General features: G+C 44.6%; 1 protein-coding gene and 1 long non-coding RNA gene across 3 annotated transcripts; both read left to right on the top strand.

Annotated features, from left to right (window-relative positions):
• Window positions 1–5,575: 5,575 nt before the first annotated feature.
• SPATA2 (spermatogenesis associated 2) lies at window positions 5,576–14,987 on the top strand. 2 transcript variants are annotated; one of them, XM_035122839.3, is made up of 3 exons: window positions 5,576–5,718; window positions 9,014–9,437; window positions 11,481–14,987. In XM_035122839.3, the coding sequence occupies exons 2-3, from the start codon at window positions 9,120–9,122 to the stop codon at window positions 12,717–12,719; spliced, it is 1,557 nt and encodes a 518-aa protein (XP_034978730.3). In that variant the 5' UTR covers window positions 5,576–5,718; window positions 9,014–9,119; the 3' UTR covers window positions 12,720–14,987. The 2 variants fall into 2 exon arrangements, with proteins under 2 accessions (XP_034978730.3, XP_034978729.3); XM_035122838.3 differs by having other exon boundaries at window positions 9,011–9,437.
• A 20,858-nt stretch (window positions 14,988–35,845) lies between these two features.
• Window positions 35,846–71,074, top strand: LOC148685146 (uncharacterized). Its single transcript, XR_015950914.1, has 3 exons — window positions 35,846–35,984; window positions 69,102–69,204; window positions 69,786–71,074. It is a non-coding gene; the product is annotated as an uncharacterized LOC148685146 (long non-coding RNA).
• The last annotated feature ends 1,015 nt before the right edge of the window (window positions 71,075–72,089 follow it).

Here is a 72,089-nt window from a genome sequence, read left to right as displayed (position 1 = left end):
TCAAAATGGACATGTACCAAAGGTGAGATAAAGGACCGACTCTGGGGTTGCGGCGCTCATCTCGCATTATTTTACACTAGAATATAATTACTCTAATAAAGAAAGAATCTCCATGCATATAAGAGTTTTCACAGAATAAAGATAAGTTTGAGTTCCTCACTTGAAGCTCTATAAAGTTATATATTGTAACATCACAAATGGAAATAATTATTTAGCTGTTCACTGAGGGATTATTACTATAACTGAAATGTAACTGACATCAATTAAGATTATGGAACACAGTGATATAAGATCCGAAATGCACCCAAACCATCATGCGAGGAACCACTTTAACTAAAATGTATTAAATGCAAGTTAATTGGCATTTTGATAATTGTATAATTTGGGAATTGTTATTGTTATAATTTGGCTATTAGTGGGGGTTTATTGGAAAATTAAAGGGACGCGGGTGGCGCTGTGATCTAAACCACAGAGCCTAGGGCTTGCCGATCAGGTCGGCAGTTCGAATCCCCACGAGGGGGTGAGCTCCCGTTGCTCGGTCCCAGCTCCTGCCCACCTAGCAGTTCGAAAGCACATTAAAGTGCAAGTAGATAAATAGGTACTGCTCCGGCGAGAAGGTAAACAGCGTTTCCGTGTGCTCCTCTGGTTTGCCAGAAGCAGTTTAGTCATGCTGGCCACGTGACCTGGAAGCTATACACCGGCTCCCTCGGCCAGTAAAGCAAGATGAGCGCCGCAACCCCAGAATCGTCTGCGACTGCACCTAATGGTCAGGGGTCCCTTTACCTTTACTGGAAAACTAATTAAAAATTACTGTAATAAAAGAGTTTCCCTTTAGCTAGAACCCAGCCATACAATGTACTTGGCATAAGAATTGATCCCTGCTTTCTTGGGATTAGCAATTTAGGAACAAATGAGCTGTTACTATTAAGATTTTTGTGGTCAACTTGCTCTGCTTTACAAGGTCCTTGTATGACCAGCAGCAACTTTAAAATTGTGCAATAACACTGTATGCTTGGGGACACATTTTTCACTGGACTAGAATTTTTCATACATTGGTGACATACAGGAGATTGGTACCAAAGACAGACGCTGAAAGCTTGGAGTGGGAGGGGGGGGAATTAATCACCATGCAATATGGGGGGTTTTCTTTTTCCTTCAGTAACTGCGGATATTTGTCACTGTTGGCAGCAGGTCACCTTCTGATGATTTATGCTTTGATTCCATGCGTTGCTGCTTGAGGTGTGATATAAGGAACATAAGACAGTCGCACATCAGTTCATATATGAACAGAAGCGATGCGTAGGCTGTTCTGTGTTGCAGAGGCTAAGGGGGGAAATGCATCAAGGCTATTGAAGACAGCTTTCATATAAGCAGGATGGGAAAGAATAGTTCCAAAACACCACTGAAATAAGATATGGTAGTTGTGGGAGAACTTGAAAATGGGGTGTATAATTTCATTATTGTGCTTATAATTTAGGACCAAACAGCTTAACATCATTCAAATAGGAGGATGATAAAAGGAGGGGCTATGCATTGCAAGGTTTCCTGGAATCTGTGCTTGCTTCTAGACTGTCACTATTTTCAGGTGAGATTCAAGCACATACCAACATTGTATGCTGCACCATTTTAGTTCATTTGGTGTTCTTGCACAACAAAACTGCTTCTCCAGCAGAGAGGACCTTTTGGCGAAAAGGAAAGTAATGGGGAAATGCACTGGAAGGTATGGGATAGCACTTGCTTTGATATAATGAGCATTTATTTGCAGGGGGGTTAGATGGAATTAAGTGGCCAGTGTTGTGTAAATCTGCCAGCAACTGTGTCAGGAGAGATGCTCAACAAACAGGTTGCCTGGAAGCGCCCTGTGTGTGCAAGGCATCTCCATATACGGTGTGTGCAGAGGACACCCCCCCCCCCAGGTTGCAGGTGGCGTTGTGGTCTAAACCACTGAGCCTCTTGGGCTTGCCAATTGTAAGGTTGGCAGTTCGAATCTGTGTGACAGGGCGAGCTCCTGTTGCTGTGTCCCAGGTCCTGCCAACCTAGGAGTTCAAAAGCATAGTAAATACCGTAGGTACCGCTGCAGTGGGAAGGTAAACAGTGTTTCCGTACACTCAATGCATTCCAGCTTTGCAAAAACTCTTGGTGTGCAAAGCGAGGCCAATGAAGGGCAAAGCCTGGAGTTTACAGAGGCATGGAAGGTAGCATTCTATCCCCAGGCCTGAGATTCTCCACCCCTGAACGAGAGAACAGGTTGGAAAATGTATGATTATGCTAGCACCATAGATGTGAAATATGGTACTAGTTTCTGCTCTGGAAGGCAGATATTTACATTTAAAATCTTTGAAAATAACATTTAGTTAGAAGAAAAATGAATGGCAGGCTTGCCAAAGTAGGAAGTTTGTGGTGTGTGTGTTTGAACACAATGTAACTTTGGAGCCAAATGTTTCTCCTGATGTCCAAGCGACATCTCTTAACTAGCTGAATTAGAAAATGGAAAGGCGTGGATTGCATGCTGGTGACAGGTGGCTTCTGTTCTTTTCATAGAACTGTGCTCACACAGCACTTACGGTAGTATGTTAACTGCACATGCTGACAAGGGGAAAAGATTTATCCAGTTTCACTTTCCCAAATAAATAAATGCATCCTTTTTCTTAGAAACTGAAACTTGAGAGTCAAGCTCTCAGGGCTGAAGGCAAAAGTTCAATCTCTGAAGCTGTTGATAGTGCATTCTTTGCCTGGCTGTGTGAGCTTTCACCAGCAGGTTTCATCAAGTGCATTACAGACATTCCAGCAAGCCTGTTAAATCAGCTCAGTTGTCCCCCTCTTCTTGTGTATACTACAGGCTGTGCTCCTGCTCGCTTTGCTCACCAGCCACACCCACCTTGTCATCCCCAGCCCTCTGGCCCCTGTCACTGCCCCCCCCAAATAACCCCGTAGACCACCCCCTTTCCACCTCTGGCTTCTACTGCAGCAGAGAGTTGAAGAGTCAGTCCACTTGCCATCTCACACAGCGTCCTTGGTTCTCCTAATGGTCCATCACCCAGGCCATCACCTCCAACACAGGAAACCAGCCTGAATAATATTTTAACACTTGCAGGGACCAGGAGGTATAAGGATATCTCATATAGCCTACTCCCCCTCCCAATAATGCTGCATCCAAGGGGAAAACTAGAAATATTTATGAGCCTTGTTCAGGTTTTGCAAAAGGATGTGGGTGGGAAAAGCCTACTTTGAATATAATTCATAGTGTGGAACATAATTAGCACTAACTAAGGGATGCTGAAAAACTAAGGCTATCTGATTATTAGGGAGCCAAAAGGAAAACATTATGGTTCATGTTAGCGGAATGTATGCACTGATATGGGCTTAAAATCTACCTTCAGGCAGCACATGAAGGAAGAGAGGTTTGCTCAGCCTGACTGTTGAAGCAGGCACTTCTTACAGCATTTGTTTAAAATCTTCTTTTCCCCTCAAGGGAAACGTTTAAAAACAGAGAAAGTTGCTAGGAAGTAAGTAACCATACAGCCAGCAGGCAGGATAGAGTGGGTTTGCTGACATTAGCTACAGGGTTGGAGGATGTGAGCATGTTGTACTTATTATGTTATTGGTCATGTGTGGTTTGGAGGCTTTTGTACAGAAGGAAAATTTAATGAATGCTGTTTTCTTCTTCACTGAAGTCCAAAGCTACTGAGGAAAAAATATTGACCTTTTTAAGAATAGGGCTATTCTTCTCTGTCTTCTTTCAATACAAGATGTTGGATGGAGTTAAAAATTAATGACATAGCTGAATTTCATTGATGTGATTGAGTTTTAATTATCGCGAAACAAATGTATTCTACTAGTTCCCTGGAGTGGACTGATGGCTCTGAGCCACCACAGATTAACTGCAATGTACTGGTGGTGGAACTTCCAGATTCTGAACTGAAAATGTTTTGTTGGAATTCCCCTCTGGATTCACACACCCTGCCTCATGCCACCCCATCCATATTCTACTTAAATGTCTGGCCTTTGATTTTTGGAAGCCATCAGATTCAAGGAACGATTGAATCAAATAACTTTTTTTGGGGGGGGGAGCCCTCCATTCACCCCAAGAGAAACCCAACAATTACCAAACATAGTGTGGTACTGCATTAGATGAGTGTGTAGGGAGGGGGCTGCGTATGTAAGAAAGCAATGGGGTGCCCTAGCTGCTTAGCAGACTGTCTGCCTGCCCTACTGCAGGCAGTAACAATTTGTTACAGTTCCCACTGCCTAGCCAAAATCCATTTAAGATATCTTGCTCATAAGTGCATTGATGCAATGCAACAGCATAGCTGCTGGGCTTTGGAGGGGATCCCGAGCCTTTACATTGTTTATGACGTCACACACGTGCAGGGAACGCTAATCTCCCGCTGATCCCGACGTTTCCATCGACTTAAGAAAAGCCCTTCTCTCCCCTCCCCACCCCTCCCCTTCTTCCTTATCTTTGCAGCTGCCAGAATCACCACTTGACGGACGTGTTCCCGGAGTAAGAAACTGGCAAGAGCGAAAGGCGGAGCGGGGAAGGTGAGTAAGTACCATGCTGCTACTGAGGATTTAAATATTTATTACCGGTATTTAAATAAAAAATAAAAAGCTAAAGACACAGAATTCGACGCATGCTAGAAAAAACGTTAGAGCGACTCATAGATTGGGGAGGAAAGATCCCAAAAGAGCCTAACGCCTCCAACCCCGCTGTGGAAGCTAGAATTAGAAATAAACGGAGGAATCGGTATATTTTTACATGGCTGCGGTTAGGTGGCGGGCATAGTTGCCTTCCCGCCTCCAAACAGAAGAAAAAGGGGGAAAGCAGAATATTGTGCTCATTTCAAACTTAGGTTGTAGCTTACTTTCTTTTTAAAAATGTCTTTTCTGCCCAATTTGTGGCTCTCTCCCGAGGCATTCCGTGTACAGCATGTTAACGCTGAGGGTAGTTTGGATCCTCAGCCTCCCTTTATACAGTACAACCCACCGCTGTCTGGCGTCGCACGCACACAAAAGCACAGCCCACTTAATCACTTATTTACTTCACTTCTTGATCGTTATAAAACACACACACCCCAAACAAAAAAATCCTCAAAGCGGGTGATGAAAGGATTAAAAAAACACCTAGAATCGAGGAGAAAACTCCGCAACCCTCACTTCGCAAACATACAAAGAACTAAAACGGATTAAAATTACCTCCGCTTCCTAAGCGCTTTTTAAACCAAACAACGTTTTTAAGCGGAGCACCGCGGAAGCCACCGCCCTCCGCGTCGTTCTCAAGAGGCAGGGAGTTCCGCAGCGCCCCAAATGGCAAATGGCCCGAGTTTTCTCAAATGCTCCGCCGCAGCCCAATCCTCTTTTGCGGTTTTATGGGGAGGGGAGAGAGAGAGAAAAAGAACGCGGGGCAGATTTTATTATTTTTAAGGCCCATGCGGACCCTCCGTGGGGGACGCGCACAGAGAGAGAGGAGGTTGAGACATGAGTCGCGCTCATTTCCGGTTTCCGGTTGGGAGGCGGGGCCCGGAGGGGGCAAAGAAGAGAGAGTGACAGGAAGTTGCGCGTCCGGGTCACGAGCGACTTCCTGGCTGGCTAAAGTGGCGGCGGCGGCGGCGGTTGCAGGTCTGTGGTCCAGGGTGGGAGGCGAGGAGGAGGAGCAGTTGCTGCCGCCGCCAGCACCGCCGGGTTCTCGTGTTGCGCGTCTCGAGGGCAGAAGAGTCGGTGGGTACCGCTTCGCGACAGCGAGTGGGAGGTGGGGGGGTTGGGGGCCGAAGGAGGACTGGAGGGGGCCCCTCAGGCGACCCCCGGCTGTGGTGGCGAAGGGGAAGGCGGCGGCGGCGGGTGAGGTGGGGGTTGTCTTCCTACCTCGTCCGTACTCCCCCCCCCACCTTCCCGGGGTCCCTTCTCGTACTTGGCGAAGGGAGCCTGTGAAGATTTCCGAGGTCTTCGTTCGTTCGCAGTCCCTTCTCTCTCTCACACACACCCGCCCAGTTGAGGAAGGAGCTAGGGACAGATGGTCACCCCCTGCAGTTGCATTTTTTTACTCTGGCATTCCTCCTAGGTTTAAGGACCTCTTTAAATCTATATATGGTCCAGCCCCCCTATATATATTGGGGGTAGAAGCTGGTCTTTAAGGTGCTGCTGGAAGGGATTTTTAAATTTTGTTTCCCGCTCCCCTGTGTACAAGCCACACAAAGGGTGCCTCTGTTCTGAGCGCTGTTTTGGCCTTGCACCTTGGAAGCAGCTTAGTCTCCGGCTGATGGAGAATCCTGGCCTAAAGTAAGGAGCAAGCTGGTGCTTTCTCTCTGGGATTGCATTCCATGCCTGGCTAAGGAGGTTAAGTTGTGCAAGGGAACAGAGGCCTATTTGTAGCTGGGGCTCACATCCATTGTAAGGACCGTGACCTTTGCAGGGTTGGTTGTGTTTTTTTAACCCCCTTGGGGATGGGGACCATTCTTCAGGAGTGAGGATCACCTTGCAGTTCTTTTCAAAATAGCTTGAGGGTGTTGATTGGTCACTTCATTGTTAGGCACTGACTTTCTTCTGGAAGAATTAAGTAATACGCCGGGGCACAGGTCTTGTGATGTGCAAAGTTTCCAAAGATTATTCTCTTGGTGTTTTTTAATTCCTCTTTCTTTGTCTTTTTTATATTATTTGGGACAGTTTTCTGTTGGGGGACATCCATATATATTCAGCTCATGGTCTACAACAGGCATCCCCAAACTTCGGCCCTCCAGATGTTTTGGACTACAATTCCCATCATCCCTGACCACTGGTCCTGTTAGCTAGGGATCATGGGAGTTGTAGGCCAAAACATCTGGAGGGCCGCAGTTTGGGGATGCCTGGTCTACAATCTAAATGAAATTTAGAAAAGGGTGTACAATAGTCTTAGAAAGTGAGGGACACAAAACTATACTAGTAATAAAGTGGGAATTTTCAAGGCTTTCCACCTGTATTTTATTTACAGATTCTGCATGCTTAAGTGTTTGGCAAAGGAGTTAGAAGCTAACGCCCTGATAACAGCGTTCTGCATTGTAGTAGTCTAGAAGAGATAAGCCTGAGACTGGAGAAAGCACAGGTGCCTGGCTCAGTAAGAATGGCTTCTGGGAGCTGAAAACTTTGTCTGGTGTGATGTTGGGCTAAATTCTAGGAACTGAAAATACATTTTCAAAAATCTGTCTTGTCTGTAAGCTTCCAGAAATAAAACATTTAATACCCATTTAACTTTACACAGTGAATATGCCTCCTGCAAACTGCTTTCAGTTTAGTCTCTGCGGAGTCAGGGCTCTGGCATAAAGGTGCCAGTAAGCTGCTTTGCAGGAACTGAACATATACAGATGGTAAGTCATAATTAAAATGGAAAAGAGATGCAAATATTACACATTTTTTCCAAAAGAATTTAGTTGATTCCAACACTTCTTAGTCTAGTGTTGCAAGCTGCAATTCTACCTAGAACTACATCCCAGTGAACTCGGTGGGATTTTTTCTATAGAGGAGTGTGCCTCACATCACAGGGTAAAGCTCCTTCAGAACCACTGGTAGACAAAGCTGAACAATTTGGCATTTGATCAGGTACTATGTGGAACTACTTTTTCTTATTCGCAATAATGTTAATTTTCCCATATGATTGGTTTCTAAGTTGTGGATGATTTTACATAAGCAGGAAAATTGTTGTAGGAGTTGACTGTTCAACTACACCAGCCTGCATTTTATTAACCATTAAAGAAGAAAAATGCCTAGTGTAGAATTCAGCTTATCCCATGTAGAGGGCTGAGTTGCATCCTTTTTCGTCATTTATTACTTGGGTGATGAATTTGAACAGCAGAATGTCACATTGCAGTAAGATTACATCAAGTTCTCTAGCTAAAGCAACCTACCAAACAAAACTTTCTCTAGGCTTTATAGAATTGACTTATCAGTTCTGATCCCTAACCCAGTGAAACACCATTAACACTTGGTTGCTAAAAACCTGGCAAGATAAAATTCCTCCCAAATGTTCAGAGAGTTTTACATATACCACACCAGTAATCCTTATAACAACCATTTAAGGTAAGTGGGGTTTCCCCCCATGTTGCACATCCAGCGATGAGACCAAGCACGAGAGTTTCTTGCCTAGGGCCACCTAAGTAAGTACATAGTAGAAGGCACAATTCTACTATGGAGGCTTTCTGATTCACAGCTCTGTCCCTAGGCCAGTATGCTACAGTAGCAGTCATTGTTGGTTTTGTTTTGGGGCCCCCTTTCTTTCCTTTCTTTTTTTCTTTTTTCCCCTTTAATCCGTTCCTCCTCCTGGTTCCTTTTATTTTTTTGTATAAATTCCTTGTGAGACACTTGCCTCATAGTTTCCCCAAGACTTATTAATTCACAACTACAAAAAGAAGTTGGGAAAGGTCCACAAATGGGCAACCAAAATTATTAAAGGGATGAAGCCGCTCCCCTATGGGGAAAGTTTGCAGCATTTGGGACTTGTTAGTTTTCGGAAAATACAAGTAAAATATGTGATAGAGATGTTGATGCTAATTATGCATGTGTGGAGAAAGTGGAAGTTTCTCTGTCTCATAACACAAGAATTTGTGAACATCTCAGGAAACTAAACATTGGAAGATTCATGAAAGGTAAAAGGATACTTCACACAGTGCATAGTTGAACTGAAATTCACTCGCTTCCAGAGGAGGCAGTGATGGCTATGAACTTGGATGGCTTTAAAAGAGGGTTAGACAAGTTTGTGGAGGGTAAGGCTATCAGTGGTTGCTAGCCATGATGGCTATGTTCTGCTGCCACAATGAGAGGCAGCATGTCTCTTAACACCAGCTTCTGGGAATTGCAGATGGACAGAGCGCTGTTGCACTCACATCTTTATAAGCTCCCCACAGGCATCTGGTTGGCCACTGTGAGAACAAAATGCTAGACTACATTGGCCTTGATTCAGCAGGCTCTTAAAATAGTAAAGTAGGGTGAGAGATGACAGATTTTAGTAGTAATGGTAAATGATTTGTGTCTTCTTTTCTTTCAGAAGACTCTGCAGCTCTATCTTACATTGCCTCCTCCTCCCCAGCCTGCCTCACTGTAGCCATGAAAGAGATGAGGTAGCCGCCCTTGAGCGTGCTAGAATCTAACTTCAGATGGATGCAAAATATAAAGACGATATATTTAGGAAGTATGTACAGTTTCATGAATCCAAACTGAACACCTCTGACAAGAAGCAGCACTCAGTTAGTGATGAGTGTCTACAAGTGACAGCTTCAACCTTACTCTGTTTTCCCAAGATTGATCCCTTCCACAGATTTCGGCTGATAAAATTTTATGAGATAGTTGAAAATTCACTTAGGTCCTTGAAATCTTCAAGTTTGCGTTCACTCCAAAAAGCATTTGGTGTTTTGGAATCAGTTGGAGTTAATCTTTTTCTTTACCCTTGGAAGAAGGAATTCAAAAATATAAAGGTAAGAGTGTGCAAATATGTCATTCTTTTGTAATCTAAATATTTGTGCTTTCAACTCTTAAAAGGGCATTGTTCTATCTGTGAGGTGGTGTGTAGCGCTCAAATTTATTCCAAAGAATAAAAAATAAATGCAAGGTGAAAGTCTGGTTGCTTTTATAAATGCCTGTTGGGCAGTTGTGCCCAGACTTCATGTCCTTTGTTCAGACCAGTTAATCTTTATTGTAATTTGGGGTGCAAAGTAGATTGTCACCTGGAATCTCGATTCAAGAAAGCTTACCCAGTGAGCTTCAGTTGGGTTGGAATTTGGCTTTAAGTTTAATTACTACAACCCTGATTTCTACATTCAACCTTGCCAATTCCTATCCTCGAGTTCAGTGAATATTTTCATTGCATTTTATTTTAGAATCACCTCATTATTCTAAATGAATAACTTCAGTGCAATTCCTCAATGTACATTTCTCACCCACTTCCCTAGTGGTCTCCAAAAAAGAAAAGTTCAGTCATGAAATGTAAAGTTAGAAAGAATAAATAATAAGAGTTTGGTATTCGTCTCTTTCTATCCACCCCCCAGGAAAGTGTTATTCTAGCCTGAATGTTCAATTCTGTGCACTAATAGTTTCTTAATAGTATAGATGGTGTATCCCTGTATGGTAGGAAGCCTAAAGTTCAGCTACTATATTTACAGCATGAGCTGGGAAAATCTTGATCCATCAGATGATGTTGGACTATAGCTCCCATCAACCATTGCCACAGGAATGATGGGAGTTGTGACCCTTCAGATGTTGGACCACAAGTTCCTCATTCTGATTTACATGGTAGAAAAATCCTCTACACCTGACCCATTGGATTCCTGTAGCCTTGATGCTGGTGTTCAAGAAGATGAATCGTACACAGCCATTTACAGGGCTTGTGTATATAAATCTGGTTGTTGCTTCCCATAATCTAAGCTAATGTATAAATTGCTTTTCTAGTCCTAGTAACAGAGTTTTAGATCCTGATGCCAATTTATTCTCTGTATCTCCCCTTCCTTTTAAAAATACCTTCCCGTGTTCAGAGCAGTTAAGGATTCTCTAGCAATACATTACTGGTCATGATTCTAGCAAATATATCGACACCAAAACATTACTACAGTTTAACTATAAATCTTTACAATTTCACTGACTGGTTTTAGCAAAACATGCATTTTCTGTACTCATTCCATCATTTCAGTACCTTCATGATTTCTTAGGTACCAAAAATATCCAGTTGTCCCACCCCATTACACCTGATAGTTATCTTTGGTAGATTAAAACAAAGTATACTATCATGGTAGACGGGAGAACGTTTGACTTAAGAATACCTTTGGGGTCACAGTTTCACCTTCTGCCTGGTTTAATCTTTACTGGAGCATCATACTTAACTGTAGAAGCTGAATCAGAGAGCAGATGGTATGGTAAAATTCTCTAGGTGAATGTATTGTCACGGTGGTATTCATCTATTGGGTCCTGTCAACACAAGGATTTCTGCTTGCACAACAGAACTTTCCCTGCCTGCTCCAAATCTGCTATGGAAGGTTGGGAATCCCTAGAACATATTCAGGGGGTACACAGAGGGAGGAAAGACCTGTTGCACAAGCAGGATTCCTTATGCTGACAGTACCACAATGTAGCCCTGCTATGGATGCAACCAATTAATTTGCCTTAGTGTGCTCGTGGATTGTGCATAGAATTATTCTGAATTTTAGCCCCAAACCCTGCTTTTTGAAAGTGTATGACCCCTCATGTGGTTAAAACCAGTGCTTCCCCCCCAAAAAGTTTAGGGGTACTGTACTCTCATTTTGACTCAAGAAAATCACAATTTTATAGTTCAAATTGGGGAAAATAAAGACAGTAAACGGAAAAAAGTACAAAGATTTACAAAATGTTTAGTGGTATGCATCCCCCTGCGTCCCCCCCAGAAAAAAAGCACTGGTTGTAACATATCTACACTATTTCAGAATTACATCTGAGCACTTAGTTGAATACTGTACTATGTTTACCATTTTCTCTCTCTTTCCCATCTTCAGACTTACACAGGACCTTTTGTTTATTATGTAAAGTCTACAATACCAGATGAGGATATAAGACAGATACTTAACTCAATGGGATACATCCAAGAACTTGGAACTATGTATAAACTCAAAGACATGGTTGATACCCTCCAGGTCAAGATGGTATCATTTGAACTTTTCTTGGCCAAATTAGAGTGTGAACAATTGATTGAAATTCATTTGCAAGTGAAAGATAAAGGTTATACAGAACTTGATATTGTAAATGAAAGAAAGAATAGCAGTGATGTCCGAGGCTGCTCAGATGCCTTGAAGCGTCGTGCAGAATGCAAAGAAAATCTAAACACTTCCATGTCACGAATGGTACTTCAGAAATCTGCAAGTGAGAGAGGTTGTAAAGATTACTTCAAACCCAAAGTTAGCAAAGCTTCTAAATCAGTGGATGCCTATGATAGTTACTTGGAAAATAAGAAGCCACCTTTGATGACATCCTTGAGTCTCAGAAAAGAACCCATTTTGGTTGATACTGAAGATGACATTAAAGATGAAATAATTCGTCCTTCGCCATCCCTCCTTGCCATGTCAAGTTCTCCGCATGGGTGTTCTGATGAATATTTGCCAGTTTCATCCCATACCAATGGCATATTAAGAACGGGTATTCCATACAGTACTTACTATTCCCCTCAAGACGATTTAGATTTATATACTGACTCTGATTCTAGAAGTATGTTCAAGAGACAAGAACCCCCTAAACATGATGTATGGCTGCTAAAGAACGATGCCAATCCGACTTACCATAAACGTACACATCTAGCCAAAGATACCACTTCCCTTAAGTGCCAAAACTGTGGATTATCTTGCGGCACCTCCATTTGCCAAAAGTGCGACAACTTGCTCATCTGCAGGCAGGAATATCCACCAATGAAGCAGAGCAGCTATTCACTCAAAACTCTTGGAAGTGAAGGCATATCTTCTGGGTCGGTGATAAGGGAGAAGCCTCAGTACATGTTGCAGACTCAAGAGCGAGTGTCTCAGTACAGTTCAAAATCGAAGCCTTCAGGCTCTTCACGCTGTGGATTTTGCAACAGACCAGGAGCTACAAACACATGCACTTTTTGTTCAAAAGTTTCCTGCGATTCTTGCCTCACTGCTTACTATTATGATCCCTGCTGTCGAAAAAGTGAGCTTCATAGGTTCTTGCCAAACAATCAGTTAAACTATAAATCAAACCAGCTACCACACATGGTTTATAGATAGACCTTTATTTTTATCTTTTGGTTTTTTGGAAATCTTATGATTTGGGACAAAAGGGCTAAAAACACAAAACATTCTGACGTTGCTAGAAGTATCCTACTGACCTCTTAGGAGAAATAAAAATGTAGACATGCCCTAACATTGGACATATACATCTTAACATAGTGCCAGTCTTCAATGATGTGACTTTACTAATGTTGTCTATTCAATAGTTGACACTGCTGCTACTGTTTTAGGTGAATCTTAGCTGCTTTTCTGTTCTAGATGGGAGAGAGGAGCATTTTTTTTTCTTTTTAGAAGCAGGCAAGCATTGCAATTCATTTTTTTCTAAAGAGACATCACATGTCTGTGCTTTGTGGCTATCACACTGCCTCATCCACATAACAGCACCAGAGTAGTAACTAGAAAGATGACCAAGAAACTAAGAACAGCATTTTCAGTGAATTGTGAAATTGTCTGTTTTGGTAACTTGCACGGAATATTCCTTTGTGTTTGCCAAAAAAGTGATTATTTTTTTTAAAGGGAAATTAATAGCATTACTTAAGCTCCAAAAGGCAAAAGCACCATTGCATCTATTCCTTGTGTCTCTTCTACTTTTCCTTCACCATCTCAAGCATATAAAATCAAATTCTAAACTGAATATTTGCTTTATTTTCCGGTGTTGCCAATACACCTTTACGTGTGTGGTTGTTTTTTTAACTGTTCTAGTATTAAGAAGTGAATCAGTATGTGTTACGTTACGCCTGGAGTGTTCCCAATGAATTATGATCAGATTCACCTTCTGTTGCACATGTATCAAATCCAGTTCTTTCTATTGTAAATAGGTGATTTGGAAGCAGATTATTTTTTAATAAATATATTCAGTATGTTGTGGTTTTTAAAATATATATATATATATAAGGTCCTGTAAATGAAGTCTCTGGGTTATTTTTTCAGGTAACATTATTTTTCCTTGTACTGTATTTCACCTACAGCTTATTACAGCTGTTGTGATAGACAGGTGTCCCTCAAATCCATTAGTCTCTCTGCTTCTTTCACCTGGTTTGAAATTCTGCCTCTGGAGCTTTGTCACTTGGCTCCAACCGTTTCATGCAGAAGTGAAGCTTTCCCTCCTGTAATGATTTTTAGCCACAACAAGGATGTAGAAGATTCAGCTATGCATACATGCTTTCTCCCATCCATGCTCAGGGGAGTGTGTTTGCATAAAGTACACAGCCACAGCACACTAGAAATAATGATTGTTAAAATAACAGGGATTGCACCATTCCCAGCCAAGTGAAATTTCTTAAGCCACAAAGGATATCAAACTGTCCTTTTTTATAATTCACCCTTTATGTTTAATTGCTATGCCTTTGCATTGAGTTTTGAACTTTGTGGCAGATTACATTTGACCTTAAAACTGTTGATTTTTAAGAGTGTGGTTGTTGATTCTAAGACTTGCAGTCCTTTCACCCTTTCTGTGACAGAAGCTTACATGAACAGCCAGTGTGTGGCGGGGTTGGGGGTGGCAGAAACATAAAGAGATTAAACACATTGTAGATTTGGTGAAATTATTTTGTTGTGATTGAGCATCAAATACACTGTCTCACATAATCTTTCTGGAATGTTGCCAACAGCAAAGCGTTACCAAGAAAAGAATCCATGGTTGAGAAAAGTAGAAATGAGATTATTTTGATGGCATACTACTGCATTCAGCATTTTATTTTCTTTGCAGGCAAGTATTATCTTGCTGACTGGGGAGGTCCACGTAAAATCATTGTTTAAGTGAATGATGAAGGTTTTCACAATCTTAGATGGTTTTTTTTAGAAGCATATATTCATAGACTTGTAGATAAAATGTGTATATAATGCCAAATTTAAAATAATTTTCCTCTTTCTAAAGTATCGGCCTGTAGAGTTCATTTTGATGTGTTCCGTTTCTGCTCAGCCTCTTCCAAGTACCATGCCTGTCTTTACTTGGCTGCTATACTGTACAGCTTCTAGTTCCTCTCTTGTTCAGGTTCCATACTGCTACTCACATGACACTAAATGAAGAAAAACTGTGATGCCACGTAATTTATACAGTGAACCTAGCAGGGACTAATATTGCTTTAAAAAGAAAAGAAAGAAAGAAAAAGAAACAGTCCTGTGTACATATTTGTCATGGAAAACCTGTGGTATTTAACAGTGTTAAATTGCAAGTGATACCATGCAAACTATACTTTTATGTGTATCTTACTGTATGAGGTTGCTGTGATTGAGACAGTAAAATATATGTTAATTTAAAATGCAGCTGCTTGGCATCTGATTTGTTAAACACCTGAATTTCTGTGTTATGATCTGTAAAGAAGCACATCGCTCTCCTAAAAGCTTGATTTTTTTGGGGGGGGGAGTGGGGATTTAAACACTGAGCTCATTTGTGTGGAGGGATTGTAACACGTAATGGCCAACCGCTTCACAATCCAGGTTATGCTTTCCCTCACCACAGTCTGAGGTTGTGTCATTAATCCTATTTTCAGCTAAAGATTGAAGATTTTTGATGCCCCTCCCTACCTCCCAGCAAAGCCAGCCCCATGGTATTTGAACCTAGACAGGAGAGGGGATTCTCCTAATAAGCACTAGCAGTGGAAATCCTATGCAAGGATTTATACTAGTGAAATGGGGTTTTCTTCCATCCCCTCCCCATGTGTCCCCTGGAACGGGTTTGGGGTGGGGAGGTCAAGAGAACACCCAGAACATGCTGTGGGAGAAGAGGGGGCATTGTTCCATTGGGCAAGCTGCAATGTGTGATGTTTAATCCCACCTCAGATATTTTTGCCCTTCAGTTCCCATCCTCTCTGAAAATAGATCATGGTGGCTGAGGCTGATGGGAGTTGGAGTCTTAACAGCATTTGGAAGGCCACGGCTCCCCACTCTTCTGTTAAAGCTTACATTTGCAGCAATATGAGCTGGAAACATAGAAAGGGTGAACGTTTGAGCATATGGAGTTCTGTGGTGAATAGCAAAGGGTTTTGTTTTATTTTCTCTATGACGCTTGTCAGGAGCTGGAGTCAAGCATAATAGATCAGCAAGTTAACTCTTCAGTGAAGTTAACTCTTTAAAGAAGCCAAAACAGGTATTGGGCCAATGAAGCATTTACAAGGACTGAAGACCTTCCCACCACTCCCCAAGGCTCGTCTTCTCCAGGGTCTTTCCCAGGCAGTTGAAGACTTGTCTGTGCACAACCAGTAGCTGCTCTGCCCTTTTCATTTCTCTGTGTGTTCTAGGAGACCAATGGGGAGGGAAGCTAGTCTCAGCTGGAAGGGGAGACTCCCTGGCTTCTTTAGCTGCCTACCTCACTGCTGCCTCTTTGTCTGCAGCTCCCATCCCTAACCATTGGCCATGCTAGCTAGTGCTGATGGGAACTGGAGTCCACGGCAGCTGGAGGGGACCTGATTCAGTCTAACACCCTGTTTCATGTAGGAAAGCTATTTGTTGTCCTATTAAAGTAAAGCATAGCTTTACGTTTTAAGACATCTATTAATACAGAACAGGAAATGCAACCACAGAATTGGGCACCTCACAGCCAGCCACAGCCGGACATGAAGCTGCTTTATCTATCTGCTTGTAACATTGCGTGGTGCAGCTGAAAACGTCGGTTTGATGTAAGAGTTTTTATCTAGTCCCCAAATGAATGTTTGGCACAGGCCTCACAGCATTCAAGGATGCTCTGTAGGTGTGAGCCATGGATTTGGCCCAGATGGGTGAGATTCAGCTGTGTTGAGCTGGCATGTGCAACCTAGCTGACAGCTACCGTGTTTCTCTGAAAATAAGACACCGTCTTAAATTTATTTTTCCTCCAAAAAAACCCACTATGGCTTATTTTCAGGGGATGTCTTTTTTTTTTTTCCTTCCTCCTGCCGCGGCCGGCATTGCTGCTGCACCTATCACTATGTCTTACTTTGGGGGTATGGCTTATATTCCTTGAATGCTTAAAAATCCTGCTACGTCTTATTTTATAGCTACGTCTTATTTTCGGAGAAACAGGGTAGGCCTGGCTCTACTATTGGGCAGAGTGATGCAGCCAACACAGAGGGGCAGAGACTGGTGGCAAAATGTTGGAGAATGGCGCTGTGTCTGCCATGTGTCCTGTCCTGCACCCCTAAGATAGACAGCTACCTTCAGGCTGGTGATGCTGTCCCATAGCCGGGCTTGAAGTAATCTGCTAGCCTGGGTGACTTCTGTACATGGAAGGGAGCCAGGGGCATCTTGACCTTCACCTCAAGCAGCAAAAGTCTTGTGTTGCCCGCGTTCCATCCACTTCCCCTGCAATCATTGTGTGTGTGAGGAGGGGTGGTGGTCAGCAAAATGCACGCGTCACCAAAGTCCCTGAGTTTTCCTTGCTGTCTTCGGTGAGCCCAGACCTTGAACAAAGAATTAACATTTGGAGAACACTGATCCAGATAAAACACGGAAGTTAGAGGAGTCAAAGTAGGGAAGTTTCTTTCCTGCCACTTGAAGTGCAGCATGCATCTGTGATGCTGGGGAATTTTGCACATTGCCCTGAAATGTATCTGTGAAAGACAATCATAACCATGCTCGTGTTTATTAAAACTACTAGTTTTATAAAGCAAGCTGTTGCAAAAAACCTTCCATCTTCAAGCCATCCTTTCATTATACTGACTCATTTGTTGAGAAAAGCCTGCATGTTTGCTGTAGAATCTTAGCACACTTATTCATCTTTTGGCATGGGGCAGCATAATTTAAAGTGGCATGTGTCAAGATGAAGTATTGGGCTGCTCTGACGCCAGGACATGTTACAGGGGGCAATTTCCAGGACAGTAGCTAGCGAGTCGTAGCAAAAACAATGGAATCTTGAAGCACATTAACAATGAGGGAATGTGCTGTGGCATCAGTGTTTGTAGGCTGCAGTCTACTCCATCAGTTGTGTGAAGTGCAACCCTGAATTGTCAAACATGGGAGTGGGGGCTAAGTGACATTAGAGGGAGATTAGATGCAAAAAGAACGCACAAGGATGCTTACTTGAAACCACAACAGATATAAATAATAATAATAATAATTAATTAATTAATTAATTAATTGATATCAATATTGTATCATCAAGCACTTAAAAAGACAATTCCTTCTGTTCTGTTTGCTCTCAGATCCATTCAAATTATGAGTCCTGCTCTGATGAGCAATCAAAATGGGGCTTTTTGCCAGTGGCATATATCAGCCAAAAGTCCTAATAAATAAGACTGTTAATAACAACATGCGCCTTAGCAGCCTCTTAAATACACACAAGCAGTTTAAATGAGTCAGCGCAGTCATGCTGCTCCTCTTTCGCATAGCTGGCTTGAGCTTTCTCAGTCTGCCTCATCTTTAATCGTTATTATCACATGCAGCATCTATATCAGCCTTTGCCAATCTGGTGCCCTCCAGAAGTTTTTGAACTACAGCTCCCATCAGCCACAGCCAGAGTGTGACAAGCTTTGGCCCTAGCAATAAATTATTTGAGGGGGCACCCCCTCCCTAGTTGATGGGTATTGTCACGTCATGTGTTTGCCCCCCCCCCAACAATATTTTAAATGTATTCAAGTTAGCACCCCTGTCCTCGCTTGTCTCCCAGAACCAGAAGAGGCATGAAGAGGGTGGAAGAGAGGCTGGCTGCACGTAGGCACAGCCTCTGCTTGCTTTGGGGGGGGGACCTTGGAGAGGAGGGGACTTGGACAGTTGTGGGTTGGTGGGGGCTTTCAGTCTTAGCAACTGATCCATGGGGCAAGACCTGCTGTGCTCATTAGGCCTGACACTCTGCCACTTGTGCTGAACTGGTTGCTGATCTGACAGCGGGTTGAGTTCAAGGGGTTGCTATTAGTATGTAAAGCCCATAACAACTTCGGACCAGTTTACCTACGAAATTGCCTTCCCTACATGTGCCCACTCAACCGCTTCGATTGGCGGAATTGGCTCTACAAATTTGTGCCACAAGTTACCCATTCTGCATATGTAAGAACTTTTAGTGTGGCAGATCCTAAACTTTGGAACTCCCTGCCTATTGAGATCAAGCAGGCACCTTCATATTTTACTCTTTTTGGCACCTGCTGAAAACATTCTTGTTTAGACAAGCAGATGCTTAGAAAGTTGAGGCCATTTCAATCCGTTTTAGTATTTTAACTTCTGTATGTTTTATCGTAGGATTGTATTCCCCTGATTTTACTGTTTTATCTTTGAGGGTTTTTCTTTTTTTACAATCAAGGGGTGTACAAATTTTACGAAACAAACAAACAAATATTAGGTCTGACTACTGAGCCATTTAGCCTGATTCTCCAGCCACTGGCGGAGGAAGGGCGGGAGCGTACCCCCCAGCCCCATTGGGGAGGGGGTACAATCACGGCTGCCCCAACACATGCCGCGCACCCCCACCATGCCGGACGTCACGCCCCCAGGACGCGCGCCAGCCATGCCCCCCCTCTGTCTGCCCTCGGTGCCGGAGCATGCAGCTTCGCCACTGTCTCCAGCCATGTTTGCCTCTGTCCCCATCAATTGGGCTTCCCCTCCCCTTTCCCTCTGCCTTCCAGTCCTGGAATGCACCCCCCAAAAGCTTGCTCATAGGGGAGTGCAACGTTTGGGCTGAAAAAGTCCCCCATACAATTACTTGGGGTGGGGGGTGGGGATGAGTCCTACTGAACTCAAGGGGATTTTCTTCTGATCTGATCTGTAGAAGATGGCACTGTAAGAACTGTCTTCTTCCAAAATAAAATGTGGCTCTGCCATGCTGAATTAAATGTGGCTCTGCCATGCTGTAGGAGTTATCAAAAATGCCCGTAGGTGGCGCTCTGGGATCAGCTTTTGCCTTGCAGAAATTGTCCGGAGCTTAGAGCTCTGCTTCAGGAGAGCAATTTAAGTTTATCATGAAGAAGGATTGGAGACATGGAACTACAGTTATTGCATCCCTACGCAGTGGAAGTAGAGCTTTACTTTAAGGGAAGTGGGGCATATTTACAGTTCTGATATTGTGGGCTTTGTGTGGGCAACCCAGTCAAATGGGCAGCGTACAATTATTATTATTGTTGTTATGTATGTGAGTTGGAAGGTTTTTTTTTTAATCTGGCTATAGCTCAGCGGTTGAGCACTTGGTTCCCAGGTTCAGTCTTCAGCATATTTATTTCGTTTGCAGACAAGGAGGAACATGGCTGAGGACCCTACAAACAAATTTGGCTTGGACAGTGACTGAGGGCATTTGAATACCTTAATTATTTCCCTTAGTATAATAGGGTCCATATTTTGCAACCTTGTCTTCTTTAACCTTTATGTCTATGCTAGAAATAGTTCTAGCCGCTTCTTTCCAGGCACACATTCACATACCAGTTCTCTATTAATTTTGGTTCCTATTTTATGTCTGTATTTGTTTCACACAGTGATCTATAATTGTATACAGATTATTCATATTGTCATCAGTTCCAGTTTGATAACACTGCAAAATCTTGCATAGGCTTTATTTTAAAAAAGTATTTTTTATTTTTAAAAAACAAATTCTCCCCCCAAATCATCTAAATAACTTAATAACCCCTAGTAACCTAGCTTACCCCTACCCCCCAAATCAATTTTCCATAGAGTCACAGAATTGTAGATTTGGAAGGGACTCATGGGTCCGACCCCCAGCAAACTCATTTCCCACCCAGGAGCACCTGAAGCACTTAGAGAAAGAATTGGGGCCTGTCCCTTATGGGTGCATTCCTAGCATTAGCGATACCCTCTTTGTCCCTAAATAGCAAGGACTAGAAACTCTCTCAAAAATACATTCAATTCTCAGAAATCTATAAGAAACCAGGGATATTGTACTAGGATTCACACTCCACAATGAGGCTTTCAATCCTATCTCATCTTACTAACATTGCAAACTGCAGGCTTTGCACAGCAGGGCATGAGTTGTTTTCTGATAAACGTCCGTTTTGAAGAGAACTGAGTGTGATACGATCAAGTCATCATCACCTCGGGTATGCATTCTTTTCCTTTGTTCCCTCATAGAATCATAGAATCGCAGAGTTGGAAGGGATCCCAATAGTCATCTAGTCTAGCCCCCAGCAATGCAGGAATACAGTGTACTTCAGCCTTGGGTCCTCAGATGTTGTTGGACTGCAACTCCCATAACCCCCAGACCACTGTCAATTAGACAACAGTCAGGAGTGATGCCAGCTGTAGTTCGCGTATCTGGTCGAAGATGTCCTGTAGGTTTCTGAAGCAGTACAACAACCTGCAAGACCTGTTTGACCATAGATAACAGTGGGATGAAAGGTGTGCACTTTCAGCTCTCTTAAGCACCGTTGTCTGTGTGGGATGTAATCCTCTGGAGCAGTCAAGTACAACATTTCCTGTTTGCCTAGAGTGAACATGCATGGGGAATGTTGGTCCAGCCAGTTGAACTTCCTGTTACACCTGGTCTGGAGCATCCTCCCCCTGCATATGACTAGTAGGTGGGCGTGGCCTTTCCAGACCTGGTAAGAGGCCAAGTCATGTAGCCTCCTTCCTTCTTTTTCATCCTGCTTGCTTCCTGCTTCACGTGGACTGCACTGCTGGCTCTCAGCCAGCACTCCATAGGTTATCTCCCATATGGGGCAAACCTATTTGTACATATTTGTAACTTTAAGCCTAAATCCTGCCTTCAGGGATCACACTGTGCTCTGCCTGATGGTGAGTTAAACTTCTTTTTGTTACTTATGAATAAGACTGTCGCTTCTTTATTCTTTTAGGAGGGATTCAAGGGGTCTTACTAGGAATAATAAATCTTAAGAGACTTACACGAGTCTGCAGCCAGCTTCCTGCTGTGTAAAAGGGGAATGAATGCACTCTGCTAAGTGAAGAAACTTGCTAACGCGAGTTGGGTGGAATAATATCAATATATCCTCTCCCGTTACCCACAACATTCCCACTCTGTCTCCAGTCCCAAAGCAAAATAATAATAATAATAATAATAATAATAATAATAATAATAAATGTTCATGCTTTGCTATTCCTCTATGGTCCCCTAAAGGTACATCTGACCATAAGGTCCAGTCACGGACGACTCTGCGGTTGCGGTGCTCATCCCGCTTTACTGGCCCGAGGGAGCCGGCGTTTGTCCGCAGACAGCTTCCGGGTCATGTGGCCCGCATGACTAATCTGCTTTTGCCGAACCAGAGCAGCGCACGGAAACGCCGTTTACCTTCCCGCCGGAGCAGTACCTATTTATCTAATTGCACTTGATCTGCTTTCAAACTGCTAGGTGGGCAGGAGCTGGGACCAAACCACGAGAGCTCACCACGTCGCAGGGATTTGAACCGCTGACCTTCTGATCGTCAAGCCTTAGGCTCTGTGGTTTAGACCACAGTGCCACTCGTATCCTATTCCTCTATGTACAACACTTCTAACTGGGTTGGCGTATGTGGGCGAGACTGTTGCCTGTCCCCAGCCTTTACTGCACCTGGTTCCCAACTTTTCTTATAAGTTAAAATAATAATAATATCAAAACCTTGAAGTGTTTCTGAAGGGCTATCGGATGCCGGGATAGTATATTAAGCTCAATTTTTGCGACCAGAAATGGAGGGACACCCCTCCCCTTTTTCAGAGACTCCCATCTAGGTAACCTCTGAAAGTGATTGCAAGGAGATTGCTTCCCTTTCCATCTTGAGTCTCTCTGGTCCAACTGCTTCCAGCAGCTCACCCCTATTAGGAGGTCACTCACTCTGTTCTTCACCAGCTGTAGATGTGGAAAGTCTTCAGGGGCAGCCCCACACAGACTGCATTGCAGCCGGCAGTCTTCAAGGTTACCAAGGCATGAATCATGCCAATTGCTAAAGCCCAAATCTGCAAGGTAGAAATAAATGAAAACAAGCCAACAGCTGTGCTTCCGTAATAGGAGAAGCTGCGGAGCAGGCCCGCCGGCCACAGGTGAATAGAGTGTTAGGTGGAATGATCTTAAAAATAACAAGAAGGCAAAAGCTCTGGTAAATCAGTTTTCATGAATGCAGCTCAGAAATGTCAAAAGGACATTGCTGTTCCTGGGACTCAGAGAGTGGGAAAGGAACTGCCGTAAATAACAAATCCAACCAGTTAAGCATCCTTTCCCTTGCAGAGCTGCAATTCTCACGAGTTTCCTGTTAAGAGGGAGAGACAAACAGCTCTGAGAATTGTAGCTCCGAGGGGGGAATAGGGGTCTCTCCTAACAATGCTGTTACCACAATCCTTTGGGGGAAGCCATGACTGTTTAAAGTTGTATCATACCACTTCAGATGTACAGGGTGAAGCAGCCGCCTCAGGTGGCAGAAGCCCCCATGGTGGAACCCCTGCAGGTACCCTACCCCACCTGGGACCTCTGCCACTGACTTCCGGCAACATCTCATGGAGTGTGTGAGATTTTGTGGGAAATTGGTGGTGGAAGTGGCACGGCAGAGGTGGGTGGCATGGGCAGGGTGGGACAGCATTTCCCATTTCACCTCGAGTGGTGAAACAAGACACGACACCACCCCTTTGTGAATGTGGCTAAGATACATTCTAAGGTGGCTTAAGAGCAGGAATAGGGAACCTGCGACGCAAAGTTGTTGGACCAGTCAGTGCCAACCATTGCCATGCTGGCTGGGGCTGATGGAATCAGCAAACAACATCTGGAAAACTACAGGTTCAGCTACAGGTTGCCCAAATCCCTGCTTCAAACAAAAGCACAGCGTAATTGGGGATGGGTGCTCTCATTGTCTCCCATCAATGCCCGGGGGGGGGGGGGAGGGAGCCAGAGCCTACAGGGGCAAACATTTCTCCTCAACACAACAGCATTCATGATCGTACAGTGCTTGTTTAGCCCAGTCATGTTTTATTATTAATATTTCTTTGTTAAAAATTTTCTTGGTTTACAAAAGCCTCTTGTCTCTTTTTCAGGCTGCACAGTGGGTTTTTTTACAGATCAGTTACATTTGTTGTGAGACATTTGTTGTGAGACATTTGTGTTGAGTACACTATAAGACAGACTTCCTCAAACTCAGCCCTCCAGATGTTTTTGGCCTACAACTCCCATGATCCCTAGCTAGCAGGACCGGTGGTCAGGGATGATGGGAATTGTAGTCTCAAAACATCTGGACATAAGGTCAGGAAGAAGGAGGTCAGGAAGGAACATAAGGAGGTCAGGAACATAAGGTCAGGAAAAAGGAGGGGTGGTGGTGAAATATATATATACTAGTGGTTTTCAGCCCGTTCAATAACGGGCGCTAGAATCCTGGGGTTCGGAGAAGCGCTTGCGCAGCGCTTCTCCGAACCCTGGGACCTGTCCTTGCTGTCGGCGGCAGGGGGACAGGAACGGAGGAGGAGAAAGCGCTGCTTTTTCCTTCTCCGTTCCTCTCCCGCAGCCGCCGACAGGAAGCAGATATCCCAGGGTTCGGAGAAGCGCTTGCGCAGCGCTTCTCCGAACCCTGGGACCCGTCCTTGCTGTCGGCGGCAGGGGGACAGGAACGGAGGAGGAGAAAGCGCTGCTTTCTCCTCCTCCGTTCCTCTCCCGCAGCCGCCGACAGGAAGCAGACATCCCAGGGTTCGGAGAAGCGCTTGCGCAGCGCTTCTCCGAACCCTGGGACCCGTCCTTGCTGTCGGCGGCAGGGGGACAGGAACGGAGGAGGAGAAAGCGCTGCTTTCTCCTTCTCCGTTCCTCTCCCGCAGCCGCCGACAGGAAGCAGACATCCCAGGGTTCGGAGAAGCGCTTGCGCAGCGCTTCTCCGAACCCTGGGACCCGTCCTTGCTGTCGGCGGCAGGGGGACAGGAACGGAGGAGGAGAAAGCGCTGCTTTCTCCTCCTCCGTTCCTCTCCCGCAGCCGCCGACAGGAAGCAGACATCCCAGGGTTCGGAGAAGCGCTTGCGCAGCGCTTCTCCGAACCCTGGGACCCGTCCTTGCTGTCGGCGGCAGGGGGACAGGAACGGAGGAGGAGAAAGCGCTGCTTTCTCCTCCTCCGTTCCTCTCCCGCAGCCGCCGACAGGAAGAAGACATCCCAGGGTTCGGAGAAGCGCTTGCGCAGCGCTTCTCCGAACCCTGGGACCTGTCATTGCTGTCGGCGGCAGGGGGACAGGAACGGAGGAGGAGAAAGCGCTGCTTTCTCCTTCTCCGTTCCTCTCCCGCAGCCGCCGACAGGAAGCAGACATCCCAGGGTTCGGAGAAGCGCTTGCGCAGCGCTTCTCCGAACCCTGGGACCCGTCCTTGCTGTCGGCGGCAGGGGGACAGGAACGGAGGAGGAGAAAGCGGCGCTTTCTCCTCCTTCCTTCCTCTCCCCCAGCCGCCGACAGGAAGGACGCGCGCACTCTTCCCCCCCCCCCGCCTCCTCCAACCGCCGCTCCGGCGGGAGCGGCGGTTGGAGGAGGCAGAGTGGGGGGAGAGTGCGCGCGCGCAGTCTCTGCTGTCCAATCCCTGTATCCCTGGGGCACATGCGCAGTGACCCAGGGACACACGGGACATCTGGACGCAGGGACAACATGGACATTATTATATAGGATGGCGCTGTGGGTTAAACCACTGAGCCTAGGGCTTGCTGATCAGAAGGTCGGTGGTTCGAATCCCTGCGACGGGGTGAGCTCCCGTTGCTTGGTCCCAGCTCCTGCCAACCTAGCAGTTCGAAAGCACATCAAAATGAAAGTAGATAAATAGGAACCGCTACAGCGGGAAGGTAAACGGCGTTTCCATGTTGCTGCTCTGGTTTGCCAGAAGTGGCTTTGTCATGCTGGCCACATGACCTGGAAGCTGTACGCCGGCTCCCTTGGCCAATAATGCGAGATGAGCGCGCAACCCCAGAGTCGGTCACGACTGGACCTAATGGTCAGGGGTCCCTTTACCTTTATATATATATATATATTACAGTATATGTGTGGGGTTTTGTGTCAGCTTCAGCTGGATAGGTTCTCTTTCTATTCACTTGCTACATTTCCTTGGTCGTGAGATGGATTGGGGGTCCAGAGTGTGGTTGGTTGTCTGTATAACCATAGAAGCCAATCAGCTGTTAAGGAGTGGATGGTTTGACAATGATGGGAACCAGGTCTGTTTCCCCCTAGAAGTCAACATACCAGCACCTCACCCCAATGATTAAGTCCCCCCACCCCACCCCCTTTGGGGAAAATAAACTAGAAAGTTGAGAATTTCAATTACTTGACTGCGTTTTTTGTTTTAATATAAGTACATCAATGCAGGGGGGGGGGTCATTTGAAACTTGAGCAGACTTTTATCAGCAAATGGGCTTCCTCTCTCTTTCATTCTTTCACCAATTTAGAAGCTGGCTAATTGTGTGATTTGTAAAATAGAGCATGACAAATGCATGGCAGCGATGTATTATCGTGGGCATTATGTGGTGATTTATACCGGGGCGCTTCCTATAAATATCACGGCACGTCAAAGTAGAGGGACCATATAGATTATCTGACCTCGATTCCAAAATCACTGACTCAGATTCATCGCAGGTGATTTTAACCACGGGGGAAAAATTAATCACCCCTGACGCTCCAGTATCCAATGTTAACATGAACCATTAATCACATTCAGCCTCACTTACGATAGCGACACTCACAAAATGGGTAGCTCTCCAGTGTTGCCTTATACTGGGGGTGCATTCTGATTTGGGGAGTATTGCATTAGTTTCCCTGGTTATAATGCTAGCTCTTCTGTTACGTTTTCGGATGTTCCTTTCACACAGTGCCATAACTCTTGTGTTATGGAACTGTGGCTTATTGACTGAGATACCAGCATGTTGTACAGAATTCCATTCACATCAATGGGTTTGGCATGGCACGACATTGGGCCGCTACCCCCCCAACCCTTTCCACACATTGGTGCTTGTGCTCAACCCCCCACCCCATGATTCCCCCATGGAAATCACAGGAAAGAACTGAATGCCAGGATACCTCCCTGAATTCCATCACTTTCCTCCCACAATTTTCTGGGTTAATGGGTTTGCAAACAGAATTTTTTTTCCTGGAAGTAATTAACACAGAAATGTAAACTTCCACTAGATTCCACTAGATCTCTGGGAGTAGCTTTTGCATGATGTCAAAGTTCAAATATAATTCAGAAATTAACATTTAGGGAAACATTGGGGAAACGGAATAAACTGCAGTGTGAACGCATCCTGGGTCAGATCATTGCTCCACCTAGCTCTGTGTTACCGACACTGGCAATAATTCAACCTAGGTTCTTTCATATGCAAAGCATTTAATTAATTAACTAATCAATACATTTATATACCGTCCAGTCAACTATGTCCCCTGGACAATTTGCAAATTGAAAATACAATCGATTAAAATAACCCCTCCAATCATAATTTTAAAGCAAACAATGTATGAACAGCACCAATATAGAATTAGCAAAGGGGGGGAGAGAATCTCACTAAGCACCACACAGCTTGAGAAATATTAATGAAACAACCCTAAAACCCATAAGGGGGGGGAGAACGTAATAGTTTAAAGAACTAAACACATGGAGTTTTAAAGACCTGGGAGAAGAAAAAAAGTCTTCCCCTAGTGCAGAGAAGCTCCTAAATGTAGGTGAAAGGTGAAACTCTGTGGGGAAAACATACATTCTATCATTGGGGTGCCACCAATGAAAAGGCCCTGTCTCTAGTAAGCTGGATAAGGCCCTCCAATGAAAAGGTCCAGGTAGGTATATGGAAGAGGCACGTCCAGGCCCCTAGCCATTATAGCAGAGCTTTCCATTAGTTTAACCCCTGCTTTGCTAGTGAAACTGAATTACTGTGTTGTGAAATGATGCATTTCTGAAAAGCGTGTCAGCGACATGAAAAGTTTGGAAAGCTCCCCATTAGAGCTTTAACTGTTAATACCTTTGAAGCAGAGGTGGTGGTGGGGGGACACCCTTCTAACAAAGGGTTGCTGCGTTACCTCCTGGTCAGCCTTTTGAGGGCCACATGGCAGTCACTGGTGGGCAGGATCTGAGGCAAATGTAAGCAGAGCAAAACATCTATGTTTTCCTTTCTACACACACCGTGCAGCCTCTCTATCCTTCATTCAGACAACCCAGAGGCCTTATCGAAAACGCATTTGGGCAGGCAAAACACACCCAGAGCCTAAGGAACTCAATTCCTCCAAGGGGTTCAAGGCGGCTCACATGATTCCCCCTTCCTCTCCATATTTATCATCACAAAGCAACCTCACGAGACACTGTGACTGGCCCAAGGTCACCCAGTGAGCTTTACGGCTGAGCTGTGCACCATTTGATACCATGCTTGCTATGGCAAGTTTCAAAGCTGAGTTCTCAGCACAGGTGAAAAACCCACAGCTGCTACGTAGGATCTAGGATGCTCCTCTGTCTGTCTTTACCCAAAGCAAAGCTCTGTTTGCCTCCAGCTTGGGCATTTTACCAGGATCTTAGGAAAGTGCACCTTATTTCTTTTGGAATTATCCTGCATTACTCATTGTACTTTGGCCTGTATAATCACAGTTTCATTCTAATTTATATTCCCTTTAGAATCTGTGGATTCCCCCCCCCCCTCTCTTTTAATTTGCGCACCTGCTATGCTTGCTGTGCCTTGGAACAGAGAGATACCCTGTTTCAGGCAAGACTCGCCCGTACATTTGGAGTCATAAGATACCACTTCATTATCATACCCTTTTCTTTCTTCCTTAAAAAAAGAGGGGGGGGGAAAGAGCCATGCAGTTTCTCATCCTTCTCCAGGCGAAATTGCTCAGCCTTATCTTTCTATTCATAGCCCAGCTTGGCTGAAGTGTAACTTAATGTGCATTTTGCCCTGAAGGCAAAAATTAAAACTCGCACAATTATGGAAGCTTCATTTAAGAAATAAAGAAGGAGGGGAAAGATCAAGATATAGACTTAAAGAAGAATGGGATGAAAATTGGATTCCTACTAATTCTTATTATAAATTTCTTAAATATGAAATGTGATAGGGAAGGGGCTGGTTGGAGGTGATATGCCACCAGCTGGTCCATTAGGACAAATGGGTCGCTGCCCCGCCAACCTCACCCAGACCACGCCTGCCTGCCTTCTTACTGCTAGCCAGCCCAGAGCCAGCTGGCCCTTGGCTGTCAGTTTCTTCCTCCTTAGTCTGTTTTGTCCTTGCAGTGCACAGAAGGCATGAGGATGAAGCCAGAATGGGTTGGCTCCACCTACCATTGGCTCTGTAGCACTGTGGGTTAAACCGCTGAGCCTAGGGCTTGCTGATCAGAAGGTCAGCGGTTCGAATCCCTGCAACGGGGTGAGCTCCCGTTGCTCGGTACTAGCTCCTGCCAACCTAGCAGTTCAAAAGCACGTCAAAGTGCAAGTAGTTAAATAGGTACCACTACAGCGGGAAAGTAAACGGCGTTTCCGTGTGCTGCTCTGGTTCGCCAGAAGCGGCTTAGTCATGCTGGCCACATGACCCAGAAGCTGTACTCCGGCTCCCTCGGCCAATAAATCGAGATGAGCGCCACAACCCCAGAGGCGTTCGCGACTGGACCTAATGGTCAGGGGTCCCTTTACCTTTACCTTTACCATCGGCTCTGACCTCACCCACCGTTGGCCTCCTTGCATTCCACCCCACCAGTCACAATGCTCCCTGGCCAATGTTTATGCCACTGAATACAAGCTACAGGCAGGGAAATATTGTTTCCATGCACTGTTCTGTGAGCACCTGAGAGACACCTGCTACATAAGGAGCAGAAGTCACGCTAGACAAATCTCACTTCTTTTTTTGATAGAGTTACAAGCTTGGTAGATCAGGGGAATGCTGTGGATGTAGTGTATCTTGATTTCAGCAAGAGTTTGGGCAAAGTCACATCAGTTGGATGCGGTAACTGTTAGGTGGATTTGTAGCTGGTTGATCGACCAGACCTAAAGAGTGCTCACTAATTATTCTTCGTCATCCAGGAAAAATGTGACAAGTGAGGTGCCGCAGGGTTATACCCTGGACCCATTGTTGTTCAGTGTCTTTATAAATAATTGGACAAAAGAATTGAGGGGGTGCTCATCAAATCTGTATATGACACAAAACTAGGAGGGGTAGCTAATGACACACAAGGCAGAAATGGGATTCAAGATGACTACAGATAGGAGAAATGGGCCCAAACTAACAACATGAATTTTAATAGGGACAAATGTAAGGTTCTGCACTTAGGCAGGAATAGGGTCGCCATATTTCAAACACTGAAAATCTGGATAGAAAAGTTGTGGGTTTTTTGACCAAAGTTATCAAACTTTTCCCCAAAATTATTGAGCTTTATGGGCAAAATCACCAAAAGAAACACGGCAACAATAGCACTGCCTACGTCTGGGTGCCAAAATTTAGGAAAGCTATGACAAGCTGGATTGTATTGACACGAGAGGGACCAAGATGATAATCATTGGTGTTTTCCAATGACAACCTTCTGGGGGCCACATGCTAATAGTGAGGAGGGCCAAAGGCAAAAGTAGGTGGGGCAATGGATGTGAATTTTAACTTTGTACAGTAGTTTCCATGCACACATCCAGGCGCCATTATCAGAGAGATCAGGATCATTTCCCAGCCACACATAAACACTCAACAAGGCTATTATTGGTGTGGTCTGGGGAGAGTCTGTAGTCTGAGGGTGGGGGACCTTTTTGGCTCCACAGGCCTACTTTGATTGGCAGCAATTTCAGGGCATCGCCTGTGCCAGCCCTTGTGTTCAGCAGAACACTTCCTGCCCTGAGTGCCTCTGCAGGACAGCAATTTCCAGACACAACGGCAACAGAGATTTCCTTGGCCCCTTGCCCTTGCCAAAGGGGTCTTGGGAGACATGATAGCTTAAGTAAGCTCTCTGAATGACACTCCTCCATTTCGTCCCTTTGATCCCTGGCTATTTTTATGTGACGGATCGATTCTCTATTTGTCACTGTGTTTATATTTTGCAGATCTCTTTATTTTTAGCTGTAGTATTCCCCCGGCTTCAGCATTCGGGGCCTCTTTTTCCCTCCCCTAATTATCCCTTTTAACCCACCACTGTTTGCTTCTATAGATCTCCCCTCTGTAAAAGACATGATATTTTTAAAAGCTGCCAGCCCTATCACTTACTCTGATCTATAAATCCCAGTGGACCCGTTGCAGCTTCTAGAGCTCTTTTCATTGATTAACCTGAATGAATTTCAGCTGGAGGCTGGCCAAGGTACCTCTCTAATATTTCCAGCTTGCCCCTAGAAAGTCCCTCTTGGAAAACTACGCAGGTGACATGGCAGAAAGTCAGGGACAAGAAAGCCTCCTGTTCTTAAACTGGCACAAGTCTGGAACATATTCGGGGGGGGGGGGTGTTCAGCTGAAACAGGGCTTGTTCAACTGCATCACGAAAGCAAGAAGCAAGACGAAAACAAAGGAACCATTTCAAAATTTAATGGAGCTAATTTGGCTGTCTTTTTAAAAAGCGAAGCTGTCAGTAGCTGCTTGATCCTGGTTGTTTTTTTAAAAAAAAACGAAAGGGACCTGGAACTTAAGCCCCTGCAGAAGGAATCCTTACTTTGACCTTACATATATTTCCCCCTTACAGCAGATATATGATCCTGCTCCCAAGTTATCCCTGGGGAGGTTTGAAAAGCTTTCCTGCTTGCCTCAGGTCAGGATGGAGCCAGACAGTAGCTGGTATTTCACCTGTCATTTTCGTCTGCTCTTTGTTTTATTTGCCGTTGTTCTGAAACTTGTTAGATAGATATTGATGGATAGGCTGGTATCCAATGTAGTGCAAAGAATCATCCCGTCACTGCAAAGATTTGTGCTTGCACAACAAAACTTTAACCCCCACCCCGCAACACATCCTAAATCTGTTCTGGGTTTCCCCTAACCATCCATACCATAATTAATTTGGTGGCGGCACTGGGGGAAAAGAGGAGAAGCCCCATTTCACAAGCATAGATCCTTGCATTGATGGGACAGTTAAAAGGTAAAGGGACCCCTGACCATTAGGTCCAGTCATGACCGACTCTGGGGTTGCGCGCTCATCTCGCATTATTGGCCGAGGGAGCCGGCGTATAGCTTCCAGGTTATGTGGCCAGCATGACAAAGCCGCTTCTGGCAAACCAGAGCAGCACATGGAAACGCCGTTTACCTTCCCGCTGTAGCGGTTCCTATTTATCTACTTGCATTTTGACGTGCTTTCGAACTGCTAGGTTGGCAAGAGCTGGGACCAAGCAACAGGAGCTCACCCCATCACAGGGATTCGAACCGCCGACCTTCTGATCAGCAAGCCCTAGGCTCAGTGGTTTAACCACAGCGCCACCTGATGGAACAGTTACTTAGCACCAAATTAGATACAGGCTAGTGGTTTCTGTATTATTAGCCAACTTGGACATAGCTGGATGTAAAGATGTGTCACAAATATGCTTAGATGATGACATGGATTGGCAGAGACTAGAAAGTGCTTGGCAGTCCAGTCCTGGGCATGTTTACTCAGAAGTCAATCCCACCAAATTTAATGGGTCTTACACAAATGTGCCTATATTGCAACCTAAAAGTGGGTTTCCATCCTATGATGTACACCAGGCATCCCCCAAACTGCAGCCCTCCTGATGTTTTCGCCTACAACTCCCATGATCCCTAGCTATGAGGACCAGTGGTCAGGGATGATGGGAATTGTAGTCCAAAATATCTGGAGGGCCGAAGTTTGGGGATGCCTGATGTACACTTTTGACCCATCGTTGCCTCCAATCTAACAGGTACTACAGATTTCTGAAGCAATGCCAAAGAACCCGACATCGCATTTGCCAGATTCAAAGGTGGGTTTAGTGCACTCACAAGCAGCAATCGCCCTTCTAATTCTCCCCCACTGTTTCTCTCTGTCTATTGGAGGCTGTATAGATACGAGCCCATTTTCCTCATCTGCAGGTTTTTCAGCACTCTCCCTCAAGTTGAAATTTATTTATATTTTTAAACATTTATGTACTGCCTTCCATACCAACCTGTCCTTTAAAAGCAATCTTACATGCTGCAAATGTATGTTAGCTGATCCTTGCAAACAATAAATTAATTACAGGTAGGTACAGTAGTCGTGTTGGTCTGGCGTAGTCGAAACAAAATAAAAAAATTCCTTCTGGTAGCACCTTAGAGATCAACTGAGTTTGTCATTGGTATGAGCTTTCGTGTGCATGCACACTTCTTCAGATACACTGAAACAGAAGTCTCCAGACCCATCCATATATATATATATATATATATATATATATATATATATATATATATATACACACACACACACACACACACACACACACAAATAATTCTTAAATAATTACTTATTATTTAATTAATTACTTATTCATAAGAATAATTACTTATTATAAGAATAATTACTTATTCTTGCCGTAGGGCCAAAACAGAAAAGGTGCTGAAAAGGTGGATGTTTTTCAAACATAAAAGCAGCAGTTGTGTTATGGACTGGCTAGATGCAGAGGAATGCTAGGAGCCACCAGCTGGAGAACCCCCAAGGGAAGAAGGCTCAGAGCCTGGGGAGTGGTGGTGGGACGATGATGAGTGGTCAGAGGGAGAAGACTGGGAGGAGGAAGTGTCAGAAGCTGATGATGAGATAGAAGCCCAGAAGCAGAAGCAGATGCAGGAGAGGAGAGAGACCAAGAGGGGGAGAAGAATCTGGCTGGTGAAGAAGCCAGGGTGTCTCCCCCTCCTGCTGTGACAAGCTCCCTTCCCCCCTGTCTCCCAGGACCAGAAGAGGTATGAACTGCAGGAGGGCACAGAGGTGAAGTCTCAGATTTACTTGGGAAAGATGCAGGAAAGGAGGAGAGCTAGGCTCAACTGCCTCATAGGGGCAAGACCTACTGAAGAGAGTTGCTGTGCTCATTAGGCCTAGCACTCCTGAGCAGAGCCTGTTTCTTCTAATAGTTAACTTCACTTTGTGTGATTTAATGCTGGCTCTCTCCTGACAAGTAGTGGGAGTGAGCATGTGTGTGGATGAGTGTGAGATGCTTATTCTGATCTGTGGTATTGCTGGGTAGGTGACCTTCTTCCCCATACTGTTTTCCAAACCTAATGAGCCCCTCAGTTGCTATTTGCCCTGTTCCTATTGGGGGAAATATACAAGTAGCAGCTTAGGGGGAGGAGAGGTTCTAAATTACCCAAATAAAAGGTTAAACTTCCCTTCTTCAGCTTCCATTGATTCAAGTCCCCTTGCAGCTACTTCTCACTTGAGAAACACACAAACACAGAACATCAAGTCATAGATTTTCAAACATCTTCTCCAGTTTGGTCCTCACTTTGAAGAGACCTTGATTCTAAACCTGGCTTTAACCAGTGACTCGCTGAAAGGTGGACAAACTGCTTGCACCTCTGATGCCTGTCACATCCTTAACTGAGAAATGAGCACAATAATTAGCCGTTCCTTCTCAATGTTAGGAAGGCAGGCTCTCAGTTGCACACCTCATATGTAGTACAGTATGTGACATCACACAGCAGCTGGAGCTGGTGCAATGACTGTGTGAAACTGAAATCCAAGATGGCAGAATATTCCTTAAGTCTCTTTCAACATGGCAGAACTTATGGATGGAGAAAGCAATATGACAAGTAACAGGGGAGCCTGTAGATTCATGTAGGTAGCCGTGTTGGTCTGAAGCAGTTGAAATAAAAAGAAAGAAAGAAGTCCAGTAGCACCTTAGAGATCAACTAAGTTTGTTCTGGGTATAAGCTTTCGTGTGTGCATGGTCTCTAAGGTGCTACTGGACAATTTTTTTATTTATAGGGGAGATTGTGCATGGGGGGCTGGTTGCTGTTGCTGCGCTGTGTGTGCTTTGGGCGGCAACAAAGGATGGATGGAGGCATTATTCTGAGCTGGTTTTTTTCTGAATTGGGGAGAACTTGTGAGAAGAGTTTGCTGGCATGAGCATAGTGGATGCTGGTTCTTACCCGGCTTGGATTTTGTTCTGAGATGGAGAAGAATTTCTTGGTTTTTAAGGCTTTAGCTTTTACAAGCTCCACTAGTTTGTAGCTGAGCCTGGCTCAGTCAATCTTTACCAGCATCTCTAGAAACTCGCGAGTCCTGAATCTCAGTATTATTATTATTTGCTTTTAACTACTTTTTCAAAAGTACAAGGACGTTTGTAGCTTGTGCCATAAGCAGCACAATTCACCTATCTGAAAAGGTCTGCTTTGTGAAGGGTAGGGGAAAATGACTTTGTGAAGAGAAAATGAATTAGCAGCATGGGCTGAAGTGCACAAGGAAGAAAGGATTTATTAAATAGTTCTACAGAGGCGATAAACATTAGGGGGAACCTAATGGAGCAGAACTTCTAAGTGAAAACCAAGGAAAGGGGGAAACCAATTTCAAGGTAATGCTTTTATATTTACATAGTGCTGGAAATGGACAGCACAACTCAATGTTGGTTGGAGGAGAAGTTCAATCCACCTGGACTACTCTCTGCAGGATATTGGGGGTTACTGAAAGATAAGAGATGGCCTAATTCCCCCCCCCCTTTTATGGAGGCAATGTTGATTAGTGGTTAAAGTCTCTGGGCGGCTTTGCTTCTTGTTTCTACTGAGCTAGTTTACACTGCATCTATTGTGTTTGTAATTTGTGCACAGGACAAATTTGTGTCTGGTTATTTGCTCCATAGAAGTGCATCTTCTGACTGAAAACATTGTACCGTACTTGTTCTTAGGTAAACTGTGCTGGCATTCAATTGTCTCAAGAGACAATGGAGTGCGCTCTACGTGGGGCTACCATTGAAGGTGACCCGGAAACTGCAATTAATGCGGCAATTAATTTCTTTTTTTTTTGGTATGACAATAGATGGTTGGATGGATGAACTCCTGCGTACTGCCCTGGTTCACTGGAGCTCCCTGGTGGCAGGGGGGGGCTTCGGGGGCAGGGGAGGGGAAGGAGGACAGAAACCCAATCATAAAATGGACCACTTCTGACTGTTCACCTGCGTGGGATACTTCTGTGGCAGGGGAGGACCCATGGAGGGGGGTGGGAAGAAGGTGGAAAAGGTGTATATGTATGTACCATCTTTTGTAATTTGTAAAATCAATAAAAATTATGTTTAAAAAAAAATAGACTAGTGACTGGGAGTGGCCGCCGGGACCACATAACACCGGTCCTGAGAGATCTACACTGGCTCCCAGTACATTTCCGAGCACAATTCAAAGTGTTGGTACTGACCTTTAAAGCCCTAAACGGCCTCGGTCCTGTATACCTGAAGGAGCGTCTCCACCCCCACCTTCAGCCCGGACACTGAGATCCACCACTGAGGGCCTTTTGGCGGTTCCCTCATTGCGAGAAGTGAGGTTACAGGGAACCAGACAGAGGGCCTTCTCGGTAGTGGCACTCGCCCTGTGGAATGTCCTCCCAGCAGATGTCAAGGCAGTAAGTAATTATTTTACTTTTAGAAGACAACTGAAGGCGGCCCTGTTTAGGGAAGTTTTTAATGCTTGATGCTGTACTGTTTTTAATATTCTGTTGGAAGCTGCCCAGAGTGCATATTATTATTATTATTATTATTATTATTATTATTATTATTATTATTAATCATTATAACCTAGACAGCATCTTAAAAAGCAGAGACATCACCTTGCCTACAAAGGTCCGTATAGTTAAAGCTATGGTTTTCCCAGTAGTGATGTATGGAAGTGAGAGCTGGACCATAAAGAAGGCTGATCGCCGAAGAATTGATGCTTTTGAATTATGGTGCTGGAGGAGACTCTTGAGAGTCCCGTGGACTGCAAGAAGATCAGACCTATCCATTCTGAAGGAAATCAGCCCTGAGTGCTCACTGGAAGGACAGATCGTGAAGCTGAGGCTCCAATACTTTTGCCACCTCATGAGAAGAGAAGAATCCTTGGAAAAGACCTTGATGTTGGGAAAGATTGAGGGCACTAGGAGAAAGGGACGACAGAAGACGAGATGGTTGGACAGTGTTCTCAAAGCTACGAACATGAGTTTGACCAAACTGCGGGAGGCAGTGCAAGACAGGAGTGCCTGGCGTGCTATGGTCCATGGGGTCATGAAGAGTCGGACACGACTAAACGACTAAACAACAACAATCATCTGGTGGTGAAGTCAAGCTGCTGTGTGTACAGCACTGAAGCGACCTCCCCGGGATGCAAGCCTGGGCAGTGTGTATGGAATTCCTGGGATGCCGAGACAACCAGACCCCTCTCAGCCTCGCTGATGTGGTCCAGAGGAAAGCAGAGCAATACGTTTGGCACCAGCTTGGCTGCAGGAGTTGCTGGAAGGAAGCTTACAAGACACAATCCAACTGTCTTAGGGACTCCACTTAGGGTTTACTCCTTAGTCATTTCTTCTCCTGAAGATGTCCTGCAAGGCAGCAGAGGTTTAGGATCAGAGTTTTCCTTCTCCTAGATGGACTACCTTCCCAGGTTGACAAGCCCCATCTGCCCCTCACTTCCATCTACAGCACATGCAGAAATCACCTTCTTGACTGTTGGACCCACTATTGGGCAACATGACTGTGATACAGAAGTCACATTTGCCATGACTACACTGGTATTTTCTGAAGTAAACAACTCACCATCCTTAGCCACAGCGCTTTGACCCTACCCTTCAGATGTGTTACTGGGGCAGACGTTTGCAAAGTTAAAATAAAATAATGTAACATAATTTTATAATGTGCAACCACAAACTTCAGCCAGAAATTCAAAAAGCACTGATTAGTTGTGGCTCCTCGGCACGGCCCATTACATCCTGAGAGGTGTGCATCCGTTAACAGCTCAGTGGAAAATTTCCTAACTGCAAACGAGCCAGTGAAAAATGGCCAGAGAGTAATTCTGAATCAGCAAGTTGCAGGAATTATGCATTGTGCGTGTGTGCCGACTGCTTCCAAAACACTTCTGTTTCGGTGTTAAAATCAGTCTGTGCTGGCCTATCATAGGTCAAGGAAAAATGTGAAAAATATCTATCTAACCCAGACATAGGCAAACTCGGCCCTCCAGATGTTTTGGGACTACAACTCCCATCATCCCTGACCACTGGTCCTGTTAGCTAGGAGTGATGGGAGTTGTAGTCCCAAAGCATCTGGTAGGCCGAGTTTGCCTATGCCTGATGTAACCCATCACTGGTTGCTAGTGTGCGCTCTGGTATTAGAAAATACTGGAATGTACATGGCAGCTGTACCAACTGCAGCCATTCCTGGACAGAGGTAGTATTGCCATGTGATTCACACACTCTCTAATCTTCTGGCTAGATTACTGCAATGTGTTGTGCATGGGGTTGCCCGCCTATCAAACTTGGCCCATGGAGGGTAGAGGAGTTAAGTTCCTACTCTTGTCTTTGCCTGTCCTCTATGTCAGGGGTGGCCAACTCCCAAGAGACTGCGATCTACTCACAGAGTTAAAAACTGAAAGTGATCTACCCCCTTTTGGGGGTTCAGGTCAAAGTTGTAGGGGTTTTTTTAGGAAGGAGGAAGGCCCATTTTTCAGGGAAGAGGTAAAATGTTGAGCTTTTTTAGGGTAGCCACAGTTGTTCAGCTTCTTTGGGGGGAGTCAATGATCTACCAGTGATCTACTGCAGACATCCAGTGATCTACCGGTAGATCACGATCTACCTGTTGGACATGCCTGCTCTATGTGTGTGTTTTCTCCAAAAGTACTGGGTTTAGATGTTGTGTTAATTGTTTTCACTCTTATGTATTTTGTCCTGGAACCTTCTGGTCAAGAGCAGTTAAGAAATATTTTAAACCTATCAGGCACCTAGCTCAGTTGGTAGAGCATGAGACTCTTAATTGCAGGGCCGTGGGTTCAAGCCCTAGGTTGGGCAAATGATATCTACCTTGCCAGGGGTTGGACTAGATGGCGCTTGTAGTCCCTTCCAACTCTACAATTCTCTGATTCTATGAAATCAATAAATTAATGAGTTGTAATACTTAGCAGGGCAAAAGTCAGTGGTAACAACAAAAGAACAGTCTTCACCAGCCCAGGCATCAAGAGAGTTCCACAGTTTGGGGGCAGCTAGTGGTGCTACCGAGGAAGGACTTTAGGGCAGAAGTCCAGAGCCCCCACTCAGCAGAATGAGCCACAAGGCCCTCCAAATGGAGCAGGGCTGTCTTACTACATTGTGAAGTGAGCAAAGAAATGCACCTGACCATTGAAAGATATATCCCTATGCACACCCCTCCCCATTAAATTCCGAATATCAAATGACCTAATTGCACACAGAGTGTGACCAGTTAGGTCATTGCACTCTCATCCCATTCAGAGAAGCCTCTCTTATAGGCTGCTTCAGAAGCCCCCACTTTGCATGCTCCATTGTTGAGCCACATCCTGGGACGGAAGAAGGTAAGTAGTTCTTCTCTTTACAAAGAATGCCAAGAACTCACCAATGGAAAATGTTTTGATTTTCTCTTGGGTTCTGGCCTGCTCCTTCACAAGAAAATAGTCCTTAATTAGACCTTATGGTCTAAAACTGTTGGGTTTTTCTTTTTGGGGGTTTTTGTAGGTGGATTGTGCAACATGACACTAATGCAACAATTGTGCATTCATGTTGGACCACACACACACACACACCATTCCTTTTTATTAGTGCTTCTGCAATCATTCCCCAATGTTACTCAATATTGCTGTCTCGGGCTGTGACTCATTATTGCACTGTAACTCAACAAAAACAGGATGAAAGCAACCACCGCCCTGGAACACGTTTGTGGTATAAGAAGTTACAGAACTTCAGCAGGAAGTTACAGCTCTGGACACGTAGCGATTGGCCTGAGCAAACAGGCTTTGCAGATGCAAACAGTGTTGAACGGACGCAAGTCGTCTTGAAAGAACAGTCAAAGGAGTGTCTGGAGAGTGTTAAAAAGTGAAAATACTCTTTGCATGCACACCCCACCAATCTACAGTAGGAGACTCCGGTATACTGGCCTGCCTTACAGAGTTGTTGTAAAGAGGACAGAAAAGAAAGTAATTTAAGTGTTGCACGTACGGCAAAGGCTAGATATATAAGGAAATTTGCGCATTGTCCTTTGTATCGCTTCACCCTGATCTTTTTCTGGCTGGACCTTTCAGCCAGAAGTTGCAAAACCGAGCACGAATCGCGGACAATGGCGGGCTATATAAAAGAGCCCTTATCTCTCTTGTTTCACAGTGCATGCGTGTGCCCCCTCCAACCTGGGAAATTTCACCCATTCATGTTTCACAAACAAATAATTACAATAAAATTGCCTTGACGGCCTAAAGACGTTATACATGTGCTAAGTGTTGCTATTTTCAGCCACGCTACTTAGGTGGCTGCGACGGGGCTATCCATCACAGGCTTCCCCCTCCCTTCTCTCTCTCTTTTTAAAAATACTGTATTTGCCATCAGCGCTGCGCTGGATCTGCGGTGTATTTTATTATAACAACGACGAGCCTTGCTGAATCGAAACTCCGCTGCCCTTTCTGCTCCACGCCATCTCCTGGGCCTGCAAGAAGGAGATAGGGTCTGCTTCTCTTCCCCCCACCCCCCGTTAGGTGCGTGTGCGGGAGGTTTTGGCTCACCTATAGATAATATCCCCAGTATCAGAAGCAGCTGTTTAGACAGCTCCTCCAGCCCATTAATTCTACATGGAAGGAAGGAAGGAAGGAAGGAAGGAAGAAAAAGAAAGAAATTTCTTCGCAATTGTCCTCCGCGCTCCTTGTGAGCAGTGATTGCAAACACACCACGCAGCCCATTTATTAATTTTGCATCCCGCCGTGGGACGGATCGCGCCCCCGCCCTGATCTCCATTTCCTCTTTGATCTCGCAGACAAGGCACGTTCGGAACGCAGCAGGGGGCCGCGCGCGCACACAGACGCAGCCGCTGCTTCGGATTCTCTTCCCCCTTTCATTCATTCACTCATTCGCCCAGACTTTCATTCATAACCCAGCCTAGCCCGGCCCGGCCTCCTGGCTTTCTCTACGACCCTTTCCAAGTTCTCATTTTGTTTCCAGCCGCTTGATTTTTTTTTATTATGATTTTTAAGCCCTGCCTGCTGCAAATGTCCACCTCTTCGCTTTCTGCCTGCTGCAACCCGCCCACCCTCTTTAGTCTGCGTGTTCCCACTCACGTCGTCCACGCTCTTGCTCTCTCCACCTCTTACATCATCGCGGCGAGTGCCTGCGCGCCTTAAACAGCTCTAATGCCGCCTCTCCTTCCCCCGCCCGGCCTCTTTTTTTTTGCTCTCTCTCTCTCTACCTTAGCTTTGCCACCTGCCTGGAAGCGTCCGTGGGCAAGGCGGGTAGGGAAGGGGAAAGGGGGAGAGACAGCAGGACTCTTGCCTTACTCAACGTGAAGGACAAGGCCGGCCGCCCCCAGGCCCCCCCCCCCCATGCCTAGTGCCCATCATTTCCACAGCGACGCCGAGCGATTATTCAGAGCGATCTTGAAACTAAGCGTATCGCTTTGCTAGGAGGGCTAAAAGCACGCGCGCGCAACGAAAACACCGTAGAAAACAAGAGCAGAGCAGAAACCACCGCGCCGAAATCCTTAGAGCTGTTTTACCGGCGCAGCCGCTGGGCCTCCGCACTTTTCGTTGTACATTGTTTTGCCTCTCCTGTCTTGATTATTGATGAGAACAATTTGCAGTACGTGATGCTTTATTCAGAGGGAACAAACGAGGCCTACGAGGGAGGGAGCGAACGGGCGCGCGAGCGAGCGAAGCGCCAACAGCCCGCCTCCTCTTTGCCTGGGTTGGGAAAATCCCTCCCGAAGTCTTGGCGAGAGTAGCGGATACAGCTTCCCGTTGGTCCCTCCATGTGTCTGCGGACAAGAGCCTGAACTTATCTAGGGGGTCCTTGCAGACTGGTAGTTTTTTGTGGGGGGTGTATTCTGAGTTGGCTGTATGCCGAAACCCTTCCAATTCCTGGCACCAGCACAAATCAAGTGGCTGAATTAGCCAGGCAAGGGCCATAATGGCCTCCTAAGTATGGGCCCTTAAGGTAACAAAGGAAGTGGCTCTGTGCCGCAGGACAAATGGATGGGGTGCCCTCCGTTAATTAGAAAGACAAAGACCAGAGTTGAGAGTTGTGTGAGCTGGAAGCTAACTGTAGGCTGGGAAGCCAGAGAGAGAGAGGGCCGTGCCTGATTTCTCCATGAATAGGCTGCTGCTATGGGACAAGCAAGACCTTTTTGGGGTGCTAATGCTGTGAACCCCTCCGTGATAGACTCAGGTAACTAAGCCATATATCATAAAGGCACCACTATCTCTGCTGTGCCTCATTCCAAAAGGAAACACTGCCCCTGAGTAAGTACCTGGAACCCCTGGAATTTTGCACCGCTCAGATTGGGGTGGCATGCCACAGTAAGCACCTAAGAAGAGCCTGCTGGATCAGGCCAGGGGCCCATCTAGTCCAGCATCCTTTTCTCACAGTGGCTGAACATGGGGAACTCCAGCGCAAGAGCACTCTCCCCTCCTGTGGCTTCCAGCGACTGGTATAAACATCATGACTCTAGTAGCTATTGATAGCCTTACGTTTGGTGAATTTTCCCAATCCTCTTTTAAAACCATCCAGGATGGTGCTCATCACTGCCTCCTGTGGGAGTGAGTTCCATAGTCTCTTTGCCAAGAGAAGGAAGTGCTGTACTTTTTTCTTTTCCCTGAATCTTCCAAGATTCAGCTTCATTGGGTGTCCCTGGGCTCTAGTGCTATGAGATGAGGAGAAAACCTTTTCTATTTTCCCCATACCGTGCATAACCCCCAAGCACAGCAAACCTTTCCTTGTAGCATTGATGCAATAATAGTGCATATGTTGGGTTTATTTTGGACGATCCACACGCTATTCTGCTTTGTTGTTCTGAGATGCTTCTCCAGCATTACTGCATTATTGTCATCTATAGGGGCACACTTGTGCTATAGCACACCAAAAGCAGGATGAAATGAACACATCTGGAACTTTGCATGTGTTTTGCAGCCAAATCACAAATGCATGTTTTGCTAGACAAGCACAGGGCTAGTACACAGAGAAACAAAATAAAAAATTCCTTCCAGTAGCACCTTGGTATGAGCTTTCGTGTGCATGAACACTTCTTCAGAACACACTGAAGAAGTGTGCATGCACATGAAAGCTCATACCAATGACAAACTTAGTTGGTCTCTAAGGTGCTACTGGAAGGAATTTTTTATTTTGTTTCGACTACGGCAGCCCAACACAGCTACGTACCTGTAACTAGTACACAGATAGTTCTTAAACTTCCTAGAGAGGACTCTCTGTGTGGCCACCAGTGTGGTGTAGTGGTTAAGAGCTGTAGACTCGTAATATGGTGAACCGGGTTCACGTCCCCGCTCCTCCACATGCAGCTGCTGGGTGCCCGTGGGCTAGTCACACCTCTCTGAAGTCTCTCAGCCTCACTCACCTCACAGAGTGTTTGTTGTGGGGGAGGAAGGGAAAGGAGATTGTTAGCCGCTTTGAGACTACTTAGGGTAGTGATAAAGCGGGATAGCAAATCCAAACTCCTCTTCTTTGCCTCCTCTAGGCAGGAATTCTGTAACAAAGGAGATAATCTCTTAAGTGTTGGGTAAAAGATTCCCACATCGCAAGGGGTTGAACTAGATGACCCTCGTAGTCCTTTCCAACTCTACAATTCCATGAAATGCTCTATCTCATCCAGCCAGCCTGATCAGGTCCTTAGAGCACTGAAGCAGAGTATGCACAACTCTGTATATATTTTCAGGGCAGGCTAATGGAATACCAGGGAAGTAGTCTATCTCCAACTCCTCAAAAGATTCCAGTAATGGTGTCTCTGAAATTTTTTACACATCACTTGGGAAGACAGGTGAACTAATATCAGTGTACTGGTAGAAGCAAAGATCACCAGCGTTGAAGCAATGATTCTTCAACATCAATTTCGTTGGACTGGTCATGTTGTGCGGATGCCTGATGATTGTCTTCCAAAGCAACTACTCTATTCTGAACTTAAAAATGGAAAGCGTAATGCTGGTGGTCAACAAAAGAGGTTTAAAGACTGTCTCAAGGCAAATCTTTAAAAATGTACCAGTAGTATAATCACTGACAACTGGGAAACACTGGCCTGCGAGCGCTCCAGTTGGAGAACAGCCTTTATCAAAGGTGTTGTGGACTTTGAAGACGCTCGAACACAGGATGTAGGGGAGAAATGTGATAAGAGGAAGGCATGCTTGGCAAATCCACACCATGATCAACTCCTGCCCAGAAACCAAGGTCCCCACTGTGGAAGGACATGTGGATCCAGAATTGGCCTCCACAGTCACTTACGGACCCATTGTTAAAACCGTGTTTATGGAAGACAATCTTACTCGGAAACGAGTGATCGCCAAAAAAGAAGAAGATTTGTAATGTCAGTTAAGTCTTGGCATGCCTCAGTTTCCCCATTTGCCAAATACAGATTTTAATAAAGTGTCCAGGAGGGATATTGTGAGAATTAGCTATAATGTTGTATGCCCACTAGGGGGAAAGGCATTAAGAAAGAGAAGCTGCTGTTCTTCTTATTGGTTTCTTCTTGTTGCAGAATAAAAATCACGGCCAGAGGCTTAGAGGTTCATGATGGGTCACTGCAAGATCGTTAGGAAGAATAGCATTTAGTTTTTTCCCCATTAAAGATAACTGGAATCTATGAAAAGGTGGGAAAGTTTCCAGCCCTATTAGAGAGAGTGAGGTGGTCACCTCGGGCTGTTTTTGAGAAGGCAATGAATTATTAGTTATTCAGTTTAAATTTATAATTATGGCTGAGAGCCAGAGTTATGAATCAGGAAGTCCTGAGGGAAGTTGTTTCTGCCGCCCTACTTGCACTGCAACATGGGGGAAATTATACTGGTCTACTTTGCAGGGTTGTTGTCAGGGTTACCGACACAACACATTTGAAGTGCTTTGCAAAATTCCTGAAGCACTATGAAAATTTAGTACGTTTATTTTGTTCAGGATGGTACATCTCAAGTAAAGTGTGAAAAGCCTCAATAGCACCTGACGTTTGGGCAACAGCTGAGTAGACGAGAATCAAGACACCAAAGGAAGCAGGTTGGGGCTAAATAGTAGGAGATACTTTGTAATTGTACAAGATCTTCAACTGTGGAACACAGGCTGCCTTGGGAGGTGGTGGGCAGAGATTGGGTGGTCATCTGTCTGGGATGCTGTAACTGCATCCTGCATTTAGCAGGGGATTGGCCTAGCCACCTCCAAGGTCCCTTCCAACTCCATAGTTCTTTGAAATGCTAAGTAATTATTGTGGAACAACCCCTCTCCGCTCAGTTTCTGAATGAAGGAATGCCAGTTGCTGGAAGTCACAGCATAGAGAGTGCTCTTGTGCTCGGGTCTTATTTGTGGGTTTGCCACAAGTCAGATGGTTGGCTACTGTGCGAACAGGATGCTGGAGGAGATGGGCCCCTTTTGAAAAGAAAAGTGCATCCAGCTCAGTATTGTCTACTCTGACTGGCAGTCACTCTCTAGGCTTTCCCAGGCCTACCTAGAAGTGCCAAGAGATGGAACCTGGTTCCTTTTCACATGCAAAGCAGCTGGTCTATCACTGAGCTATGACCCTCCTCCATGTCTTCAGCCTCACGTTTAGATGGTCAACTTGTTCACAGAATCATAGAATTGTAGAGTAGAAAGAGGCCCTGAGGATCATCTCCTCCAATCCCCGCAATGCAGGAATAGGCAGCTGTCCCGTACGGGGGTCGAACCTGCGACCTTGGCGTTACCCAGCACCATGCTCTGACCAACTGAGCTATCTGGTAACTTAGCTGGTTAGCACACCAGCGGTGTGTCTGTAGCAGCTACAGATTCCTGGCCTGCAAATGCTGCCTGCATTTGGGTTAATTTGTTTTTAAAATTGTGATGGCTGCATCATATCAAAACCAGGTCTTGGATAACATCTTCGCTGCAACATCTCTCCAAACAGTTGCTCACCCCCTCTCCCATTTATTCACAATTTTTATTTTGCTCCTTTGGGAGCAAGAACAGTATTTTAAACCAAAACAAACAAACACTCCCTGTAAACAGTCACACACATAGATATTGTCCTGATCTTTCACTTGCTGCACAACACCAGGAAGCCTAAGAGTTAATTTCCACATCGTTTTTTGCTCGTGGAGAACGGGGTTGCTCTTTTGACAAGTTTTCTAATGGAAATAAATGACTTTCCTTTTTTAAAACCAAAACATCTGATCACATGAGGCTCTCATCATGTGGAGTTTTGAACTTTGTGGACTCAAAGTCATCCTTCATGCGTCAGATAGAAAAGTATCCTCGAAGTCTGCAGAGAATCCCATCGTGCTCTCAAAGCGTACAGCCTTGGAAAGGGGTTAGCTTTGGTACTAGCACAGTGTATGTCTTTATGACACAGCCCAGGGTGAACACAAGACCAAGTCCTGCTAGATCAGAACAACAGTCCATCTAGTTTAGAATCCTGTTTTCCATAATGGCCAACTCAGGACCTGTGGGAAACCTGCAAGGACTATCTGAGTGCAACAGCGTTCTTCTGCCCATTTGTGACTCCCAGCGACTGGTATTCTGTGAGCAGGAAGGCCCATAGCTCAGTGGTGCAGAATGGTACAGGTGCAATCTCAGGTAGAGCTGGGAGACATCACTGTCTGAAAGCCTGGAGAGCTCTTGCCAACCAAATGAATTAGATGGACCATAGAATCAGAATTGTAGAGTCGGAAGGGACCCCCTTAGGGCCATCTAGTCCAATCCCTGCAATGCAGGAATTTCAGCTAAAGCATCCCCGGCAGATGGCCATCCAAGCTCTGCTCAAAAACCTCCAGTGGAGGAGAGTCCACCAACTCCCAAGGGAGCCTGTTCCACTGTCAAGCAGCTCTGACCAATCTGATAACTCATTGTAAGTCAGCCACCTTTATTCCTAACCCAGAAATAGACTTTTGAGAGGGAGGGACTGAAGACTGGCATGCTGTGACCATGGGAGCAAGAGCGGGCTTGGGTCATATTTTCATGCAGCTAAGAGTTCACCCTGCAATTGACCAGGTCATAGACTTTTAGGGAATCCTTTCTAGACCAACACATCCCTCCCTCTTTGTGTCCCTTGTCACGACCACCATTTGGTTCCCCATGCAAATTCATGACGGCACTACAAGTCCTCGAACAGGGGCTGCACAATGACATTCATATTGATCTCTGTACCAGAGAGAACAACAGGTCTGTGGCAAGTGAGGAAGAGGAGGAGAGGGAATAGAGAACTACGGCCAAAAGATCGTTAGTGATTAATCAAATACCATTAGTACGTGCTAACCAGCCATTAAGTAAACTCCCCCAAGAAATGGGAAATCCATCGCTTTCAAGCCAATCTTGCCTTAGCAGATCAAGCGAATACCTGCCTCCTGTCCTGGCTTGCAGTGAATCAATGCTCTTAACAATGACTAAAGTGCGCTCAGAGGAGCACTAGATAACCTCATCTAATTTAAAAATAAAACATGCGTACAAGTGAACCGCTGAAATCCAATAAATTCACAAATTACCTCCCAGCCATAACACTATAAAACACCTTAATGTAATTCTGGACTCCGTTGCCTCTTCCTTTCTTCCAAAAAAAGAGGAGAGGAACAAATCCAATATGAAACTTGGAGGGGCAGGTTGGAAGGTACGTGTAATAAAAACCAGCCCCGGCTGCCTCATGGAGGGGTCAGTAGCATTCGGGAGCCTAATAGCATTTTTATACAGTAGCCGCCGTTGCTTGCAGATGTGGGTGGTGAGATGTACGCAGATCTCTCAGCTGAAGAGGCAAGAGCCGGGAACTCTGTTTCACTCGTTTTAAGCAGCCCAGGTGTATTGTAATGCCTGATTAATTCACTCTCTCAACGACAGAACCCATAAAGAGCCTGTTAGGGCTTCAGTTCATTCTGGAAGTCAGTTCTGCAAGACTGCAAACACAGCCCATTTATCCGCTCCAAATTTCAAACTCACACCTTAAGAGATCTCCTCCAGCTCTGGCACTGGGAATGTTTCCCAGGCTTTTCTGGGTTCTGGTGTGCACTGTCGCCCCAACGCCTCGTGTGCTTTTCCGATTTATGTGCAAAGGCCCTTGTGCAACTAGGTTTCTCATTCCAAACCTAGTTTGCCCTGGCAAACACACTCAAGACAAAAACTACTGGAGTCAAAACTTTGTGGGCACCTAACTTCACAGGAAACTATTTGCTGGGGATGGGGTGTAGCCAGAATTTGTGTTGCGGGGGGGGGGGGGGTCAGGACACCCACCTGTCATCATCTTCTGTCTGACTCTTAGTAGATTTGGAATGAAATGTCTCAACAACAGTTGTTTCAAATTACTTTCTTTTGATCCCAAGTGCTCAGAAAAAATGGTCAAAATCTTCTGTCATTTGAAAACTTAGGAAGTGATTTTTTTTTATTTTTACAAAAGCCTTTCATGCGGTTAACAAGCATATTTTGCAAAATTACAAAGAGCACTCCTTTTTTCATCTATTTTTTTAAAAAAAACTAAACTTGGATTTGCCGAAAACAAATAAAAAAAACAAAAGCTTTTCAGCACTTCCTTCTCAAATTCCTCCTTTTTTCCAATGCAGTTTTTCTGTGAACACTCAGTACGCAGAGCCCACTGAGACACTCCCCTGCCTTCACCATCCTGAGCCAGGTCTTTACTCTCCGCTCTATGGTCAAGTGGTGCATAACTGAGAGTAGGGTAGGGTAAAAAGATTTCCGCCTCTTTTACTAGATCTGCTACGTTCAGCTCTTTTAACTGTTCTTTGCTGAGTTTCATCTCCTTCTACATGGTGTACCATAGTTCAGCTTCGGAGTCAAAGTCTTGCGACTTACAAAAACTTGAGAACTGCTTGGCTTTCATCTTGAAGTCTTGAATGGTCATCTCCAACATGATAAGGGCCAAAAGCTCAGTTGGGTTGCCAGTTGCGTTGCTAGAACACACCACAACATCATCCAAGGGACCTCAGTGAGCATTTCAATTTCAAATATTCTGATTATTTCTACTTTTAGTTAAGTATTTTTATTTATTTACTTGATTTAAGGGGGCAGCTGCCATTTGGCTATGCCCATGGATAGGAATGGGCATATCTGTCAATTTTGGTTTCTCTCATTTTCTCATTTTTCCAACCTTAAGTTCAGTTCTCCACATCTGCACATTAACCAGCATTTTAGTGTGAATTCCTCTTAATATACATACAGGTTTGTATGCAATTTTGCCTAATACATACATTTTTGTGAAGCAGTGTTCCCCATTCATTCATCCACAATGCAATTTTCCTGGTGATGCATTGGCCTCTGCTAAAAATATTCCAGCATCCTGATTTATGAGTGTCAGAGAAAAATGAATTGCGAAATGCAGGGGAAATGTTTGAAGATTAATTCAAGGAGCAACGTTGTAGGTTCTCAGCATGCAGAAAACTTCAGCTGCACAGCCTGGTGATATATAGCAGATTTATGCACCTGCTGGATGGTTCATGTGGGAATGTTAGGGATGTGGATTGGGATATATTATTAGATAGATACTATCCAAGCTTGTGTTATCAAGCTTCCAATATCAGCAGAGTGACATTCCCCTTTTGTGCGCAGCAAAACGTGAGCGTTAGGTTTGTTAGAACCTCTACTCTACAGCAATATTATACTTCCTGGCAAACCCCCTTTGTCCCTCTTAAAAGAAATACACAACACAGTGTTCATAAAATAAGATAGAGTTTACTTACAAGTTCATCCTGAGTTAACAGCATAATCTCAGAAAGGCAGGCTTACGTAGAAAAGTTACATTTATGTACATGTGGAGACTACTTAGTAAGCAAGACTCCATTTGGTCTCTCTCTTGGCAGCAGGCCAAGAGGGAGAACCATCCTAACTGTAGATTCTCTGGAGATGTGTTTCCATTGAAGAAGAGATGGCTAAGAGAGAGAATGGCTGCTGGCTAGGGGCTTTTATCTGCCAGCTAATCCATCTCATCTGCATGTCTGGAGGAACAGGAAACTGACCTGGTCAGGTGTTCCTCCAGGTGTTCCTCCAAGTGGACACTCTAGGAACTGTTGTGACTTGTCTGCTCCAGTGTTCCATCCCACAGTTCAACACCTCTCAGCTCATGACCATACCTTTCTTAACCATGTTGTTGTTGTTTAGTCATTCAGTCGTGTCTGACTCTTCATGACCCCATGGACCAGAGCACGCCAGGCACTCCTGTCTTCCACTGCCTCCTGCACTTTGGTCAGACTCATATTGGTGGCTTCGAGAACAACCATCTCATCCTCTGTCATCCCCTTCTCCTAGTGCCCTCCATCTTTCCCAACATCAGGGTCTTTTCCAGGGAGTCATCTCTTCTCATGAGGTGGCAAAAGTATTGGAGCCTCAGCTTCAGGATCTGTCCTTCCAGTGAGCACTCAGAGCTGATTTCCTTCAGAATGGATAGGTTTGATCTTCTTGCAGTCCATGGGACTCTCAAGAGTCTCCTCCAGCACCATAATTCAAAAGCATCAATTCTTCGGCGATCAGCCTTCTTTATGGTCCAGCTCTCGCTTCCATACATCACTACTGGGAAAACCATAGCTTTAACTATACGGACCTTTGTTGGCAAGGTGATGTCTCTGCTTTTTAAGATGCTGTCTAGGTTTTATGGGAATGTTAGGGATGTGGATTAGGATATATTATTAGATAGATCCTATCCAAGCTTGTGTTAGCAAGCTTCCAATATTAGCAGAGTGACATTCCCCTTTTGTGCGCAGCAAAGCATGTGCGTTAGATTCGCTAGAATCTCTATAACAATATTACACTTTATAGTTCAATATTACACTTCCTGGCAAAGGTCCCCTTTGTCCCTCTTAAAAGAAATACACAACACAGTGTTTATAAATTAAGATAGAGTTTACTTACAGTTTCATCCTGAGTTACAGCATAATCTCAGAAAGGCAGGCTTGCTTAGAAAAGTTACAAGTATATATACATCTAGAGACTACTTAGTAAAGTAAGACTCCATTTGGTCTCACTCTTGGCTGCAGGCCTAGAGTGAGAACCATGCTAACTAGAGATTCTCTGGAGATGTGTCCTCATCGAGGGAGGAAGTAGCTAAGAGAGAGAGTGATTGCAGGCTAGGGCTTTTGTCTAATCCAACACATTTGCATGTCTGAGGGAACAGGAACTGACCTGTAGTCAGGTGTCCCTCCAGGTGAGTTCCTGTTAGTGGACACTCTAGGAACTGTTGTGACTTGTCTGCCCCAGTGTTCCATCCCACAAACCCCTTCTCAGGCAATTCACAACATTCATTACATACAAAACAAAACATAAGCAACTTTATTCAACCACCCAAGAGTCCCAGCTTGACACGCAGGTTCTGGAAACTCTGTCTTGGCAGGGGTTTTGTTAGGATGTCTGCTGTCATCTCCGATGTGCAGCAGTACGACAGTTCGACAAGTCCATCCTGTATCATCTGGCGAACGTAGTGGTACCTGACCCCAATGTGTTTTGAGCGTGCTAGGAACTTCTCATTCTGCGCCAGCTTTAGACAGCTTTGGTTGTCCTCCAGCAGGCTTATAGGTTCCTTTCTCTCCACGCCAAAGTCTGTTAGGAGTTGGTCCAGCCAGGAAATCTCTCTGCACGCTTCTGTAGCCGCAACATATTCCGATTCTGTAGACGATAAAGCTATACATTTCTGTTTATAACTGCCCCATGTGATAGCTCCGCCCCCATACATAAAGACATGCCCGCTTGTGGATTTATAATCAGAATTATCACCCGCCCAGTCAGCATCAGTGTACCCAATGAGTTTAGGGTCACTGACAGCTGGTAACTTTAATTTACAATCCATTGTACCCTTAAGATATCGAACCACCCTCTTCACACCAACCCAATCATGCTCAGTGGGACTACTCACTTTCCTGCTGAGAATCCCTACTGCATTGGCTAAATCAGGTCTGCATGTGGTAACTAAATACAAAAGTTTACCAATTGCTGAACGATACTCTGTGTTGTTTGGCAGCAGCTTCGAATCCTCTTGGTTCTTTAAGAAGTCTGTAGCCATCGGGGTGTCGACGGGTTTTGCATCCTGCAATTGCATACTCTCCAACAGTTCAATTATCTTTTGCTTCTGATTAAGTAGAAATGAACCATCCTGTTCTCTTTCCACTTGAATCCCGAGGTAATACTCAACTGGTCCTAATTCCTTCACTTGCACTTCCTTGTTGAGGTGCTGGACTACATTTTTATAATCCCTGTCATTTGACGTTGCGATTAAAAGGTCGTCAACGAAGGCAAGAATATAAGAAAATTGTCCATTACTCTGCTTAGTGTACAAACACTTGTCAGCTTCACCTTGCTTGTACCCAAGTTTCACCAGCATTCCATGCAATTTCAAGTTCCAGGCTCTGGCTGCTTGTTTTAAACCATACAGTCCCTTTTGAAGCTTGCAAACTAAATGTGCCTCATTTGGCTTTATAAAACCTTTAGGCTGCTTCATGTAAATTTCTTCAGAAATTTCCCCATGCAAAAACGCAGTAGCTATATCGATGTGTTTCACCTCCATCCCTTTAGATGCTGCGATGCTTAAAAGTAATCTTACGCTACTGTATCTTACTGTCGGAGCAAAGACTTGGTCATAGTCGTGGCCATATTGCTGTGAAAAACCTTGTGCCACTAGTCTTGCTTTGTAACGTTGCACCTCCCCTTCTGAACCCCTTTTAACCTTGAACACCCATTTGCTCCCAATTGCTTTCTTACCAGCAGGTAATTCTGTGAGTGTCCAGGTCTTGTTCTTGTGCAGTGCGTCAATCTCCTCCTGCGCGGCTTTCCTCCAGAGACTGGCTTCGGTGGCTGGCATCTGCTCTACCTCTTCCCAAGTGGAAGGTTCTGGTGGAGACGCCGACCCTGCAAAGTAGGACAGTCGTAGTGGCGGAACGCCCTTGTTGGTTCTGGATGAGCATCTGACCTCTGGTTGTGCAACCGCATCAGCATCCTCATCCTCCTCCAACGCTGGCATGTCCACGTACAGCTCCTCCTCTTCGTCTCTGGTGCCGCCAGGGGTCTGGACCTCTGCGTCTTCTGGGGTGTCGCCTGTAGGGGGTGTTGTGACACTAGAAGGTATATTAGTTCCTTGTGCTAAAGGAAAACTTATAAACTCTTCATCTGGTGACTCTCTAGAACAGTCAATAACAGTGTTCTTTGTATCAAACTTTCCTAGTTCATCAAAATGAACCACATGGTATGGGTCTACTCTGCCACTCTTTGGATCTAAAACTCTATATCCCTTACCTCCAGGAGCATATCCAACCAGGATACCTGCTTTTGCTCTGGAGTCAAGCTTGTGTCTGCGCTCTTTGGGCACGTGGTAATAACAGACACTTCCAAACACACGTATGTGCTGCAGACTTGGGACTCTCCCGTGCCAAAGTTCAAATGGTGTGCGTTCTGCACCCTTTGTAGGCAATCTGTTTTGCAAATAAATCGCCGTATTCGCCGCTTCAGCCCATAGCTTCTGTGACAAGTTGGCCTCTTTTAACATGCACCTTGTCATCTCCATAATAGACCTAAACTTTCTCTCAGCAATGGAGTTCTGTTGAGGCGTGTAAGCAACTGTAGTTACATGTGCTATGCCTTCTTGTGCCATGATGGCCTTCATCTGCCGTGAGCAAAACTCTCCACCATTATCCGAAATTAAGGTGGAAGGAGCTCTCTGGAATTTGTTCTTCACCATGTTTAAGTACAGTTTGAACAATTCCGGTGTCTGACTCTTTTCTTCTAGAAAATATCCAACACAATATCTTGAGAAGTCATCTATAAATATCAGAATGTACTTATTGTTTCCTAGGGAAGGTACATTCAGCGGACCACATAGGTCAGTATGAACAGTGTCCATGACTTTTGTGCTTCTCTTCTCTGTACAACGTGGGAAGGAAGGCTTGACTGCCTTTTCAGTTATGCAAGTTGTACAGTTTGGCATTGGTGTACTGCAATTCTTTACCTGTAGACCTTTTACCAGATTTTCCTTCTGCATTTTCAGGATAAGGTTGGTATCCCTGTGTCCAAGCCTTTTGTGCCAGAGTTCCAGATCTGGTTGATCCTTTCTGCTGGGTTGTGCAACCCTTGCAGACTCATTCTCTGAAATATCAATCTCATACACATCATTGATTAGTTTGGCTTGAATAAACACTTCACCATCTTTTATCACATTGCATTGTCCATTTTTAAATATAATTTCAAAACCTTTCTTGTCCAAGCTAGACACACTTATTAGATTACAGTTCAGCTTTGGTGCATACTTAACATTACTCACTGTAGTATCAAAAGACTCATTGTTCACTTTGAAATTCAAGTTCAAAGATCCTGCACCTATTGACTTTATAACATTTCCATCAGCAATTTCAATCTCAGACTGTTTATTATTGTCTATTTCATTGAAATATTCCCTTTTATAACAGAAGTGGCTGCTTGCTGCACTGTCCAGAAGCCACTTATTGCGCTTTCCTTCACAGCTCTGGAAAGCTACATTTCTTTCTTGCAATATCATTGCACGCCCACGACCCCCCTTCTTTTCGCCTTTTGGTGGAAAGGGGCGGGATTTATTCCTAGGTGCCCGGCATTCCTTCGCCATGTGCCCTTTTAAATTGCAGTTAAAGCAAATTATTTCCTTTGGCGTTTGTCTGGACCTTTGGAAATGCTTGGAAGCATAATTAGTGTCCTTTCTCCCTGTATTCCTTTCTGAAGAATCAAGGTAATCTCTGCATTCCTCTCTCAAATGATCAATCAGTTCTTCAAAAGTCAGGTCCTTTTTGTGATCCATGCAACTCTTGAATGAACTGAAGCTTGGTCCTAGAGATGCTATCAAAAATGAAACCTTTGTTTCTTCATCAAGGGCTTTAGTAGTAAGATCAATCCTCTGAACAATTTCACTAAATTTGCTGATATGGTCAGTGAATTCTTCTCTTGAATTCATCCTCAGCGCAGTTAATTTGCTCATCAAATTCCTGTAGGAGTTCTTAGTAGATGCTCCATACCTGCGCTCAATATCTTTTAAGATTTTAGCTGCATCATCTTTGCTATTAACTGATGTTAGATGCCTGTTGCGAAGTCCACTCAAAATTATGTATCTGGCCTCGCTGTTCATGCGTTTCCAATTTGCTATCTTGGCTAAATCCTCTGCTGTTGTGCCAGTAGGCATAGGTTTTTCAATGGCATCCAAAACATTCCTTGCATCTAAAAATGCTATCAGGCGTTGTTTCCAAAATACATAATTGTCATCATCTAGAGCCATGAATCCTGGCTTAACTCCACTATCAAAATCTGCAAAAGCCATCTTGGAATCTCACAATTCTAAAAATTTCTCAAAATTCAAAAATTTGCCAAAAATTCCAAAATCAAAATCTCTAAAAATATCTCAAAATGCAAAATAATCTTCACTGCCTCTGAGTTCTCAGTGCTGTAAACTCTGAGGGAGGGGAGGGGTAGCTAATCCCCTAGGCACACTGGAGAACAATAGACCATGTGCTCACCAGGAAGTTCTAACTGAAAAATCCTACTCAGTTCAAAATCACAATCCAAAGCAATCCTTCAAAAATACACAAAAATACGCAGTCCTGGGCCGTAATAACCCTTTATGGGAATGTTAGGGATGTGGATTAGGATATATTATTAGATAGATCCTATCCAAGCTTGTGTTAGCAAGCTTCCAATATTAGCAGAGTGACATTCCCCTTTTGTGCGCAGCAAAGCATGTGCGTTAGATTCGCTAGAATCTCTATAACAATATTACACTTTATAGTTCAATATTACACTTCCTGGCAAAGGTCCCCTTTGTCCCTCTTAAAAGAAATACACAACACAGTGTTTATAAATTAAGATAGAGTTTACTTACAGTTTCATCCTGAGTTACAGCATAATCTCAGAAAGGCAGGCTTGCTTAGAAAAGTTACAAGTATATATACATCTAGAGACTACTTAGTAAAGTAAGACTCCATTTGGTCTCACTCTTGGCTGCAGGCCTAGAGTGAGAACCATGCTAACTAGAGATTCTCTGGAGATGTGTCCTCATCGAGGGAGGAAGTAGCTAAGAGAGAGAGTGATTGCAGGCTAGGGCTTTTGTCTAATCCAACACATTTGCATGTCTGAGGGAACAGGAACTGACCTGTAGTCAGGTGTCCCTCCAGGTGAGTTCCTGTTAGTGGACACTCTAGGAACTGTTGTGACTTGTCTGCCCCAGTGTTCCATCCCACAGGTTTGTCATTGCTTTTCTCCCAAGAAGTTGGCGTCTTAACCATACCTTGCTTTTAGAAGGCTCAAAGTCTCATAGGATGAGGGCAAATCCACACGAAACAGCAAAAGCCTAAATTGCTATGTATGCAAATCCACACGAAACAGCAAAAGCCTAATTTGCTATGTATTTAATATGATGGCCTCTATTATATACTTTCAATCACATACATTTCACTAAACTTTGAAAAACAAAACCCAAGTGCCAAATACCCAAGCACTTTCAAACCAGTACATTTGCACTAGTTGGTCAGTATATTGGGTCCTGGGGACCAGTTTACAGACGGAAAGCTGGGGTGGGGTGGCACAGGACAAAAACAACATTCTGGTGCTGCCAGAGACCCAGCACTGCACTGAATACAACCCAGAGATCTCGGCTCATCTTACCGGAAGTAAATGGGGATGTTAGGTCCCTTTGACAATCTGGCTCCGTTGGACGGCTGAGCGACGGATTAGCATTTGGTGAATCTCCTTTAGTGTTCTGCTCATGGGAAGTGTGACACAGTTACATGGAGAAGTGACTGAAGAGGGCCTGTTTGCTAAGAAGTAATTAAGCCGCACTAAGAGTATTGAGTGTAAATCCTGAAAGTGTGTTCAAGGCCCCTAACGAACAATGTGAAAAAACAAACAATAAAGCTCGTCTGTTTTTGTTATAATGCTACTTAGCACACCTTTTGTACTGATAATGTCCTTCAGAGTTAGTACGCTCTTTGCAGACATTGCTTGCAAGTTGCTAAGATTCCCCACCCCCCACCCCGTCTCGGAGAAATTAAACATTCTACTTGAAACATTCCACGTCAATAAGCGAAAGAAAGAAAAGCCCTTCTTTAATTCTAAATGCTTTGCTTGTTTAAATGCAAAGAACTCCTGCTTCCCATTGATATTATTCATGGCTGGGATCCAAATATATGTGAACCTACTTTGGTGAGCCCACCGGGAGCTTTAGATTACTTTTCTCAAGTGGCAGCCCCCCCCCCCACTCCTGCATAGGAAACTGCTCATGAGATGGAAGGAAAATTCAGAAGCACTTTGTGAAATAACAGCATGGGGTGTGTGTGTGGCGTCTGCCAGTGAAAGAAAATAAAAGATTTTTTTATTTAAAAAATCTGGGTTAGCACAAACCTCTTGCATAAGGCTAAGCACCTGCTTGAATCCTGGCCAATGTTATTGTTTTAATAATTTCTGTGGGATGTGAAACACAAGAGCAGTCAAGTACAACATCCCTAGAGTGGACATAAAAGTCAGAACTTCCTGTTTCTTCTGGGCAGGGACAGACTTCCTCTGCATGTAATTAGAGGTGGGCGTGACCTGACCTGTGCAGGTAACACAAAAGCATTAGGCTGGCTGCCATCTCTCTCTCTCTCTCTCTCTCTTTGACTTTGCTCTTCAAGCAAACAACATCTGCTTAGCCAGAGATGGAGCTATCTCCTTATGGGATAGTTTCCAGGTATATTACTTTTCTAAGCTAAGTCTGCCTTCTGGGATCTTATTGTGAACAGGATGATATGTGAGTAAACTCTTTTTATACTCTTATAGAAGACTGTGTTGTGTCTTATCTTTTAGGAGGGAATAAAGGGGGAAATACCAGGACAATATTATTATAGAGGTTTTAGCGAACCTGAGCAACGCATCCGCTGCGTGACTTTAAAAGGGGAATGTAACTGCTAAATTGTGAAACTTGTTAACACAAATTGGATTGGGTATAATCAAATAATATATCCTCTCCTGCATCCCTGAACATTCCCACAATTTCCACATCTGTTCTTAGCATCATATTGCCCTATCATTATTTAATAGGGGATAATAAATATGGGCAATTAGAAAGATGGAAGACAAACGGAGAGATTTCAGGAGAGGGAGAGGGAAGACACAAAAAGGCGACTTGCAGTCACCTTACCTTTAGACTTAACAGTTTAAAAAGTTGTAGGATAAAGAAAAACAAGACACTGGATCTTGGAGAACCTGTCTTTATAAGATTTTGTGGCTCAGATATGTCTGTAAATATGAACAAAAGAACAGCCATGCTAGGCCAGGCTCATCTAGTCCAGCATCCTGTTTTTACAGGAGCTAATGGGATGGTATGAGAAACCCCCAAGCAGAGTATGAGGGCCACAGCCCTCATGATTCCCAGTAACTGGTATTCAGAGTCAAACTGCATCTGACAATGGAGGTAGAACCTATCCATTGAGAGAATCATTCTCCATCAATTTGTCTAGTCCTCTTTTAATGCCATCCATTCTTCCAACCATCAGTTTCACCGGATGTTCCCTCTGTGAACATCCTTGATGCTAACAGGGTCTTTCCCTTGTCTCCAAAGGCCTATTTCGAAATGCAGTGTGGGAGGTTGCCTGCAGGGGGCACTGCAGGTTAGGGATAATTGAAAATGGCCTCACTCCTTTCTCTGAGCAGTAGCCTGCACTGGATAAGTCACGTACACACTAACAGAAGGACTCCCTTCTATTTACGGAAGAATGGCATTGCTGAATTCAGCCCACAACTCTATTCTGGGGAGTGGGAAATACGCAAGTTCAGCTGATGAAGTTTGTCTGCTAGGAAACTAGGAAGAACTTTGCTCAATAGGAGATATGCTATCCCCAAAACTGGATAAAAGGTCATTATGACAGTGCAATGCTCGTGAGTTACACTGAATGGCTCTGCTGTACTGATATTAGTCAGCCCTGTTTCATTGGCTTCATTTGATACACAGGAAAATCCCCCCTTGTGGCAAAGCTTTGAACAGGATGAAGATATATTTTTCCACTATTATAATCTTATATTCTATATATAAACATTTATTGGTTTTTCCATTAGTCAAGGCCGAAGAAGAAGAAGAAGAAGAAGAAGGGGGGGGGGAAGCAATTTTTGCCTAACATAAAATTGGCACAACAGATGGTATACTATACCGTATTTTTCCCGTGTATAAGACAACCCCATGTATAAGACAACCCCTAATTTGTGAGCCCCAAATTAAGAAATAAATAATTGCAACATTCCATGTATAGGACGACCCCCAATTTCAAACTTAAATTTTTTTGGGGTGTGTGTGTGTGAAATAGTAGTATACACATAAAAATACAGTAACACTTCAATAATACAGCTCAATTATTAAGCCAAATAGACATTTTAAAAAAAGCCTAAGATAGATCAACATATATTTAGATATTCAAATAGCCCAGGTGTTGAGAAGTTCTGGGCACCACAGTTCAAGAAGGATACTGACAAGCTGGAACGTGTCCAGAAGAGGGCAACCAAAATGGTCAAAGGCCTGGAAACGATGCCTTATGAGAGCTTAGGGAGCTGGGTATGTTTAGCCTGGAGAAGAGAAGGTTAAGGGGTGATATGATAGCCATGTTCAAATATATAAAAGGATGTCATATAGAGGAGGGAGAAAGGTTGTTTTCTGCTGCTCCAGAGAAGCGGACACGGAGCAATGGATTCAAACTACAAGAAAGAAGTTTCCACCTAAACATTAGGAAGAACTTCCTGACAGTAAGAGCTGTGTGGTGGAGTCTCCTTCTTTGGAGGTCTTTAAGCAGAGGCTTGACAGCCATCTGTCAAGAATGCTTTGATGGTGTTTCCTGCTTGGCAGGGGGTTGGACTGGATGGCCCTTGTGGTCTCTTCCAACTCTTCTATGATTCTAAGAATGGGATGCAGGAGGCCATCTGAAGCTGCCTCCTTCGTTAACATATCTTAATAAATACAGAGCAATATCAAAAGTATCAAATTTGGTTACACCCTGAATGGCTCCTGTATTTTCCTATAGTATCCTAATTACAGTTCAGTTCTTCTGTGCTGACCTGATAACTTAGGATGTTGGGTGATTGACTAGAAGGGATGGATGAATATGTCAGTTTCAGCTCCTCCCGGTTTCTCATTTTTCCAGCCTTAGGTTTGGTTCTGCCCATTTCTATAACAATTTGAGTTGTTGTTGTTGTTGTTGTTGTTGTTGTTAAAGTCCTCATGAAAATTCAGCAGCCTTTTACTGCAAATATACACCAAATATGCACATAATTTCCCCCAATACACATTTTTGCAAGGCTATTTCCCCTAATATAATGTCTTCATATGATAATTGTTTTATTCTTTTTGTGAAGTGCTTTGAGTTTTTGTCAATAAATAAAAAATACATGTTGGAAAATAAATACATTAAATAAATATGCCCCCCAAATATATATATAAGCATTATGCACACTTTTCTGTAGTATATGAATTTTGGTATGCATTTACTGGCTGGAAAAAAACCGCTGCAAAATTTGGAGAAGTGCTACTTTAGGGGGATGTCTGTGCTTTGGTTTGCATATTGTTTCAGAAAGTATAAATTAGGTAAGTTCACCTTTAAGTGCAAACTGAATTGAATCTTTCCTCCATCCGTATTGACATCCCAACTGTCAAGAATGGGCTGTGAAGGGTGGGTGGGCCAGTTCTGGATCTGAAAAAGATTCCCTGCTCTTGCTCTATTTGCAGGTGTATTCTACCTGAAGAGCATGTTGCAAGTGCTGCAGCAGAGACCATTCTGTATGCAGCTAAGGGTTAACTCTGTTGAAATCAACTAGCCAAGATGGGGGGAGAGGTGGGTGCTGCTGCTTAGTGACCAAGCAGAGCAGAATGTTGTTGGCTGAGGCAGAATGTGCCCTGATTGACTCTGTATCTCTGAAGAAGTGTTCCTCTGCATTTTTGGTTGCCTCCTGGCTATGTACAAGGCCTAAAGTAAGAAAGACCAATCCTCCTTGTTCTTTGCTTCTCTGATTATACACTCTTTTTGTTCTGTTTTCTCAGTAAAGCATTTTACCCCCCCCCCTCTGGTCTCCATGTTATTTAAGTGACGAAGTCCAGTGTAAATATAAAGAACTGTAAAAACGGAGACTGGGTTGCAGAGTCTGGAAGTTGCCCATCAACAGAACATCTAGTTACAGGTAGGTAGCTGTGTTGGTCTGCCGTAGTCGAAACAAAAAAAAAATAAAAAAAATCTTTCCAGCAGCACCAACTAAGTTTGTCATTGGTATGAGCTTTCGTATCTGAAGAAGTGTGCATGCACGCGGAAGCTCATACCAATGACAAACTTAGTTGGTCTCTAAGGTGCTACTGGAAGGAATTTTATTTTATTTATTTTGTTTCAACAGAACATCTAGATAGTAGTGCTGAGCAGGCATGCAGGCCACCTAGTCACTTTCTTTCCCATTATGGTGAGTTGTATTTTCTTCCAATTTAAATTAAAGTAATTGTTTCAAATTACTATCTATCTATCTATCTATCTATCTATCTATCTATCTATCTATCATCTATCTAGTGCATCACACACAGGGGCAAATGGGGCCCATCAACCCCAGAAGGTAGCCAATCTAGAAGGAGGAAAACCATGATCCGAAATCTCACTGCCTTACTGGTGCCTTACTCACTGGTGTAGCAGGGGCCCAAAGGGCCACAATTAAGGTGATAATGTAAATCCCTATAAATCTTGGAATATGCTTATAATAGAAGAGTTATGGTAACCTGCTGCTTTAAAGAAACTGATGATTTAGCAAGATGCCGTTCTTTTACTAGAACAGAAGGTCAGCTAATACGCAAACCACAAATATATACCGGTAATTCATAAACTAGAACATAAGTTGTTACATCCACACGTAACACAGGTTCCCATGCATGTAAACTAACCATATGTAACAGATCACAGTGAGAATCAAAGTTTAGTTAGCGATGCTTATTGCGCATGCGTATTAAACATGAAATGAGGTAATGATGAATATTAAATATAAAATGATGTAATGATTTATATGATTGGTTAAAACCAAAATCCTTTGTCTGAAATGTTATAAATTCCTCTGCTCCACGTTGGGCAGCGTTGCAGTTTTGCGAAAAGATTTGACTGTAACCTTATTGCTTTGCAATAAACAAAATGGACTCCTAACTCCTCTTGTCTCTGAGTTTTATTTATTTACCTAACTCAGAAGATAGGCCATTTTTGGCCATGCAACATGGGCAGTCCAGGACTGCTTGCGCCCCGGGGAGGTCACTTCAGTGCTGCTAACACAGCAGTTCGACTTTTTGACTTCACCCCTAGAGGCGCACTCCATTGTCTCTCAAGACAGAAGGATACAAACAACAACACCCCCCCTTGCCGTTCTGTGTTTTCTATTTGTTCTCCTTTTTGGCAATGTGCAAGCGATCTCCCTATTAAGTATATGTAAGATCCTGCTCTGAAATACATATGCAGTTACAAAAGCAACAGCAATTAAACTGCTGCAAGCAATCTATACAAATGAAGGTCTAAATTGCATTGATTTCTCATGAAATTAATAAAAGGCAACCCTGCTCTTTGAAATGACTCAGTCTCTCCAATGTATTCATTCCATTATCTGTGCCATTTCTGCAGTTCTCCAGGACTCAGCCAAGCATTGTTTTAAAGCCGGAGGATCTTTACCGCACACTATTCTTCACTACTAATAGTTCCAAGGTGATAATAATAATAATAATAAAAACCCCATAACAAATCATGATGGTCTTACAACTGCTAAACATGCAATGGTTCATAAGGACCTGCTTTTCTGAGCATTAGACTAAAATCCTTCTTTGTGTTACGTGCCTGTCCTAAGTGTGTCTACCCAACATTGCTTCCATTCCTTGGTTTAAACAAGGGTTTCCCAAACTTGAGTCTCCAGCTGTTTTGGGACTACAATTCACATCATCCCTGACCACTGGCCCACCTAGGTAGGCAACTTCAAACAGTCACGGCTTCCCCCAAGGAATCCTGGGAACTGTTAAGGGTGCTTAACAGAGCTGCAATTCCAGAGCTACAATTCCCAGAGTTCCCCGGGAAAAGGGACTGACAGTTAAACTGCCCTGAAAATGGAAAATGGCTGTTTATTGAACTGGTTTTAAGTTGTTTGTTTTTTTTTTAAAAAAAAAATAAACATAATATTTCATGCTGCCAGCATGACCAATGGTCAGGGATGATGTAGTCCAGCAAGGTCTCCCACCTGTTCCCTACATAAAGGACAATATTTTGCCACCTTGAGAAATCCATTTATGCACAACTCTTGTAGGTTGCAGTGGAAATATAGGAACATAGGAAGCTGCCTTATATTGAGTCAGGCCATATATCTGTCTAACCCAGAATTGCATACACTGATTGGCAGGAGCTCTTTGGGATTTCAGGCACGGTTCTCTCCCAGCCCTACCTGGGGAAGCTGAGGATTGACCCTAATGTAGCAGGGGCCCAAAGGCCCCCAATTAAGGTAATGTAATTCCCTATATATCCCGGAATATGCTTATAATAGTGAATTATGGGAACTTGTTGCTTTAAAGAAACTGATGATCTAGCAAGATGCCGTTCTTTTACCAGAACAGAAGGTCAGCTAACACGCAAATCACAAAGAAGCAATTCATAAACTAGAACACAAATTGTTACATGGTACACGTAACACAGGTTCCCAACACGCATACTATCTCACAATGTAACATATTATTGAGAATCAAAAGCCTAGCTAGCAATCCTTGGCCTAGTTAGCAAAGCTTATTGCGCATGCGTATTAGATTAGGTAATGACATACATATTAAATATGAAATGAGATAATGATGAATATTAAAATATTAAATGATGTAATGCTTTATGTGATTGGATAAATCAAAATCCTTTGTCTGAAATGTTATAAATTCCTGCCCGACCTTTGGGCGGGGTTGCAGTTTTGCGAAAAGATTCGACTGTAACCTTATTGCTTTGCAATAAACATAATGGACTCCTAACTCCTCTTGTCTCTGAGTTTTATTGGCTAACTCAGAAGATAAGCCATTTTTTGGCATACAACACTGGGACCTTCTGCATTCAAAGCAGATCCTCTGCCACTAAGCCAAGGCCCTTCCCTGTTCTTGCGCATCTAGTTGTGGGGTATGATTGCAAACCCCCCTCTGCACCCTTCAAGCACAACCAACATATGGTAGAATCCAGGAAGCAACGCCCATTCCCCACTGTGAAAAGTGGGGTGGCAGATGTGCATCAACAGGCCTTCTCTATAACTCTGTAATCAATAAAGTTGTGGTCTTTTTTCAGCCCATTAACCCAATTTTTGGTGTCAAGTGTCTTTATTCTACAATGGGGGAGGGTTCAGGACCTTGCCACAAACTGACTTGGCCACTGCACTGCCCCAGTTTGTATTAAAGGTTAGGGAGAAGCCAGCTAGTTCATCAGAGGAGGATACCGGTGGGAGCAAACAAAATTAAAATCAATGCACCTTTTCTCTAAGGGGTGGGAAAGGTGAAGCCATTCAGAATTCCCATCTTCCTTTTGATCCACTGAAAGAAAAAAAGCTTAAGGAGAGGTATCGACTGCCCTCTCAGCTGATCTTCCTCAGCGTTGCAAAGGTCTACACTTACAAAGCCACCAGAGACACTGGAATATGTGTGCACCTTGAACTCCTGGAAGTCAGAACTACAGAATAAATTTTCTTTCATGGCGTCTCCAGTGTGCTAGCTGGTAATTGCCTAAAGGGGCTCCACTTTCTCATTCCTTATTGCTTGGCTCAACATTTTTTCCAAAATAAATTCTTCTTAGACAAAAAATGTATATTGTGCTTCCCCCCCCCCCAAAGGAGTTCATCAAAGGATCAGACAAAATATAAAACCAAACAAAAAGTTTGAAATAACAATAACCAAAGACAACAAAGTGTCTTGCAGCAACCTTAAAGACTGACCCAATTATTATGGCATCCGCTTCCATAGACTTATTCATTTGCATGAACTGAAACCTTCGTTAGCAGGTAGATAAAGGAGAAAAGGTGGGAGCTGAATGGCAAGGACATGCAAAAGATTACAGTCAGTGATGATTAGATCTTAAATGTATGTTAAACAGCCACACTTACAGTGTCAGACTGGTAAAAGCATTGTATGCTGTCTTGGGTTACATGAGAGGAGCAAGGTGGGATATTTGTGTAAATACATAAATATATCAAAAGTCTGGTCAGGGTCGTCTTAAGTATGTCGAGTGCCCGGGCGCCGTGATCGCTCCGACGCCCCCCCCGCCCCGTTTCTTACTGCAGTGGGTGGGCGCAGCGTGCAGTGCCGCTGCAGCAGGCGCAAACGTGCAGTGCCCCCCTGGCAGCCCGGCGTCCTGGCACCCTGCGCCACCCGGGCTTGCCTTAGAGCCGGCCCCGAGTCTGGTGGAGAGATTTTGTTGTCTAGAACACTGCGGGAGGTCATTCTGAGGACTGTAAGGAGAGAATTTGCCTGCTCTTCCAGTGGCAGCACCTGCTGAGCAGGACTCCACACAGGAGATGCTCTTGCTGGTGGGAATGAAATCTGGATCCAACCTATAATTTCTTGCTGAATGAAGAATTCCAACACAGATTGCAGTTTCTACCAAAATCCTTAATGCTCAAATCAGTGCGGTACACAGGCAAAACATGAATGAAATGCACAGCCAGCGCAATGCATGGCTAAATAAGCTAAGATGTTGATTCAACAGTTGACTTGGATTCCTATTAAAAAGGAGTGGGGTGGGTATGATCTTAGCACAACAAATGGGATGCATCTTTGGACTAGGCAAGCCCAGTGGGTGGGGCCCAGGCTGTCTGTTCATGCCGGACTTGGCAATCTCTGTTTCCTAGGTGATGGAGGAGGAGACAGAACCAGCTCAGAACTAGACTTGGTACCTGAAGCCTCTTCTGTAGCAGGTGCTGGCAGGAGGGATCTGATTCACCACCCACTGCATCCTTTTCAGACAGCCCTGACACTTACCGTCCCAATCTACTGGATCCTGCCATGGGATCGTCAAGCTCCAACTCTTCATGCTTCTCCCATCCATTGTCCTAATCCAACCAGCCCGTCCAGGGCATCTCCACAGAACTAACGGTGAAATTCATTAGGTTCTTCCGATACGCGAATGTGGTGTCCAGGAGAAGCATTGCATCCTCCCTGGTATAAAATATTACCGACTGAGCCCTTGGAAATGGCAATATCCCTGCTACAAAAGCTTAATCTGGAGGGGGGGGTGCTGACTGTGCACGATAAATGGGAAACTCACAAAACTGGGCTGCTCAGAAATGCCCTGAGTTTTGCCCACATTAAACACCCACAAGTATCTCTATTACAAGACAGGAAAAAGAACACACGCCATGATTAATGGTTTGCTTCTAAAATACATTGGAAGAGCATGTTCAATTAGAAGAAAACAATTTCTTTTGTCTGGTACCAAATTAAACACACTCATGAAAGGGATCAAATTGTAAAATCTCCATGCTGCAGTAATCTGTGCCTTTTGCAACCCCTTTTGCATTTAAAGAATAATAATAATTCAAACAGCTTGGAGGGTGCAATGCTATATTGGAGTTTGGTATTGGGTGAAGGGCTGTAAGATTGGGCAGAAGTGCTGCTATGTCAACAGAATGCCAGGTACTCTGCCACCATGAGAAATACAGTGGCTTGCTGTGTGGGACAGAACTGCTACTCTAGCTTCCAGGCTGGTGGATCACTGTTGCTTCCTGGGAGGGGCAAGGTAGCAGGAAGCTTGATGCAGTGCTAATGTATCAGCAGGTTGGCAAGCCCCACCTGCCCCTCACTTCCCTCTACAGCAGGGTTTCCCAAACTTGGGTTTCCAGCTGTTTTGGGACTGCAATTCCCATCATCCCAGACCACTGGTCCTGCTAGTTAGGGATGGTGTGAGTTGTAGTCCAAAAAACAGCTAGAGACTCAAGTTCGGAAAACTTTGCTCCACAGCACATGCAGAAACTGCCTTCTTGGCCGTGGGACCCACTATTGGTCATGACCTGCTTAATCTGCCGGGGGCCTGTCTTCAACCAACCACCTGTCTCCTTGATCCTTGTCCATCCTGGCTTATAAAAGTTAGCCGGGAAGGGCTGGGCGATGGGCTTCGCGGGTTGGTGAATGCTTCTCTCTGTGAGGGAGCCCTTCCAGACCCGCTGAAAGAGGCGGTTATTAAACCGCTTCTTAAAAAACCATCTTTAGATGCGGCCAATATGGCCAACCCCCTTCATGGATCACTGCCTTGCCGTGGCGAAGGGGCTTAAATAACTTAGAGAAGTTATGTTTTGACCAAACGTGATCCACCTGGAGAAGGAATTGGCAAGCCACTCCAGTATCCCTGCCAAGAAAACTCTATGGACAAAGACAACAGGCATGTTCTCGAAGCTATGAACATGAGTTTGACCAAACTGCGGGAGGCAGTGGAAGACAGGAGTGCCTGGTGTGCTCTGGTCCATGGGGTCACGAAGAGTCGGACACGACTAAACGACTAAACAACAACAACAACAAATATGGCCAACTATCGCCCAGTCTCAAATCTTCCATTATTGGGCAAGGTGATTGAGCGGGTGGTTGCTGAACAACTCCAGGCACGCCTGGAAGAAGCGGACCATTTGGATCCCTTCCAGTCGGGATTCAGGCCTCATCATGGGACTGAAACTGCCTTGGTCGCACTGGTTGATGATCTCCGGCGGGCTAGGGACAAAGGTGACAGCTGTTTCCTAGTTCTGCTGGATCTCTCAGCGGCTTTTGACACCATCGACCATAACATTCTTCTGGACCGCCTAGAGGGGTTGGGAGCTGGGGGCACTGTCATACAGTGGTTCCGCTCCTTCCTACTGGGCCGTGTTCAGAAAGTGGTGGTGGGGGATGAGTGTTCAGACCCCTGGGCTCTCACTTGTGGGGAGCCTCGGGGTTCTGTCCTCTCCCCCATGCTTTTTAACATCTACATGCAGCTGCTGGGAGAGCTCATCAGGGGGTTTGGGCTGGGTGTTCATCAGTATGCGGACGATACCCAGCTCTACCTCTCTTTCAAATCAGAACCAGTGAAGGCAGTGAAGGTCTTGTGTGAGTGCCTGGAGGCGGTTGGAGGATGGATGGCGGCTAACAGATTGAGGTTGAATCCTGACAAGACAGAAGTACTGTTTGTGGGGGACAGGAGGCGGGCAGGTGTGGAGGACTCCCTGGTCCTGAATGGGGTAACTGTGCCCCTGAAGGACCAGGTGCGCAGCCTGGGAGTCATTCTGGACTCACAGCTGTCCATGGAGGCACAGGTCAATTCTGTGTCCAGGGCAGCTGTCTATCAGCTCCACCTGGTACGCAGGCTGAGACCCTACCTGCCTGCAGATTGTCTCACCAGAATGGTGCATGCTCTGGTTATCTCCCGCTTGGACTACTGCAATGCGCTCTATGTGGGGCTACCTTTGAAGGTGACCCGGAAACTACAACTAATCCAGAATGCGGCAGCTAGACTGGTGACTGGGAGCGGCCGCCGAGACCACATAACACCGGTCTTGAAAGATCTACATTGGCTTCCAGTACGTTTCCGAGCACAATTCAAAGTGTTGGTGCTGACCTTTAAAGCCCTAAACGGCCTTGGTCCCATACACCTGAAGGAGCGTCTCCACCCCCATCGTTCTGCCCGGACACTGAGGTCCAGCTCCGAGGGCCTTCTGGCGGTTCCCTCATTGCGAGAAGCCAAGTTGCAGGGAACCAGGCAGAGGGCCTTCTCGGTGGTGGCGCCTGCCCTGTGGAACGCCCTCCCATCAGATGTCAAAAAGGAAAACAGCTACCAGATTTTTAGAAGACATCTGAAGGCAGCCCTGTTTAGGGAGGCTTTTAATGTTTAACATATTAGTGTATTTTAATGTTTCTGTTGGAAGCCGCCCAGAGTGGCTGGGGAAACCTGGCCAGATGGGCGGGGTATGAATAATAAATTATTATTATTATTATTATTATTATTATTATTATTATTTATTATTATTATTATTCATATGCAGGGGAAGTCTCTAACTCATGGAGGGCTTGAGACCCATTGCAGAGGCTATTCCTGGGGTGTGGCCTCTGTCTCATGCTGACAGCTTCTAGGAGCCACAGGTGAGAGCTGAGTGAAAAGAGGGTGGGCGAACCAAAGGTAGACAAACTACCCCAGAAGGAGCATGGCATGTCTCCTACCAGAGGTACCGTACTACCCCTCCCCTAAAATCCCATACACTCCATGTCCTTATGTAAAGGGAAAGTATGGAGTCTATTCAGACCAAACTCATTCTCAGGTGTGTGGAAAGCACAGTGTGTAGTCAAAGGGTTAGTATAATGTTTGCATTGAGAGGGTATGGATCTACGTGTGTTCCTATCTGGAAGAGGAACTATCTGGAACCTGTTTGGTGAGTCTTCCGTTTTAGATTTTTCCGCTTGACAGCAGCAGTTTACATTACTGGAGGTGTGGTGTGAAACTGCAATTTAATCTTCCCCATTGCCCCATTGCCTATTTTCTTTGTAACATTTCCAGCGGGCTGCAATTGTTTTATGTGAAAGTGGTATTATTCACCCCATGACTTATAGCCAAAACGCAATGCTAATCCTTGTGTTTTCTTAAGAACTCAAAGAAGCCCTTAAAAGCCTGTAAGACAACTGGGCCCTACCTCTCTGCCATTTACAGACAGCAACAACAAGATGACCTGAATCTGCTTCTGAAAGCTGGTAGGCACAAACCCTTAACTGAGCATTAGACCTGGGAGTCATGGCATAACTTACTCCCCCTGCCCACAGGCAATGCCCACAGTGAAATACATGGAAGCTTACTTCTGAGCACATGTGTAACCAACACAGCATGTTTTGCCTTGGTTTACTTTAGCAGATGCCATACATATCCATGCCTCTTTAAATTGCAAGTAGCTCTTTCAAAAAAGTCAACGTGTGTGTGTGTGTGTGTGTGTGTGTGTGTGTGTGTAGAAGCCTGTCTTCTTACATTTTGCTGGCAGCCAAATAAAACATTTTCATGTGTAGGGAATGAACAATAGATGCATAAGTGACTGTCGTGACTAGAGACTTGCCAAGCCAGGCAGAGCCAACAACTGATTTGATTTAATAAACACAAACAGGGCCAGATTTCAGTGGAGACTTGCAATGGCCTTCTGCATTGTCTGAGAACAGGCCATCACTAACGCTCCTCACATAGCCTGTCCCCCTGCAGGAGAGGGACCAGCGAAAAAGAGGTAACTGCATTCCCATCATGAATGTTTTATTATTCCTTCTTTTCCTACCTGACATTCATTTCACAGAAACAGAGTGCAAGGACCTGCAGCATGCAACAGAGGAAGCAGCTTCCGCCAGGGATGGGGAACCTGTGGCTCTCCGGATATTCTGGGACTCCAAATCCCATCAGGCCCAAGCTCAGCATGGTCAATCATCAGGGATGGTTGGAGTTGCAGTTCATCAACATCTGAGGGAGTTGCATGTTCCTCATGGCGCATGGAAACCCCTTAACAAATGTGGCTATTTAGTTACCATGAAAGGTTGAGGTGGGATTTCCCTTTACATGAGTGTGAAATATGTGCATTAGCCATAGCTCCTGGCCTCCATAGCAAAAAGGGTCTGTCCGTCCAGCTGTCTATCTGTCTAGACCAGGAGAGCTTAATCATAGTAGTTCAGGCATTGGCGATCTCAAGACCAGATTACTGCAATGCATTCTATGGGGGGGGGCGCTTCCCTTGCACTTGGCCCAGAAAGCTAGCGCTGCAATTCTACAGGCATCTGCACTGGTGGCCCACGTGTTACAGAGCCAAGTTCAAGGTGTTGCTATTGGAAATCCCTTAACAGCTTGGGCCCAGTTTACTTGCCCCACTCAAACACTTTGGTCTGGGGAACTGGCGCTGTAGTGCTGCATAATACTCGTTCTGCACTTGGGGGGGGGACAGGCCTATTGTTGTGACAGCACCTACTCTTTGGAACTCCCTGCCAATTGACACCAGGCAAGTGACTACGCTGTACTCTTTTCATCGCCTGCTTTAAACATATTTGTTTAGGCAGGCCTATCCAGAATTATAGACAGTGATGTATTTTCAGCTCTTTTTAGTCTACTACTGTTAATTTTAATTATTTCAAAAATGTTTTTACTACATATTTTTGGGTCTTTATTGGTAATTACAGAAATATGATAAATAATACTAATACTAATATTATTGTGTTTGTTTGTTACTAACTGTATTATGTATTGTTGTGTTTTTATATTGCAAACTGCCTTGTGATCCTCAGATGAAGGACAGTATAGAAATTTAATAAATAATAATAACAATAACATAATTATTTTGATATTTCCTGTAAGCTGCTTAAAGGCTTTAAGGTGTGTGTGTGTGTGTGTGTGTGTGTGTGTGTGTGTGTGTGTGTGTATATGCTGCCACAAGCTTTATACCCTGGTCTTTATTTTATTTCCTTACGTAGAATGTGTACAAGTGTTTAATCTGTGCTTAGTTTATTGCTGATTTAAATTATTACTTAAATGTTTTAAATTGCTGTTCTAACAGTTTTTACTGATAGTTTTATTATTTTTCTCTTTTTGCAAAATACAGTCAAGCGGCATATACATTTTATGAAGTAAGTAAGTAAATAAAAAATTTGTTTGCATTTTGATATCCTACTGGTCAGACTAGATATGATGATGATGATTTTATTATTTATACCCTGCCCATCTGGCTGGGTTTCCCCAGCCACTCTGGGTGGCTCCCAACAGAGGACTAAAAACAGAATAAAACTTCAAACATTATAAACTTCCATAAACAGGGCTGCCTTCAGATGTCTTCTAAAAGTCAGATAGTTTTTTATTTCCTTGACACCGATGGGAGGGCGTTCCACAGGGTGGGCACCACTACCAAGAAGGCCCTCTGCCTGGTTCCCTGTAGCTTTGCTTCTCGCAGTGAGGGAACCACCAGAAGGCCCTCGGCGCTGGACCTCAGTGCCCGGGCTGAATGATGGATGATAATAGTCACACCACTTGCTTTTTGTTTGTTTGATAAGAAATAGGTGGATTGGGACTGCTGTTGGGGAGGGAGAGGGAAATAGACTTTCTGCTCCAGCTACATTCCCATTTCAGGTGCTTCCCCCAACCCCATGCTAACATATAGCTGCTACTAACAATAAATAGACCTGTTGGGAAAGACTGAGGGCACTAGGAGAAGGGGACGACAGAGGACGAGATGGCTGGACAGTGTTCTTGAAGCTACAAACATGAGTTTGACCAAACTGCGGGAGGCAGTGGAAGACAGGAGTGCCTGGTGTGCTATGGTCCATGGGGGCACGAAGAGTCGGACACGACTAAACAACTAAACAACAACAACAATAAAAAAGAAAGAAAATGAAATGAAAGAAAATCCAGCACAATTGCTAGTGGTGCAATTATTGTCATACCCAGCCTAGCCCCCAAAGCCCTGCAAGTTGATTCAGAGATGCATAGCATGAGTGGTTATGGAATCCCTGGTCACGACATCCCTGCAAGGAGTACCACTTGCACAGCAGGACTGCACCTTCTATTCTTTCCTGCGACCCCTCCCAGAGCAGATTTGGGGGAGGTGCCAACCAGCCTTGCAGAA

The sequence above is a fragment of the Zootoca vivipara genome, chromosome 7 (assembly GCF_965207765.1).
Source record: "Zootoca vivipara chromosome 7, rZooViv2.hap1.1, whole genome shotgun sequence".
Lineage (NCBI taxonomy): Eukaryota > Metazoa > Chordata > Lepidosauria > Squamata > Lacertidae > Zootoca > Zootoca vivipara.
The sequence above is the reverse complement of the archived record's forward strand: the minus strand, read 5'-3'. Positions and strand labels throughout refer to the sequence as shown.

Bases quoted from the DNA above. Each gene is read 5' to 3' on its own strand.
- SPATA2 (XM_035122839.3), top strand. From the start codon at position 9,120: ATGGATGCAAAATATAAAGACGATATATTTAGGAAGTATGTACAGTTT. The intron at 9,438-11,480 runs GTAAGAGTGTGC...TCCCATCTTCAG, and splicing joins AGGAATTCAAAAATATAAAG to ACTTACACAGGACCTTTTGT.